Source organism: Pongo abelii, chromosome 17, assembly GCF_028885655.2.
Source record: "Pongo abelii isolate AG06213 chromosome 17, NHGRI_mPonAbe1-v2.0_pri, whole genome shotgun sequence".
Classification (NCBI taxonomy): domain Eukaryota; kingdom Metazoa; phylum Chordata; class Mammalia; order Primates; family Hominidae; genus Pongo; species Pongo abelii.
Window position 1 is genome coordinate 8827850 of NC_072002.2, and position 72089 is coordinate 8899938.

Genomic DNA, 72089 nt, shown 5'->3' on the forward strand with positions numbered 1-72089 from the left:
ATCCACTTGCAGATTTTACAAAAAGGCTGTTTCAAAACTAATCTATCAAAAGGCAGCTTCAACCCCGTGAGTTGAATGCACACAGCACAAAGAAGTTTCTCAGAATACTTCTGTCTAGTTTTTATGGGAGGATATTTCATTTTCCAGCATAGGCCTCAAATCGCTCCAAACATCCCCTAGCAAATTCTACAAAAAGAGTGTTTCAAAACTGCGCTTTCAAAAGGAAGGTTCCTCTCTGTGACTTGAATGCATAAAGCACACGGAAGTTTCTGAGAATGCTTCCGTCTAGTTTTTATGTGAAGATGCCTCCTTTTCCAGTGTTGGCTTCTAAACACTCCAATTATGCACTTGAAGATTTTACTAAAAGAGTGTTTCAAAACAGCTATATCAAAAGGAAGCTTCAACTCTGTGAGTTGAATGTGCACATCACAGGCATGTTTCTGAGAATGCTTCTATCTGGTTTTTATGTGAATATATTTCCTTTTCCAGCATAGGCCTCAAAGTGTTCCAAATGTTGACTTGCAGATTCTACGAAAAGTGATTTTCAAAACTTTTCTATCAAAAGGAAGGTTCAGCTATGCGGGTTGAATGCAGGAAGCACAGGGAAGTTTCTGAGAATGCTTCTGTCTAGCTTTTATGTGAAGATATTTCCTTTTCCAGTGTTCGCCTCTTAGCACTCCAAATATCCACTTGCAGATGCTACTAAAACAGTGTTTCAAAACTGTTCTATCAAAAGGAACGTTCAACTCTGTGAGTTGAATGCACTCATCATGAAGAAGTTTCTGAGAATGCTTCTGCCTAGTTTTTATGTGATGATATTTCCTTTTCCAGCATTGCCATAAAAACTCTTCAAATATCCACTTACAGATGTTACTAAAAGAGTGTGTCAAAACTGCTCTATCAAAAGGAAATTTCAAGTGTGTGAGTTGAGTGCACTCATCACACAGAAGTTTCTGAGAATGCTTCTGTCTCGTTTTTATGTGAAGATATTTCATTTTCCATCATAGGCCTCAAAGCGCTCCAAATAAACACTTGCAGATTCTACAAAAGGAGTGTTTCAAAACTGTTCTATCAAAAGTAAGGTTCAAGTCTGTGAGTTGAATGCACTCATCCACAGAAGTTCCTGAGAATGCTTCTGTCTAGGAATCCTGTGAAGATATTTCCTTTTGCAGCGTAGGCCCCAAATAGCTCCAAATATCCACTTGCAGATTTTACAAAAAGGCTGTTTCCGAACTGCTCTATCAAAAGTCAGGTTCAACTCTGTGAGTTGAATGCATACATCACAAAGTAGTTTCTGAGAATGCTTCTGTGTAGTTTTCAGGTGAAGATATTTCATTTCCCAGCAAAGGCCTCAAAACACTCCAAGTATCCACTTGCAGATTCTACAAAAACAGTGTTTCAAAACTGCTCTTTCAAAATGAAGGTTCAAGTCTGTGAGTTGAATACACACAGTGCAAAGAAGTTTCTGAGAATGCTTCTGTCTAGTTTTTATGGGAAGATATTTCGTTTTCCAGCATAGGCCTCGAAACGCTCCAAATATCCACTTGCAGATTCTACAAAAAGAGTGTTTCAAAACTGCTCTATCAAAAGGAAATTACAAGTGCGTGAGTTGAATGCACTCATCACACAGAAGTTTCTGAGAATGCTTCTCTCTCGTTTCTATGTGAAGATATTTCCTTTTCCAGCATAGGCCTCAAAGCGCTCCAAATATCCCCTTGCAGATTCTACGAAAAGAGTTTTACAAAACTGTTCTATCCATAGGAAGTTTCAACTATGTGAGTTGAATGCAGAAAGCACAGGGAAGTCTCTGAGAATGCTTCTGTCTAGTTTTTATGTGAAGATATTTCCTTTTCCAACATACGCCTCAAAGCCCTCCAAATAAACAGTTGCAGATCCTACAAAAGGAGTGTTTCAAAACTGTTCTATCATAAGTAACGTTCAACTCTGTGAGTTGAATGCACTCTTCACGAAGAAGTTTCTAAGAATGCTTCTGTCTAGTTTTTATGTGTTGATATTTCGTTTTCCAGCATTGGCATAAATACCCTCAAAATATCAACATTCAGATGCTACTAAAAGAGTGCTTCAAAACTGCTCTATCAAAAGGAAGGTTCAACTCTGTGAGTTGAATGCACGCATCAGACAGAAGTTTCTGAGAATGCTTCTGTCTCGTTTTTATGTGAAGACATGTCCTTTTCCATCATAGGCCTCAAAGCGCTCAAAATAAACACTTGCAGATTCTTCAAAAAGAGTGTTTCAAAACTGGTGTATCAAAACTAACCTTCAAGTCCGTGAGTTGAATGCACTCATCACACAGAAGTTTCTGAGAATGCTTCTGTCTAGGGTTTATGTGGAGATATTTCTTTTTGCAGCATAGGTCTCAAATCGCTCCAAATATCCACTTGCAGATTTTTCAAAAAGTCTGTTTCGAAACTACTCTATCAAAAGTAAGGTTCAACTCTGTGAGTTGAATTTACACAGCACAAAGAAGTTTCTGAGAATGCTTCTGTCTAGTTTTTATGGGAAGATAATTGGTTTTCCAGCATTGGCCTCAAATCGCTCCAAACATCCACTAGCACATTCTACAAAAAGAGTGTTTCAAAACTGCGCTTTCAAAAGGAAGGTTCCTCTCTGGGACTTGAATGCATACAGCACAGGGAAGTTTCTGAGAATGCTTCCGTCTAGTTTTTATGTCAAGATATTTCCCTTTCCAACATAGGCTTCAAAGCCCTCCAAATGTCCACTTGCAGAATCCACGAAAAGAGTGTTTCAAAACTGATCTATCAAAAGGAAGGTTCAACTCTGTGAGTAGAATGCACACATCACAAAGAAGTTTCTGAGAATGCTTCTATCTAGTTTTTATGTGAAGATATTTCCTTTTCCAGCATAGGCTTCAAAGCATTCCAAATGTCGACTTGCAGATTCTACGAAAAGAGCTTTTCAAAACTGTTCTATCAAAAGGAAGGTTCAACTCTATGAGTTGAATGCAGAAACCACAGGGAAGTCTCTGAGAATGCTTCTGTCTAATTTTATGTGAAGATATTTCCTTTTCCAACATAGGCCTCAAAGTGCTCCAAATAAACAGTTGCAGAACCTACAAAAGGAGTGTTTCAAACTGTTCTACCGAAAGGAACGTTCAACTCTGTGAGTTGAATGCACTCATCACGAAGAAGTTTCTGAGAATGCTTCTGCCTAGTTTTTATGTGATGATATTTTGTTTTCCAGCCTTGGCATAAAAGCCCTCCAAATATCGACTTACAGATGCTACTAAAAGAGTGTTTCAAAACTGCTCTATCAAAAGGAAAGTTCAAGAGTGTGAGGTGAATGCACTCATCACAGAGAAGGTTCTGAGAATGCTTCTATCTCATTTTTATGGGAAGATATTTCCTTTTCCATCATAGGACTCAAAGCGCTCCAAATAAGCACTTGCAAATCCTACAAAAGGAGTGTTTCAAAACTGTTCTATCAAAAGAAAGGTTCAAGTCCGTAAGTTGAATGCACTCATCACACAGTAGTTCCTGAGAATGCTTCTATCTAGGGTTTCTGTGAAGATATTTCGTTTTGCAGCATAGGCCTCAAGTCGCTCCAAATATCCACTTGCAGATTTTACAAAACGCTGTTTCCAAACTGCTCTATCAAAAGGCAGGTTCAACTCTGTGAGTTGAATGCACACATCACAAAGAAGTTTCTGAGAATGCTTCTGTGCAGTTTTCAGGTGAAGATATTTCATTTCCCAGCAAAGACCTCAAAACGCTCAAAATATCCACTTGCAGATTCTACAAAAAGAGTGTTTCAAAACTGCTCTTTCAAAATGAAGGTTCATGTGTGTGAGTTGAATGCGCTCATCCAAGGAAGTTTCTGAGAATGCTTCTCTCTAGTTTTTATGGGAAGATATTTCGTTTTCCAGCATAGGCCTCGAATCGCTCCAAACACACACTAGCAAATTCTACAAAAAGAGTGTTTCAAAACTGCGCTTTCATAAGGAAGGTTCCTCTCTGTGACTTGAATGCAAAAAGCACAGGGAAGTTTCTGAGAATTCTTCCTTCTAGTTTTTATGTGAAGATATTTCCTTTTCCAGCGTTGGCCTCATATCATTCCAAATATCCACTTGAAGATCCTACTAAAAGAGTGTTTCAAAACAGTTATATCAAAAGGAAGCTTCAACTCTGTGAGTTGAATGTGCACGTCACAAAGAAGTTTCTGAGAATGCTTCTATCCATCTTTTATGTGAAGATATTTCCTTTTCCAGCTTAGGACTCAAAGCGTTCCAAATGTCAACTTGCAGATTCTAAGAAAAGAGTTTTTCAAAACTGTTCTATCAAAAGGAAGGTTCAGCTATGCGAGCTGAATGCAGAAAGCACCGGGAAGTTTCTGAGAATGCTTCTCTCTAGTTTTTATGCGAAGATATTTCCTTTTCCAACATAGGCCTCAAAGCGCTCCAAATAAACAGTTGCAGATCCTACAAAAGGAGTGTTTCAAAACTCTTCTATCAAAAGGAAGGTTCAACTCTGTGAGTTGAATGCACTCATCATGAAGAAGTTTCTGAGAATGCTTCTGCCTAGTTATTCTGTGATGATATTTCGTTTTCCAGCATTGGCATAAATGCCCTCCAAATATCCACTTACAGGTGTTACTAAAAGAGTATTTCAAAACTGCTCTATCAAAAGGAAAGTTCAAGTGTGTGAGTTGAATGCACTCATCACACAGAAGTTTCTGAGAATGCTTCTGTCCAGTTTTTATTGTGAAGAAATTTGCTTTTCCATCCTATGCCTCAAAGCGCTCCAAATAAACACTTGCAGATTCTACAAAAGGAGTGTTTCGAAGCTATTCTATCAAAAGGAAGGTTCAAGTCCATGAGTTGAAAGCACTCATCAAGCAGAAGTTCTTGAGAATGCTTCTGTCTAGGGTTTCTGTGAAGATATTTCCTTTTGCAGAATAGGCCTCAAATCGCTCCAATATCCACTTGCAGATTTTACAAAAAGGCTGTTTCCAAACTGCTCTATCAAAAGGCAGGTTCAACTCTGTGAGTTGAATGCACACATCACAAAGAAATTTCTGAGAATGCTTCTGTGTAATTTTCACGTGAAGATATTTCATTTCCCAGCAAAGTTCTCAAAACACTCCAAATATCCACTTGCAGATTCTACAAAAAGAGTGTATCAAAACTGCTTTTTCAAAATGAAGGTTCAAGTCTGTGAGTTGAATGCACACAGCACAAAGAAGTTTCTGAGAATGCTTCTGTCTAGTTTTTATGGGAAGATATTTCGTTTTCCAGCATAGGCCTCAAATCGCTCCAAACATCCTCTAGCAAATTCTACAAAAAGAGTGTTTGAAAACTGCGCTTTCAAAGGGAAGGATCCGCTCTGTGACTTGAATGCATAAAGCACAGGGAAGTTTCTGAGAATGCTTCCTTCTAGTTTTTATGTGAAGATATTTCCTTTTCCAGTGTTGGCCTCTTAGCACTCCAAATATCCACTTGAAGATTCTACTAAAAGAGTGTTTCAAAACAGCTATATCAAAAGGAAGCTTCAACTCTGTGAGTTCAATCGGTACATCACAGAGAAGTTTCTGAGAATGCTTCTATCCAGTTTTTATGTGAAGATATTTCCCTTTCCAGCATAGGCTTCAAAGCCCTCCAAATGTCCACTTGCAGAATCCAGGAAAAGAGTGTTTCAAAACTGATCTATCAAAAGGAAGGTTCAACTCTGTGAGTAGAATGCACACATCACAAAGAAGTTTCTGAGAATGTTTCTATCTAGTTTTCATCTGAATGTGTTTCCTTTTCCACTAGAAGCCGCAATCGCACCAAATATCCACTTGCAGTTTCCACAACAAGAGTATTGCAGTCTATGAAAAGAAAGGGTCAACTCTGTGAGTTCAATCCCCAAATGACAAAGAAGTTTCTGAGAATGCTTCTGTCTAGGTTTTATTTGGAGACATTTCTTTTTGCAGCATAGTTCTCAAATCGCTCCAAATAACCACTTGCAGATTTTACAAAAAGGCTGTTTCCAAACTGCTCTATCAAAAGGCAGGTTCAACTCTGTGCATTGAATGCACACATCACAAAGAACTTTCTGAGAATGTTTCTGTGTAGTTTTCAGGTGAAGATATTTCATTTCCCAGCAAAGGCCTCAAAACGCTCAAAATATCCACTTGCAGATTCTACAAAAAGAGTGTTTCAAAACTGCTCTTTCAAAATGAAGGTTCAAGTCTGTGAGTTGAATGCACTCATCACTAAGAAGGTTCTGAGAATGCTTCTCTCTAGTTTTTATGGGAAGATATTTCGTTTTCCAGCATAGGCCTCAAATCGCTCCAAACATCCACTAACAAATTCTACAAAAAGAGTGTTTCAAAACTGCGCTTTCAAAAGGAAGGTTCCTGTCTGTGACTTGAAAGCATAAAGCACAGGGAAGTTTCTGAGAATGCTTCCGTCTACTTTTTATGTGAAGATATTTCCTTTTCCAGTGTTGGCCTCTTAGCACTCCAAATATCCACTTGCAGATTCTACTGAAAGAGTGTTTCAAAACAGCTATATCAAAAGCAAGCTTCAACTCTCTGAGTAGAATGCACACATCACAAAGAAGTTTCTGAGAACGGTTCTATCTAGTTTTCATCTGAATGTATTTGCTTTTCCACTAGATGCAGCAATCGCACCAAATATCCACTTGCAGTTTCCACAACAAGAGTGTTGCAGAACTGCTCTATGAAAAGGAAGGTTCAACTCTGTGAGTTCGATCCCCAAATGACAAATGAGTTTCTGATAATGCTTCTGTCTAGGGTTTATGTGGAGATATTTCTTTGTGCAGCATAGGTCTCAAATCGCTCCAAATATACGCTTGCAGATTTTACAAAAAGGCTGTCTCCAAACTATACTATCAAAAGGCAGGTTCAACTCTGTGAGTTGAATGCACACAGCACAGAGAAGTTTCTGAGAATGTTTCTGTCTAGTTTTTATGGGAAGATATTTCGTTTTCCAGCATAGGCCTCAAATCGCTCCAAACATCCACTAGCAAATTCTACAAAAAGAGTGTTTCACAACTGCGCTTTCATAAGGAAGGTTCCTCTCTGTGTCTTGAATGCATAAAGCACAGGGAAGTTTCTCAGAATGCTTCCATCTAGTTTTTATGTGACGATATTTCCTTTTCCAGTGTTGGCCTCTTAACACTCCAAATATCCACTTGAAGATTCTACTAAAAGAGTGTTTCAAAACAGCTATATCAAAAAGAATCTTCAACTCTGTGAGTTGAATGTGTACATCACAAAGAAGTTTCTGGGAATGCTTCTATCTAGTTTTTATGTGAATATATTTCCTTTTCCAGCATAGGCCTCGAAGCATTCCAAATGTCGACTTGCAGATTCTACGAAAAGAGATTTTCAAAACTGTTCTATCAAAAGGAAGGTTCAACTATGTTCATTGAATGTAGAAAGCACAGGGAAGTTTCTGAGAATGCTTCTGTCTAGTTTTTATGTGAAAATATTTCCTTTTCCAACATAGGCATCAAAGCGCTCCAAATGAACAGTTGCAGATCCTACAAAAGGAGTGCTTCAAAACTGTTCTATCAAAAGGAACGTTCAACTCTGTGAGTTGAATGCACTCATTACGAAGAAGTTTCTGAGAATGCTTCTGCCTAGTTTTTATGTGATGATATTTCGTTTTCCATCATTGGCATAAAAACCCTCCAAACATCCACTTACAGATGCTACTAAAAGAGTGTTTCAAAACTGCTCTATCAAAAGGAAAGTTCAAGTGTGTGAGTTGAATGCACTCATCACACATAAGTTTCTGAGAATGCTTCTGTCTCGTTTTTATGTGAAGATATTTCCTTTTCCATCATAGGCCTCAAAGTGCTCCAAATAAACACTTGCAGATTCTACAAATGGAGTGTTTCAAAACTGCTCTATCAAAAGGAAGGTTCAAGTCCGTGAGTTGAATGCAGACATCACACAGAAGTTCCTGAGAATGCTTCTTTCTAGGGTTTCTGTGAAGATATTTCCTTTTGCAGCATAGGCCACAAATCACTTCAATTATCCACTTCCAGATTTTACAAAAAGGCTGTTTCCAAACTGCTCTATCAAAAGGCAGGTTCAAATCTGTGAGTTGAATGCACACATCACAAAGAAGTTTCTGAGAATGCTTCTGTGTAGTTTTCAGGTGAAGATATTTCATTTCCCAGCAAAGGCCTCAAAACGCTCAAAATATCCACTTGCAGATTCTACAAAAAGAGTGTTTTAAAGCTGCACTTTCAAAATGAAGGTTCAAGTCTGTGAGTTGATTGCACTGACCACAAAGAAGTTTCTGAGAATGCTTCTGTCTAGTTTTTATGGGAAGATATTTCGATTTCCAGCATAGGCCTCAAATCGCTCCAAACATCCCCTAGCAAATTCTACAAAAAGAGGGTTTCAAAACTGCGCTTTCAAAAGGAAGGTTCCTCTCTGTGACATGAATGCATAAAGCACAGGGAGTTTCTGAGAATGCTTCCATCTAGTTTTTATGTGAAGATATTTCCTCTTCCAGTGTTGGCCTCTTAACACTCCAAATATCCACTTGCAGATTCTACTGAAAGAGTTTTTCAAAACAGCTGTATCAAAAGAAAGCTACAACTCTGTGAGTTGAATGCGCACATCACAAAGAAGTTTCTGTGAATGCTTCTGTCTAGTTTTCAGGTGAAGATATTTCATTTCCCAGCAAAGGCCTCAAAACGCTCAAAATATCCACTTGCAGATTCTACAAAAGGAGAGTTTTCAAAACTGCTCTTTCAAAACGAATGTTAAAGTCTGTGAGCTGAATGCACTCATCACAAAGAAGTTTCTGAGAATGCTTCCATCTAGTTTTTATGTGAAGATGTTTCTTTTTTCAGCATAGGCTTCAAAGCGCTCCAAATATCCACTAGCAAACTCTGCAAAAAGAGTGTTTCAAAACTGTTCTATCAAAAGGAAAGTTCAACTCTGTGAGTAGAATGCACACATCACAAAGAAGTTTCTCAGAACGGTTCTATCTACATTTATCTGAATGTATTTACTTCTCCACTAGAAGACGCAATTGCACCAAATATCCACTTGCAGTTTCTATAACAAGAGTGTTGCAGAACTGCTCCATGAAAACAAAGGTTCAACTCTGGGAGTTCAATCTCCAAATGACACAGAAGTTTCTGAGAACGCTTCTGTCTAGAAAATATCTTCATAAAAATAATTCTTTGGGATGAGAGTATTCCACATTCCATTCCATTCCATTCCATTCCATTCCATTCCATTCTATTCCATTCCATTCCACATACCATTACAATCCATTCCAGTCCACATTCCATTCCATTCAAAATACCATTCCACATTCCATTCCACATCACATTCCACGTCCCATTCCATGTTCCATTCCACATTCCTTTCCACGTTCCATTCCACGTTCCATTCCATTCCACGTTCCATACCACGTTCCTTTCCACACTTCCTTCCACGTTCCATTCCACGTTCCATTCCATTCCATTCCACATTCCATTCCATTCCATTCCACATTCCATTACACATTTCATTCCATTCCATTCCTCATTCCATTCCACATTCAATTCCATTCCTTTCCACATTCCATTCCACATTCCGTTCCATTCCATTCCACATTGCATTCCATTCCATTCCATTGCACATTCCATTCCACATTCCCTTCCATTCCATTTCACATTCAATTCCATTTCACATTCCATTCCATTCCACATTAAATTACACAATCCATTTCCTTCAATTTGACATTCTTTTCCATTTCATTCCACATTCCATTCCGCATTCCATTCCATTCCATTCCACATTCCATTCCACATTCCATTCCATTCCACATTCCATTCCATTGCATTCCACGATCGATTCTAATCCATTCCACTTTCCATTCCACGTTCCATTCCAAGTTCCATTCCACGTTCTATTCCACATTCCATTCCATTCCATTCCACGTTCCATTCCACATTCCATTCCATTCCATTCCACATTTAATTCCATTCCATTCCATTCCACTCCATTCCATTCCACATTCCATTCCACATTTCTTCCATTCCATTCCATTGCACATTCCATTCCATTCCATTCCACATTCCATTCCATTCCATTTCACATACCATAACATTTCATTCCGTTCCACATTCTATTCCATTCTACATTCCTTTCCATTCCACATTCCATTCCATTCCATTCCACATTCCATTCCACGTTCCATGCCATTTCATTCCACTTTCAATTCCACCTTCCATTCCACTTTCCATTCCACGTTGCATTCCATTTTCCAATCCATTCCTTTCCACATTCCATTCCACTCCATTCCATGTTGCATTCCACATTCAATTCCATGATCCATTCCATTCCATTCCATGTTCCATTCCATTCCATTCCACGTTCCATTCCACATTCCATTGCATTCCATTAGAAGTTCCATTCCACACTCCATTCCACATTCCATTCCACATTCCATTCCGTTCCATTCCACATTCCATTCCACAATCCATTCCACATTCCATTCCACTTTCCATTCCCCATTCCATTAATGTCCATTCCACATTCCATTCCACATTCCTCTCCATTCCATTCCACAAGCCATTCCATTCCATTCCATTCCATTCCACGTTCCCTTACACATACCATTCCATTCTATTCGACGTTCCATTCCACCTTCCATTCCACATTCAATTCCATTCCATTCCACGTTCCATTCCACACTCAATTCCACATTCCATTCCACATTCCATTCCGATTCATTCCACATTCCATTCCACATTCAATTCAATTCCATTCCACTTTCTATTCCACATTGAATTCCACATTCCTTTCCACATTACACTCCATTCCATTCCACATTCCATTCCACATTCCATTCCAATCTGTTCCACATTCCTCTGCATTCCGCTCCACATTCCATTCAACATACCCTTCCATTCATATCCACATTCTATTCCAAGTTCTATTCCATTCAATTCCACGATCCATTCCACCTTTCATTCCACATTCCATTCCACATTCCACTCCACATTCCATTGCGTTCCATTCCACAATCCATTCCACAATCCATTCCACATTCCAATCCATTACATTTCACATTCCTTTCTTCATTCCATTCCATTCCATCTCAAATTGCATTCCATTTTATTCCACATTTCATTCCACTTTCCATTCCATTCCATTCCACATTCCATTCCGCATTCCATAACATTCCATTACATTTATTGCATTCCGCATTCCATTCCACACTGCATTCCACATTCCATTCCATTCCATACCACATTGCATTCCACATTCCATTCCATTACATTCCACATTTCATTCCACATTCCAATCCGCATTCCATGCCACATTCCATTCCATTACATTCCATTCTACATTCCATTCCATTCCATTCCATTCCACATTCCATTCTGCATTCCATTCCATTCCATTCCATTCCTGTCCATTCCGCACACCATTGCACATTCCATTCCTTTCCATTCCACATTCCATTCCACGTACCATTCCACGTTCCATTCCATACCATTAAACATTGCATTCCATTTCCTTCCACATTCCATACCATTCCATTCCATTCCATTCCGTATTCCATTCCATTCCACTCCACATTGCATTCTATTCCCTTCCACATTCCATACCATTCCATTCCATACCATATTCTATTCCAGATTCCATTCCATTCCATTCCACATTCAATTCCACATTACATTCCATTCTATTCCACATTCCAGTCCATTCCATTACATTCCGCATTCGATTCCATTGCATTCCACATTCTATTCCTCATTCCTTTCCAATGCATTCCACATTCAATTCCACATTCCATTCCATTCCATTCCACATTCCATTCCATTCCATTGCACATTCCATTCATTTCCATTCCATATTCCATTCTATTCCATTCCACTTTACATTCCACATTCCATTCCACATTCCCTTCCACATTCCATTAAATTCCATTCCACATTCCATTCCACATTCCATTCCATTCCATTCGGCATTCCATTCCACATTCCATTCCACATTGCCTTCCACATTCCGTTTCATTCCATTCCACATTCCATTCCATTCCATTCCACATTCCATTCCATTCCATTCCACATTCCATTCCACATTCCTTTCCATTTCATTCCACACTCCATTCCACATTCCATTCCTCATTCCCTTCCACATTCCGTTCCATTCCATCCAACATTCCATTCCACATTCCAATCCATACCATGCCACATTCCATTCCACATTTGATTACATTCCTTTGCACATTCCATTCCATTCCATGCCACATTCCATTCCACATTTGATTACATTCCTTTGCACATTCCATTCCATTCCATTCCGCTTTACATTCCATTCCATTCCGTTCCTGTCCATTTCACATTCCATTCCATATTCCATTCCTTTCCATTTCACATTCCATTCCACTTTCCATTCCACTTTCCATTCCATTCCATTCCACATTGCATTCCATTCAATTCCACATTCCATACCATTCCATTCCACATTCCATTCCCTTCCATTCCATATTCTATTCCAGATTACATTCCCTACCATTCCACATTCAATTCCACATTCCATTCCATTCCATTCCATATTCCATTCCATTCCATTGCACATTCCATTCATTTCCATTCCACCTTCCATTCGAACTTCCATTCCACATTCCATTCCACATTTCATTCCACGTTCCATTCCATTCCATTCCATATACCTTACCACTGCATTCCATTTCATTCCCCTTTCCATTCCATTATATTCCACATTCTACTCCACGTTCCATTCCACTCCATTCCACGTTCCATGTCACATTCCATTCCATTCCATTCCACATTCCATTTCATTCCATTCCACTTTACATTCCAATCCCCTTTATATTCCTTTCCCTTCCACATTCCATTCCATTCCTTTCCATTACACATTCCATTCCACATTAAATTCCACTTTCTATTCCACATTCTGTTCCACATTCCAACCCATGTTCCATTACATTCAATTCCACGATGCGTTCCACTTTACATTCCACGTTCCATTCCTTTCCATTTCATGGTCCATTCCACGTTCCATTCCATTGCATTCCACATTCCATTACACATTCCATTCCTCATTCCATTCCACTTTCCATTCCACGTTCCATTCCAAGTTCCATTCCATGTTTCCTTCCAAGTTCCATTCCATGTTCCATTCCATTCCATTCCACATTCCATTCCACATTCCATTCCATTCCATTAACACTTTCCATTCCACATTACAATCCATATTCCATTCCTCATTCCATTACATATTCCATATCACTTTCCATTCCACATTCCATTACATTCCATTCCACATTCCATTTCACATTCCATTCCACATTCCATTACGTTCTGTTCCACATTCCGTTCAACATTCCTTTCCACATTCCATTCCACATTCCGATCCATTCCATTCCATTCCACATTCCATTCCAAATTCCATACCACATTACAGTCCACATTCCATTCCATTTCATTCCACATTCCATTCCACATTCCTTTCCACATTCCATTCCACGTTCCTTTCCATTCCATTCCACGTTCCATTCTACATTCCATTCCACATTCCATTCCACGTACCTTTACTTTCAATTCCACTTTTCATTCCACTTTCCATTCCATGCCATCCAACGTTCAATTCCACATTCCATTGCACATTCCATTCCACGTTCCATTCCACATTTCATTCCACGTTCCATTCCACGTTCCAGTCCACTTTCCATTCCTTTCCATTCCACATTCTTTTCCACATTCCATTCCATTCCATTCCACGATCCATTCCACATTCCGTTCCACATTCCATTCCACATTCCATTCCGTTCCATAACAAGTTCCATTCCACGTTCCATTACACATTCCATTCCATTCTATTCCACAGGCGACTCCACATTCTATTCCAAATTCCGTTCCACATTCTTTTCCACATTCCAGTCCACATTCCCTTCCATTCCATTCCACGTTCCATTCCACTTTCCATTCCGTTCCATTCCACATTGAATTCCACATTGAATTCCACATTCCATTCCACATTCCATTCCACATTCCCTTCCACTTTCCACTCCATTCCATTCCACATTCCATTCAAAATTCCATTCCATTCAATTCCACATTCTATTCCACACTGCATTCCAAAATCCATTCCATTCCATTCCACATTCCATTAGACATTCTATTCCATTCCCTTCCACATTCCATTCCACATTCCATTCTAATCCATTCCACAAAGCATTCCACATTCCATTCCACATTCCATTCCACATTCCATTTCACATTCCATTCCACCTTCCGTTACTTTACATTCTATTTTCCATTCCACATTCCATTCCACATTCCACTCCGTTGTATTCCACATTCCATTCCACATTCCTTTCCACATTCCATTCCACATTCCATTCCATTCATTTCCATTCCACATTCTATTAAACATTCCATTCCACATACCATTCCATTCAATTCCACGTTCCATTCCACATTCCATTCCATGTACCATTCTACGTTCCTTTCCATTCCATTCCACGTTCCGTTCCACATTCCATTCCACATTCCATTCCACGTTCCTTTCCTTTCCATTCCACGTTCCACCGCTCTTTCCATTCCATTCAATTCCACGTTCCATTCTACATTCCATTGCACATTCCATTCCACTCTCTATTCCACATTCCATACCACGTTCCATTCCACGTTCCGTTCCACATTCCATTCCACATTCCATTCCACGTTCCTTTCCTTTCCATTCCACGTGCCACCGCTCTTTCCATTCCATTCAATTCCACGTTCCATTCTACATTCCATTGCACATTCCATTCCACTCTCTATTCCACATTCCATACCACGTTCCATTCCACGTTCCGTTCCTTTCCATTCCACGTTCCATTATACATTCCATTCTTTTCCGTTCCACTATCCATTCCACATTCCATCCCACGTTCCATTCCACATTCCATTCTATTCAATTCTACGTTCCATTCCACATTCCATTCCATTCCATTCCACAATCAATTCCCCATTCCATTCCACGTTCCATTCCACATTCCTTTCCACTGCATTCCACGAATCATTCCACATTCCATTCCTTTCCATACCACTTACCGTTCCACATACCATTCCACTTTCTATTCCACGTTCCATTCCACTCAATTTCACATGCTACTCCATATTACATTCCACATCCCATTCCACATTCCAGTCCACATTCCATTCCATTCCATTCCACATTCCATTCCACATTCCATCCCATTCCATTCCACATTCTATTGCACATTCCTTTCCACATTCCATTCCATTCCATTCCAGATTCCTTTCCACATTCCATTCCATTCCATTCAACATTGCATGCCACATTCCAAACCATTCCATTCCACATTCCATTCCACATCTCTATCCATTCCATCCCACATTCCACTCCACATTCGATTACATTCCTTTCCACATTCCATTCCATTGCATTCCACGTTCCGTTACACCTTCCATTCCACGTTCCATTCCACGATCCATTCCACGCTCCATTCCATTTCATATTCCTTTCCACACTCCTTTCAATTCCATTCAATATTACATGACACATTCCATTCCATTCCACCTTCCATTCCACATTCCATTTCCTTCCAGTCCACATTCCATTCCATGCCATTCCACATTTCATTCTATTCCATTCCATGTTAAATTCCATGTACCATTCCACATTCCATTACATTCCTATCCACGTTCCATTCTATTCCGTTCCACGTTCCATTTCATTCCATTCCACCTTCCATTTCATTCCTTTTAAAATTTCTTTCCGCATTCCATTTCACATTCCACTCCTTTCCATTCCATTGCGTTCCACATTCCATTCCATTCCAATCCACATTCCATTCCTTTCCATTCCACTTTCCATTCCATTCCACATTCCATTCCATTCCATTCCACATTCCATTCCATTGCATTCCACATTTCATTCCACCTTCCATTCCATTAAATTCTATTCCACATTCCATTCCACTTCATTCCACATTCCATTCCACATTCCATTCCATTTCATTCCACATTCCATTCCACATTCCTTTCCATTCCATTCCTCATTCAATTCCATTCCATTCTAATTTCCATTCCATTCAAGTTTCAATTTCATTCAATTCCACATTCCATTCCCCCTTCCATTCAACGTTCCACTGGATGATCCATTGCATTCCATTCCACATTCCATTCCATTCCATTCAACATTCCATTCCATATTCCATTCCATTCCATTCGACTTTCTTTGCCATTCCATTCCACATTCCATTCCATTACATTCCACGGTCCATTCCATTTTGCATTCCACAATCCATTCCACATGCCACTCCACGTTCCATTGCATTCCATTCCACGTTACATTCCACGATCCATTCCATTCCTTTCCACATTCCATTCCACATTCCATTGCAAATTCCATTCCATTCCATTCCACATTCCCTTCCACATTCCCTTCCACATTCCATTCCATTCCATTCCAAATTCCAATCGATTCCATTCCACATTGCATTCCACATTCCATTACATTCCATTCCACATTCCATTTCACATTCCATTACATTGCATTACACATTCCATTTCATTCCATTCCACATTGCATTCCACGTTCCATTCCACGTTCATTTCCATTCCAATCCACGTTCCATTCCATTCCATTCCACTTTCCATTTCATTCCATTCCACGTTCCATTTTGTTCCATTTCACATTCAATTCTACATTCCATTTCGCATTCCATTCCATTCCTTTCCATTGCATTCCACGTGCCATTCCATTCCATTGCACCATCCATTCCATTCCAAATTCCTTTCCATTCCATTTCACATTCCATTCCATTCCAATCCACATTCCATTTCATTCCATTACGCATTCCATTCCACATTCCATTCCACCTTATATTCCATTCCAAACTATTCCACGTCACATTCCATTCCATTACACATTGCATTCCATTACATTCCACATTCAATTCCACATGCCATCCCACGTTCCATTCTATTCCATTCCGAGTTCCATTCGACGTTCCATTAGGCATTCCATTCCACGTTCCATTCAACGTTCCTTTCCATTCCATTCCACGTTCCATGCCGCTCCATTGCACGATCCATTTCATTCCGTTCCATGTTCCATTCCGCATTCTGTTTCACATTCCATTGCACCTTCCATTCCATTCCATTCTATTCCATTCCTCATTCAATTCCATTCCATTCCACTTTCCATTCCATTCAATTCCACATTCCACTCCATTTCATTACATTCCATTCCACATTCCATTCTATTCCATTACCTTCCATTCCACATTCCATTCCATTCCATTATATTCCATTCCACTTTCCGTTCCATACCATTCTGCATTACATTGCATTCCATTCCATTCCATATTCCACTCCATTCCAATCAAGCTTCCATTCCATTCCATTCCATTCCATTCCACATTCCATAAAATTCAATTCCATTCTGCATTCCATTCCATATTCAATACCTTTCCATTCCATTCCCCATTCCTTGCATTTCCATACCACATTCCATTCCATTCTATTCCACCTTCCATTCCATTACATTCTATTCCACATTCCATTCCCCTCCATTCCACATTCCATTCCATTCCATTCCAAATTCCATTCAAAGTTCCATTTCAAGTTCCATTCCACGTTCCATTCCATTCCATTCCACATTCCTTACCATTCCATTCCTTTCCATTCCGGATTCCGATCCGTTCAACTCCACATTCCATTGCACATTACATTACATTCCATTCCACATTCCATTACATTCCACTACACATTGCATTCCTTTCCACTCCACAGTAGATTCCTGACCTTTCGACATTACATTCCACATTCAATTCCACGTTCCATTGCACATTCCATTCCACGATCCATTCCACATTCCGTTCCATTCCATTCCACATTCCATTCCACGTTTCTTTACACATTCCACTCCACATTACATTCCAAGTTCCATCCCATTCCATTCCACGTTCAATTCTACTTTCCATTTGATCCTACTCCACTTTCCATTCCCCATTCCATTCCACGCTCCATTACACATTCAATCCCATGTTCCATTCCACGTTCCATTCAAAGTTCCATTCCATGTTCCATTCCACGTTCCATTCCATTCCATTCCACGTTGCATTCCACATTCCATTCCATTCTATTCCACTTTCCATTCCACATTCCATTCCACAATCCATTCCACAATCCAGTCCTTTCCGTTACACTTTCCATTCCACTTTCCATTCCACATTCCATTCCATATTCCTTTCCATTCCATTCCATATTCCATTACACATTCCGTTCCACATTCCTTTCCATTCCATTCCATATTCCATTCGACATTCCATTCCATTCCATTCCAAATTTCATACCACATCCCATTCCTTTCTATTCTACATTCCATTCTACATTCCTTTCCACTTTTCATTCCATGTTACATTCCACGTTCCATTCCACATTCCATTCCATTCCATTAAACGTTCCATTCCATTCCATTCCACGTTCCATTTCATTCCTTTCCACATTCCATTCCAGATTCCATTTCACATTCCATTCCACGTTCTATTTCACTTTCCATTAAATTACAATCCATTCCATTACACATTCCGTTCCATTCCATTCCACATTCCATTCCATTCCTTTCCACATTCCATTCCACATTCCATTCCATTCCATTCTATTAGACATTCCATTCCATTCCATTACACAATGCATTCCACATTCCTTTCCACGTTCCATTCCATTCCATTCCACATTCCAATCCATTTCATTCCACATTCCATCCCATTCAATTCCACGTTCCATTCAATTACATTCCATTCCATTCCACATTCCATTCCATTCCATTCCATTTCATTCCACATTCTATTCCATTGCAATTCACATTCAATTCCATTCCATTCCACATTCCAATCCATTCAACTCCATTCCACATTCCATTCCATTCCACTTCACATTCCACTCCATTCCATTCCACATTCCATTCCACGTTCCATTCCACGTCGCATTCCATGTTCCATTCTAGGTCCCATTCCACGTTCCATTCCTTTCCATTCCACATTCACTTCCACGTTCCATTCCATTCCATTCCATGTTCCATTCCACGTTCCATTCCACCTTCCATTCCTTTCCATTCCATATTCCATTCTATTCCATTCCACATTCCCTTCCGTTCCATTCCACTTTCCATTCCACGTTCCACTCCACGTTGCATTCCATGTTCCATTCCACTTCACATTCCACATTCCATTCCTTTTCATTGCACATTCCATTCCATTCCATTCCACATTTCATTACTTTCTGTTGAACATTCCATTCCATGTTCCATTCCATTCCATTCTACGGTCCATTCCACGTTTCATTTCACATTCCATTGCACATTACATTCCAAGTTCCATTCCATTCCATTCCACATTCCATTCCATTGCATTCCACGTCCCATTCCACGTTCCATTCCACATTTCATTCCACGTTCCAATCCACGTTTCATTCCATTCTTTCCATATTCCATTCCACTTTCCATTCTATTCCATTCCCCGTTCCATTCCACATTACATTGCCCATTCCATTCCACATTCCATTCCTCGTTCCAATCCATTTTCGATTCGATGTTCCATTCTAAATTCCTTTCCATTCCATTCCATGTTCCATTCCGCATTCCCTTCCATTCCATTCCGGTTTCCTTTCCAGATTCCATTCCATGTTCCATTACATTACATTCCACTTTCCAATCCACATTCCATTCCACATTCCATTCCACTTTCCTTTCCACATTCCATTCCACATTCCATTCCACATTACTTTCGTTCCATTCCAGATTCCATTCTGCTTTCCATTCCACGTTCCATTCGACATACCTTTTATTTCCATCCACGTTCCATTCAATATTCCATTCCATTCAATTCCACTTTCCTTTCCAAATTCCATTCCCCCTTCCATTCCACATTAGTTCGCTTCCATTCCACTTTCCATGCCACATTCCATTCCACCTTCCATTCCATTCCATTCCACATTACTTTCCAAATTCCATTCAACATTCCATTCCACATTCCATTCCATTCCATTCCACATTCCATTCCACAATCCATTCCATTACATTAAACATTCCATTACACATTCCATTCCATTCCATTCCACAATAAATTCCATTCCATTCCACATAAAATTCCATGTTCCATTCCATTCCATTTCACGATACATTCCACGTTCCATTCCACATAGCATTCCATGATAAATTCCATATTCCATTCCTTTCCATTCGACATTCCATACCATTCCATTCCATACCGTTCCACAGTCCATTCCATTCCATTCCATGCTCCATTCCACATTCCATTCCACATTCCTTTCCGTTCCATTCCACATTCCATTGCGTTTCATTCTACATTCCTTTCTACATTCCAATCCATTCCATTCCACATTCCATTCCATTCCATTCCACATTCCATTCCATGGCATTCCATTCCATTCTATATTCCATTCCACATTCCATTCCATTGCATTCCATTCCATTCTATATTCCATTCCACATTCCATTCCATTCCACATTCGATTCCACATTCCGTTTCACATTCCATTCCACATTCCATTTAACATTCCATTCCATTTAATTCGACATTTAATTCCACTCCATTCCACCTTCTATTCCACGTTCCATTCCACGTTCCAGTCCGCGTTGCATTCCACATTCCGTTCCCTTCCATTGACCTTTAAATTTCACACTCCATTCCATATTCCATTCCACATTACATTGCTTTCCTTTCCACATTCCATTCCACATTTCATTCCACATTCCATTCCATTCCGTTCAACATTCCATTCAACATTCCTTTCCACATTCCATTCCATTTCACATTCTATACCATTCCATTAACATTGCATTCCAAATTCCATTCCATTCCATTCCAATTTCCATTCCACTTTCCATTCCACATTCTATTCCACGTAGCATTCTGTTCCATTCCACATTCCATTCAACATTCCATTCTATTCTATTCCACTTTCAATTCCACATTCCATTCCACATTCCATTCCATTCCCCATTCCATTGCATTCCAGTCCACATTCCATTCCACAATCCATTGCATTCCATTCCACATTCCAATCCATTCCAATCCACATTCCATTCCGTATTCCATTCGATTCCATTACATATTCCATTCCGCATTCCATTCCATTCCATTCCATATTCAATTCCACATTCCATTCCATTCCATTCCACGTTCCTTTCAACGTTTCCTTCCACATTCCATTCTACAATCCTTTACCCGTCCCATTCCATTTCATTGCACGATCCATTCCACGTTCCATTCCATTCCATTCCACGTTCCATTCCGCATTCCATTGAACATTCCAGTCTACGTTGCATTACACCTTCCATTCCATGTCCCATTCCTTTCCATTCCACGTTCCATTCCATTCCATTCCACGTTCCATTTCATTCCTTTCCACATTCCATTCTGCATTCCATTTTACGTTCCATTCCACATTTCATTCCACATTCCATTCCATTCCATTCTATTCCACATTCCAATCCATTAAATTCCACATTCCATTCCACATTCCATTCCATATTCCATTCCGTGTTCCAATCCATTCCATTCCACATACAATTCTATTTCGTCCCATTCCACATTGCATTCCATTCCATTCCACATTCCATTCCGTTCCGTTCCTTTCCATTCCACATTCCACTTCATTAAATGCCATTCAAAATTCCATTCCATTCCCCACCTCATTCCATTCCTTTCCATTCCACATTCCACTCCATTCCATTCAACATTCCTTTAAATTCCATTCCATTCCACATTTCATACCATTCCATTCCACGTTCCATTCCTTTGCATTCCACATTCCATCACATTCCAGTCCACATTCCATTCCATTCCATTCTATTCCATATTCCATTCCTCGCTCCATTCCCTTCCAATCCACATTCCATTCCATTCCACGTTCCATTCCGCATTCCTTTTCACGTTCCATTCCACATTTTATTTCACGTTCCATTCCATTCCATTCCACATTACATTCCACATTCAATTCCTTTCCATTCCACATTCCATAGAATTCAATTCCATTCCGTTCCACATTCCATTCCATTCCATTCCACAATCTATTCCAACTTCCAATCCATTCCATTCCACATTGCATTGCACATTCCATTCCACATTCCATTGCATCCCACTTTCCATTCCACATTCCATTCCATTCCATCCCCCATTGCCTTCCACACTCCATTCCATTCCTTTCCACATTCCGTTCCATTCCATTACTCTTTGCATTCCACATTCCAATTCATTCCATTCCACTTTTCCATTCAACATTCCATTCCATTCCATTCCACATTCCATTACGTTCTTTCCCACTTTCCATTCTACATTCCATTCCACTTTCCATTCCACTTTCCATTACACACTCCATTCCAAATTCCATTCCATTCCATTCCACATTCCATACCATTCCATTCCATTCCATTCCATTCCATTCCACTATCCATTCCATTCCATTCCATGTTCCGTTGCACATTCCATTCCACATTCCTTTGCACATTCCATTCCCTTCCATTCCACATTCCATTCCACTTTCTATTACACAATGCACTCTATTCCATTCCACATTCCATTCCATTCTATTCCACTTTCTATTCCATATTGCATTCAACAATTCTTTCCCTTCCTTTCCACATTCCATTCGACATTGCATTCCATTCCATTCCACATTCCATTGCATTACATTCCACCTTACTTTCCACTTTCCTTTCACTTCCATTCCATATTCCATTCCGTTCCATTCCATGTTTCCTTCCACATTCCATTCCACATTCCATTCCACATTCCATTCCTTTGCATTTCACATTCCATTCCAAATTCCATTCCACATTCCATTCCACATTCCATTCCATTCCATTCCACATTCCATTCCATATTGCCTTGCATTCCATTCCATATTCCATTTCTTTCCACTCCGCATTGCATTCCCCATTCCATTCCATTCCATAAAATGTTCCATTGCACATTCCATTCCACATTCCATTCCATTCAATTCCACATTAATTTCCACGTTCAATTCCACGTTCCATTCCACATTCCATTCCAAATTCCATTCCACATTCCATTCCATTCCACATTAAATTCCACTTCCATTCCACGTTTCTTTCCACGTTCCATTCCACATTCCATTCTTTTCCATTCCACGTTGCATTCCATTTCAATTCACGTTCCATTCCATTCCTTTCCCCGTTTCATTACACTCCATTCCACATTCCAGTCCACTTTCCTTTCCACATTCCTTTTCACATTCCTGTCCACATTCCACTTCACTTTCCATTCCTTTCAACTTTCCGTTACATTCCAATTCAAATTCCGTTCCATTCCATTCCATTACACATTCCATTCCACATTGCATTCCACAATCCATTCCATTCCACATTCCATTCCACATTCCATTCGGTTCCATTCTATTCCAGATTACATTCCACTCCATTCCACATTCCATTCTATTCCATTCCACATTCCATTCCACATTCCATTCCAGGTTCCATTGCATTCCACATTCCATTCCATTCCATTCCACATTCCATTCCATTCAATTCCACATTTCATTCCATTGCATTGTATTCCACATTCCTCTCCATTCCATTCTGCATTCCATTCCATTCCATTCCATTCTATTTAACATTCCATTCCATTCCATTCCACATTCCATTCCATTCCATTCCACATTCCATTCCACAAACCATTTCACATTCCATTCCATTTCATTCCGCATTGTATTCAATTCCATTCGACATTCCATTCTCCGTTCCATTCCTTTCCATTCCACATTCCTTTCCTATCAATTCCTCATTACTTTGCATTCCATTGCGTTCCACATTCCATTCCTTTCCATTCCCATTGCACTCAATTTCATTCCATTCTATTCCACATTCCATTCCATTCCATTCCATTCAACATTCCTTTCGATTCCACTCCACATTCCATTCCCAATTCCATTCCACATTCTATTCCACCTTCTACTCCATTTCAATCCACATTCCATTTCATTCCACTCTACAAGCCATTACTTTCCATTCCACATTCCATTCCACATTCCATTCCATTCCGTTCCTCATTCCATTCCTTTCCATTCTTCATTGCATTCCACCTTCCATTCTATTCCATTCCATATTACATTCCACAATCGTTTCCACAATTCATTCCACATTCCATTCCACTCCATTACACATTACAATCCACATTCCATTGCATTCCTCTCCACATTCCATTCCACATTACATTCCACATTCCAATCCACTTTCCATTCCTTTCCATTCCGCATTCCATTCCACATTTCTTTGGTTTCCATTCCACATTCCATTCCTCATTCCATTCCATTCCATTGCACATTCCTTTCCATTCAAAACTACATTCCATTCCACATTCCATTCCGTTCCATTCGACATTCCATTCCTCATTCCATTCCATTCCATTGCACATTCCTTTCCATTCAAAACTACATTCCATTCCACATTCCATTCCACATTCCATTCCATTCCATTCGACATTCCATTCCACATTCTATACCAAATTGCTTTACAATCCATTCCACGTTCCATTCCACATTCCGTTCCAAGTTGCATTCCACGTTCTATTCCATTCTATTCCACGTTCCTTTCGTTTCCATTGCACGTTCCATTCCACTTTCAATTAAACATTGCATTCCACATTACATTCCACGTTGCATTCCTTTCCATTCAACATTCCATTCCACGTTCCATTCCATTCCATTCTACTTTCCATTCCACATTCCATTCCACATTCTATTCCACGTTCCATTCCATGTTCCATTCCATTCCATTCGACTTGCCTTTCCACGTCCATTCCGTTCCATTCCACGTTTCATTCCACGTTCCATTGCACATTTCATTCCACTTTCCATTCCACATTCCATTCCACGTTCGATTACAAGTTACATTCCACGTTGCATTCCACGTTCCATTCCATTCCATTCCACGTTTCATTCCGCATTCCATTCCATTTCATTCCACATTCTATTCACCATTGCATGCCACATTCGATTCCATTCCATCACACCTTCCATTCCATTTCACATTCCATTAGTTTCCATTCCAATTTCTATGCCACATTTCATTCCACATTCCATTGCACATTCCATTCCACTTTCCATTACACATTCCAATCCACATTCCATTTCATTCCACATTCCATTCCACATTCCATTCCATTCCATTCCAGATTCCATTTTATTCCATTCCACATTCAATTCCAAATTCCATTTCACTTTCCATTCCATTCCTTTCCATTCCATTCCATTCCATTCCATATTCCATTCCTTTCCAATCAACATTCCATTCCATTCCATTCCAATTTCCATTCAATTGCACATTACACTGCATTCCAAATTCCATTCCATTTCACTTTCCATTTCATTCCTTTCCACTTTACAATCCATTCCTTTCCGCATTCCATTCCACATTCCACTCCATTCCATTCAATTCCACATTCCATTCCAATCCATTCCACATTCCATTCCATTCCATTCCGCATTCCAGTCCATTCCATTCCATTCTATTCCACATTCCATTCCATTCCATTACACATTCCATTCCACTTTCCATTCCACATTCTATTCCACGTTCCATTCCATTCCATTCCACATTCCATTCCATTCCCTTCCAAGTTCCAGTCCATTCCATTCCACATTCCTTTCCACATTACATTCCACTCCATTCAACATTCCATTGTATTCCATTCCACATTCCATTCCACATACCATTGTACATTGCATTCCACATTCCATTCCACGTTCCATTCCATTGCATTCCACATTCTATTCCATTCCATTCCACATTTCATTCCATTCAGTTCTATATTTCTTTCCATTCCATTGCAATCCACATTCCATTTCATTCCATTCCACATTCCATTCCTTTACATTCCATTCCATTCCACATTCCATTCCATACAATTCCACTTTCCATTCCATTCCATTCCACATTCCATTCCACATTCCATTCCACATTGTATTCCAACTTCCATTCCATTTCATTAAACATCCCATTCCAGTCCATTCCACATTCCAGTTTACATTATATTCCATTCTATTCCACATTCAATTCCATTCCATTCCACATTGCATTCCATTCAATTCCTCATTTCAATTCATTACTTTGCATTCCACATTTCATCCCATTCCATTCCATTCTATTCCAAATTCCATTACATTCCAAAACACATTCCATTCCAATCCATTCCATTCCACGTTCCATTCCACATTCCATTCCACATTCTATTCCACTTTCCATTAAATTTCATTCCACTTTCCATTCCATTTCATTCCACGTAGCATTCCGTTCCATTCCACATTCCATTACACATTCCATTCCATTCCATTCCAAATGCCATTCCATTCAATTTCACATAACATTCCTCATTCCATTCCATTCCATTCCACTTTCCATTACATTCCATATCACATTCCATTCCTTTCCATTCCTCATTGCATTCCACTTTCCATTCCATTCCATTCCACATTCCATTCCACAATCCATTCCATTGCATTCTGCATTCCATTCCACATTCAATTGCATTGCATTCAAATCCACATTCCATTCCATTCCATTGCACATTCCATTCCACTCCATTCCACTTTCCATTCCATTTCATTCCCATCGACATTCTATTCCATTCCACATTCCATTCCATTCCACGTTCCATTCAATTCCATTCCATTCCATTCCACATTCCTTTCCATTCTGTTCCATGCCACATTCCATTCCACATTGCATTCCACCTTCCACTCCATTCCATTCCACATTCCATCCCACGTTGCACCCCATTCCATTGCACATTCCTTTCCACTTTACATTAGACGTTCCATTCCATGTTCCATTCCACATTCCATTTCACATTCCATTCCACCTTCCATTCAGCCTTCCATTCCTTTCCATTCCATTTCACATTCCATTCCACCTTCCATTCCACCTTCCATTCCTTTCCATTCCATTCCATTCCAAATTCCATTGCATTGCATTCCACTTGCTAATCCATTAAATTCCACATTCCATTCCATTCCATTTAAACATTCCATTTCATTCCATATTGAATTCCACAATCCGTTCCATTCCACATTCCATTCCACAATCGATTCCACTTTCCATTCCATTCCATTCCACATTTCATTCCACATTACATTCCATTCCATTCCACGTTCCATTCCACATTCCATTTCATATTCCATTTATCATTCCATTCCATTGCATTCCACATTCCATTCCACATTAAATTAAATTGAATTCGTTTCCATTCCACATTCCATTCCTTTCCATTCCACTTTCCATTCCACGTTCCATTCCACGTTCAATTCCACATTCCATTCCACCTTCCACTCCACATTCCAATCCAGTCCATTCCACGTTCCATTCCATGTTCCTTTCCATTCCATTCCACGTTCCACTCCATTCGATTCCACGTTCCATTCCACATTCCTTTACAAATTCTATTCCATTCCATTCCACATTCCCTTCCACATTCCATTCCACATTCCATTCCATTCCATTCCACATTACATTCCATTTTCCAATCCATTCCATTCCAGATTCCATTCCACTTTCCATTACATTCCATTCTACATTCCATTACATAACATTCCACGTTTCGTTCCACGTTCCATTCCACGTTCCATTCCATTCCATTCCACGTTGCATTCCATTCCATGCCACGTTCCATTTCATTCCATTCCACCTTCCATTTTTTTCCTTTTCACATTCCATTCCACATTCCATTCCACATTGCATTTCATTCCATTCCATTGCATTCCACATCCCATTCCATTCCAATCCACATTCCATTCCATTCCATTCCATGATCCATTCCATTCCACTTTCCATTCCATTCCATTACTCATTCCATTCCATTCCACATTCCATTCTACCTTCCATTCCAGTCCATTATATTCCACATTTCATTCCATTCCAATCCACATTCCATTAAATTACATTCCAAATTCCTTTACACATTTCGAATCCATTCCATTCCAGATTCCATTCCACATTCCATTACAATCCATTCCACATTCCATTCCATTCCATTCCACGTTACGTTCCACGTTCCATTCCACGTTCCATACCATTAAAATCCACGTTGCTTTCCATTCCATGCCACGTTCCATTTCTCTCCATTCCACCTTCCACTTTACTCCATTTCAAATTCCATTGCACATTCCATTTCACAACCCACTCCATTCCATTAAATTGCATTCAACATACCATTCCATTCCAATCCACATTCCATTCCATTCCATTCCACGATCCATTCCATTCCACTTTCCATTCCATTCCACATTCCATTCCATTCCATTCCACATTCCATTCCACATTCCATTCCTCATTCCATTCCACGCTCCATTCCACATTCCATTTCACGTTCCATTCCACTTTCCATTCCAAGTTCCATTCGACATTCCATTCCATTCCATTCCACTTTCCATTCCACATTCCATTCCACATTCCATTCCACATTCCATTCCATTGCATTCCACTTTCCATTCCACATAAAATTCCACATTCCATTCCACATTCCGTTCCGTTCCATTCCATGTTCCATTCCACATTCCATTCCACATTCCATTCTATATCACATTATATTCATTTCCACATCCATTCCATTCCATTCCACATTCCATTCCATTACGTTCCACGTTCCATTCCACTTTGCATTCCTTTCCAGTCCACCTCCCATTCCACTTTCCATTCCATTCATTACACATTCCATTCCACATTTCACTCCACATCCCATTCCATTCCATTCCACATTCCATTCCGTTCCATTCCACGTTGTATTCCAGGTTGCAGTCCACATTCCATTCCAAATTCCATTCCACGATCCATTCCATTCCTTTCCACGTTCCATTCCACTTTCCATTCCATTTCATTCCACATTACATTCCCCATTCCATTGCCCATTCCATTCCACCTTCCATTCTACGTTCCATTCCACATTCCATTCCATTACGTTCCACGTTCCATTCCAGATTCCATTCCACATTGCATTCCACATTCCATTCCATTCCATTCCACGTTCCGTTCCACAATCCATTCCACATTCCATTTCTCGTTCCATTTCACGTTCTATTTCATGTTCCATTCCACGTTCCATTCCTTTCAATTCCACATTCCATTCCACAATGAATCCCATTCCATTCCACTTTGTTTGCAAATTCCATTCCACATTCTATTAAAGAATGCATATTCCTCCATTCCACATTCAATGCCACAATCCCTTCCGCATTCCATTCCATTACATTCCACATTCCATTCCATTCCATTCCACATTCCTTTCAACGTTCCATTCCACATTCCATTCCAGATTCCATTCCGTGTTCCATTGCATTCCATTCCACTTCCCATTCCACTTTCCATTCCATTCCATTCTGCGTTCCATTCCACTTTCCATTCCATTCCATTCCACGTTCCATTCCATTCTGTTGCACGTTCCATTCCACATTCCATTCCGCATTCCATTCCAAGTTCCATCCCGCGTTCTGTTCCATATCATTCCATATTCCATTCCATATTCCATTACATTCCATTCCTCTTTCCATTACACATTCCATTCCACATTTCATTCCACATTCCATTCTGTTCCCTTCAACTTTCCATTCCACATTCCATTCCACATTCCATTGCACATTCCAGTACATTCCATTCTGCATTCCCATCGACATGTCTTTGAAAATTCCTTTCCACATTCCCTTACTTTCCATTCCACATTCCATTCCACAGTGCATTACTTTCCATTCAAGATACCATTCCACATTCGATACCACTCCATTTAAATATTCCATTCCATTCCATTCCACATTCCATTCCACTTTCCATTCCATTCTACATTGCATTACACATTCCATTCCATTCCATTCCACATTCCATTCCACATTCCATTAAATTGCATTACTCTTTCCATTCCACGTTTCATTCCACATTGCATTCCATTCCATTCCACTTTCCATTCCACTTTCCATTCCATATTCCATTCCACATTCCTCTCCACGTTCCATTCCATTCCATTCCACGTACCATTCCACTTTCCATTCCTTTTCATTCCACCTTCCATTCCACTTTCCATTGCAAATTCCATTCCATTATATTCCAATTTCCCTTCCACCTTCCCTTCCACATTCCATTCCATTCCACATTACTTTCCACTTTCCAATCCATTCCATTCCACATTCTATTGCACTTTCCATTAAATTCCATTCCACATTCCATTAGATTCCATTCCACGTTACATTCCACTTTCCATTCCTCGTTGCATTACATTCCAATCCACTTTCAATTTCATTCCGTTCCACATTCCATTTTGTTCCATTACACATTCCATTTCATTCCATTTCATATTCCATACCACATTCCATTTCACATTCCATTCCATTCCTTTTCATTGCAGTGTACATTCCATTCCATTCCAATCCACATTCAATTCCATTCCATTCCACGTTCCATTTCATTCCACATTCCATTCCATTCCATTCCATTCCACATTGCATTCCACATTCCACTCCATTCCATTCCACATTGACTTACACATTCCATTCCCTTCCACGTTGACTTACACATTCCATTCCCTTCCACCTTCAATTCCATTCCATTCCACGTTCCATTCCACATTCCCTTCCATTCCATTCCACGTTGCATTCCACATTCTATTCCATTCCTTTCCATTCCATGGTCCATTCGACATTCCATTCCATTCCATTCCACGTTCCATTCCACATTACATTCTATTCCATTCCATTCCAATCCACAGTACATTCGACATTCCATTCCATTCCATTCCACGTTCCATTCCACATTCCATTCTATTCCGTTCCACATTCCTTTCCATTCCATTCCACATTGCCTTACACATTCCATTCCATTCCACATACGATTCCATTCAATTCAACTTTGCATTCCACGTTGCATTCCACGTCACATTGCAATCCATTCCACGTTCCATTGAACATTCCATTCCATTCAATTTCACGTTCCATTCCATATTCCATTCCACATTCCATTCCAGATTCCAATCCATGTTCCATTCTCCATTTCATTCCACGTTCCATTCCATTCCATTCCACTTTCCATTCCACAATCCATTCCACATTCCATTACACATTCCATTCCATTCCATTCCAAATTCCATTCCACATTCCATTCCATTCCACAATCCTTTCCGTTCCATTCCACATTCCATTCCATAATGATTTCGATTCCATGCCATTCAACTTCCCATTACATTCCATTCCATATTCCAATCCATTCAGTTCCACATTGCATTCCACATTCTATTATACATTCCATTGCACATTCCATTCCATTTCTTTCCACTTTCCATTCCACATTCCATTCCATTCCATTCCACATTCCATTCTCATTTCATTGCATTCCATTCCACATTCCATTTCACATTGCATTCCATTCAATTCTACATTTCATACCGCATTCCATGCCATTCCACTGCACATTCCATTCCACTTTCCATTCCACGTTCCATTCCATGTTCCATTCCACGTTCCATTCCACGTTCCATTCCATTCCATTGCACGATCCATTCCATTCCATTGCACGTTCCATTCCATTCCATTCCATTCCACGTTCCATTCCATTCCATTCCACATTCCATTCCGTATTCAATTCCATTCCATTCCACATTCCATTCCACATTCCAATCCATTCCAATCCACAATCCATTGCATACCATTCCACATTCTATTCCACATTGCATTCCTTGTTCCATTCCATTAAATTGAACGCTCCATTCGACCTTACATTACACGTTCAATTCCACGTTCAATTCCACTCCATTCCACGTTCCATTCCACGTTCCACTCCACAATTCATTGCACATTCCATTAAACATTCCATTCCACAATCCATTCCATTCCATTCCACATTCCATTCCACGTTCCATTCCACATTCCATTCCACATTCCATTCCACGTTCCATTCCATTCCGTTCCACATTCCTTTCCACATTCCTTTCCATTCCATTACACGTTCCATTTCATTCCTTTCCACATTCCATTCAATTCCATTCCACTTAATTCCATTGCACTTTCCATTCCACGTTACATTCCAGATTCCATTCCACGTTCCATTCCACGTTTCATTCCATTCCATTCCATGTTCCATTCAACTTTCCATTCCATTCCATTCCACGTTCTGTTCCACATTCCGTTGTACATTCCATTCAAAGTTCCATTCCACATTCCATTCCAAGTTCCATTCCATGTTCCATTCAACGTTCCATTCCATGTTCCATTACATTCAAGTTCCATTCCACATTCTTTTCCTTTCCATTCCACGTTCCATTCCACATTCCATTCCACATTCCATTCCACTTTCCATTCCACATTCCATTGCACATTCCATTCCACGTTCCATTCCCAATTCCATTCCACGTTACATTCCACATTCCATTCCATGCTCCATTCCATTCAATTCCACGTTATATTCCACATTCCATTCCACTCTCATTCCACGTTGCATTCCACATTCCATTCCACATTCCATTACACATTCTATTTCACATTCCATTCCATTCCTTTCCATTCTACATTCCATTCCACATTCCATTCCATTCCATTCCACATTCCATTCCTCATTCCATTCCATTCCATTCCACTTAACATTTCACATTCCATTCCATTCCATTCCGGATAACATTCCGCTTTCCATTCCATTCCTTTCCACCTTCCATTGCAAATTCCTTTCCAATCCATTCCACCTTCCGTTCCAAATTCCTTTCCAATCCATTCCACTTTCCATTCCACTTTCCATTCCATTTCATTCCACATTCCATTCCATATTCCTTTCCACGTTCCAACACTTTCCATTCCACATTCCATTCCACTTTCCATTCCACATTCCAAACCTTTCCTTTTAACGTTCCATTCCACATTACATTCCACTCCACATTTCATTCCACTACAATCCACCTTCCATTTGGCATTCCATTCCACCTTCCTTTCGGCACTCCATTCCATTCCATTACACGTTCTATTCCATTCCATTCCACATTCCATTCCACATTCCATTCCGCATTCCATTCCATTCCATTCCACGTTCCTTTCCACAATACATCCCATTCTATTCCCTTCCATTCCACATTCAATTCCACTTTCCATTCCACGTTCCATTCCATTGCACTCCACGTTCCATTCCCCAATCCATTCCTGATTTGATTCCACATTCCATTCCATTCCATTCCTCATTCCATTCCACAGTGCATTCCATTCCAGTACAAATTCCTTTCCACATTCCATTCAATTCCATTCCACATTCCATTCCATTCCTTTCCACTTTCCATTCCCCGTTCCATTCGACATTCCATTCCACATTCCATTTCATTTTCCATTCCATTGCATTCCACGTTCCATTCCACTTTCCATTCCATTCTATGCCACGTTACATTTCACATTCCATTGCTCATTGTTACACGTTCCATTCCATTCCATTCCACGTACCATTCCACATTCCATTCCACATTGCATACCATTCCATTTAACATTCCATGCCACATTTCATTCCATTCCAATCCACATTCCTTACACCATTCCTTTGCATTCCATTACACGTTCCATGCCATACCATTCCACATTCCATTCCACTTTGCATTCCATTCCATTCTACATTCCATTTCATGTCCAATTCCATTCCATTCCTCATTCCATTCCATTTCATTCCACATTCCATAACATTCCACTCCATTCCACATTCCATTCCATATTTCATTCCACATTCCCTTCCTCATTCCATTCAATTTTATTCCACATTCCCTTAAATTTTCCATTCCATCACATTCCATTACATTCCACATTCCAAACCACATTTTATTCCACATTCCATTCCACATTCCATTCCATTCCATTCCTTTCCACATTCCTTTCCACCTTCCTTTCCGTTCCTTTCCACATTCCATATCATTCCATTCCATATTCCATTCCACATTCCTTTCCACATTCCATTCAATTGCTTTCCACTTTGCATTCCATTCCATTCCACTTTGCCTTCCACATTCCATTCCATTCCTTTCCACATTCCATTCCACATTCCATTCCACATTCCTTTCCACATTCCTTTCCATTGCTTTCCACATTGCATTCCATTCCACTCCACATTGCCTTCCACATTCCATTCCATTCCTTTCCGCATTCCATTCCATGTTCCATTCCACTTTCCATTCCACAATCCTTTCCATGTTCCATTCCATTCCGTTCCACGTTCCATTCCACTTTGCATTCCATTCCATTACACATTCCATTTCATTCCTTTCCTCATTCCATTCATTTCCATTCCACATTCCATTCCACGTTACATTCCAGATTCCATTCCACGTTCCATTCCACGTTTCATTCCATTCCATTCCACGTTCCATTGAACTTTCCATTCCATTCCATTCCACGTTCCATTCCACATTCCGTTGTACATTCCATTCCAAGTTCCATTCCACATTCCATTCCACGTTCCATTCCATGTTCCATTCAACGTTCCATTCCATGTTCCATTACATTCTATTCCATTCCATTCCACGTTCCATTGCACATTCCATTCCACATTCCATTCCACTTTCCATTCCACATTCCATTGCACATTCCATTCCATGTTCCATTCCAAATTCCATTCCACGTTACATTCCACATTCCATTCCACTCTCATTCCACGTTGCATTCCACCTTCCATTACACATTACATTACACATTCCATTCCACATTAGATTACACATTCCATTCCACATTCTGTTCCATTCCTTTCCATTCTACATTCCATTCCACATTCCATTCCTCATTCCATTCCATTCCATTCCACATAATATTCCACATTCCATTCCATTCCTTTCCAGATAACATTCCGCTTTCCATTCTATTCCTTTCCACCTTCCCTTCCAAATTCCTTTCCAATCCATTCCACCTTCCATTCCACTTTCCATTCCATTTCATTCCACATTCCATTCCATATACCATTCCACATTGCATTCCACTTTCCCTTTCACCTTCCATTCCACATCCCATACCACATTCGATTCCACATTCCATTCCATTCCATTCCACATTCCAGACCACATTCCATTGCATTCCATTCCAGGTTACATTCCATTACGTTCCACATTCCATTCCACATTCCATTCCACGCACTATTCCATTCCATTCCACGTTCCATTCCATTCCATTACACGTTCATTTCTACTTTCCATTAGACGTTCCATTCCATTCCATTCCACGTTCCATTCTACGTTCCATTAGAGTTTCCATTCCGCTTTCCATTCCACGTTCCATTCCATTCCAAGTTACATTCCATATTCCATTCCATTCCATTCCACATTCCATTCCGTTCCTTTCAACATTGCATTCCATTCCATTCCACGTTCCATTCCACTTTCCATTCCACGTTCCATTCCGCGTTCCTGTCCATTCCATTTCTCGTTCCATTCCATTCCATTTCACTTTCCTTTTCATTCCATTTCACGTTCCATTCCACATTCAATTTCAACTTCCATTCCAACTTCCATTCCATTCCATTACATCTAACATTACATTCCACTCCATTCCACTTTCCATTCCAATCAATTCCACATTCCCTTCCACGTTTCATTCCATTACATTCCATTGCATTCCATTCTGGATTCCATTCCATTCCATTCCACATTACATTCGCATTCCATTTCATTCCATTCCATTCCATATTCCATTCCATTCTGGATTCTTTTCCATTCCATTCCACATTATATTCGCATTCCATTCCATTCCATTCCACATTGCATTCCATTCCATTCCACATTCCATTCCATTCCATTCCACATTCCTTTCCATTCCATTGAACATTCCATTCCTTTCCATTCCACATAACTTTCCACTTTACTTTCCACATTCCATTCCAAATTACATTCCACGTTCCTTTCTACGTTCCACTCCATTCCATTCCACATTCCATTCCACTTTCCATTCCACGTTCCATTGCACGTTACATTCCATTCCATTCAACGTTCCATTCCACTTTTCATTCCATAACCTTCCACATTCCATTCCATTCCGTGCCATTCCATTCCACATTCCATTCCACATCATATGACCTTTCATTACACATTCTTTTCCATTCCATTCCACATTCATTACATTTCATTCCACAATCCGTTACCTTCCATTCCACATTCTTTTCCATTTCACATCACATTCCATTCCACGTTCCAATCCACTTTCCAATTAGCTTTCCATGCCATTCCATTCAATTCCATTCTGGATTCCGTTCCATTCCATTCCACATTCTATTCCACATTCCATTCCGTTCCATTCCACATTCCATTCCACATTCCATTCCACTAAATTCCACATTCCACTCTATTCCATTCCATATTCCATTACTTTACATTCCACGTTACATTCCAAATCCCATTCCACCTTCCATTCCACATTCCATTCCATTCCATTCCAAATTCCATTCCATTCCATTCCACAATCCATTCCACATCCCATTCCACTTTCGTTTCCATTCCATTCCTCGTTCCATTCCATTCCACATTCCATTCCATTGCATTCCACGTTCCATTCCATGTTCAATTCCCCAATCCATTCCACATTCCATTCCACGTTCCATTCCATTCCATTCCTCATTCCCTTCTACTTTCCTTTGCATTACATTACACACTCCATTCCATATTCCATTACCCATGCCCTTCCACGTTCCATGCCACATTCCATTTCACGTTCCATTCCACATTCCATTCCAAGTTCCACTACATACCATTCCACGTTCCACTCCACATTAAATTCCATTCCACATTCCATTCCAATAAATTCCACATTCCTCTCTATTCCATTCCACATTCCATTACTTTACATTCCACATTACATTCCAAATCCCATTTCACATTCCATTCCACATTCCATTCCCCATTCCATTCCATTCTATTCCACATTCCATTCAAGTCCATTCCACGTTCCATTCCTTCTTCAATACCCCATTCCATTCCACATTCCATTCTGCGTCCCATTCCAATCCATTACACATTCCCTTCCAATATCCGTTGCATTACTTTCCACGTTCCATTACATATTCCATTACCCATGCCATTCCACGTTCCATGCCACATTCCATTAGACGTTCCATTCCACGTTCCATTCCAAATTCCATTCCATACCATTCCACGTTCCACTCCAAATTAAATTCCATTCCATTCCACGTTCCATTACACTTTCCATTCCACATTCCCTTCCATTCCATTCCACATTCCCTTCCATTCCATTCAACTTTCCATTCCATTCCATTCCACGTTCCATTCCACGTTCCATTCCATGTTCGATTCCATTCCAAATTCCATTCAAATCGACTCCATATTCCGTTCCAATCCAGTCCACATTCCATTCTCTTCCATTCCATTCCACTTTTCAGTCCGTTCCACATTCCATTCCAAACCGTTCCACATTCCATTCCATTCCATTCCACTTTCCAGTTCATTCCATACAACATTCCAATCCAACTTCCATTCCATTCCATTCTATTCCATATTCCATTCCATTCGATTCTACTACACATTCCATTCCATTCCTTTACACTTTCCATTCCATTCCAATCCACAATCCATTCCACATTCCATTAAATGTTCCAATCCACGATCCATTGCATTCCATTCCACTCTCCATTCCATTCCATTCCACATTCCTTTCCTTTCCATTCGACATTCCATTCGATTCCATTCCACATTCCATTCAACATTCCATTCCACATTCCAACCCATTCCATTCCATATTTCATTCCACATTCCTTTCCACATTCCATTCCATTCCATTCCACAATCCATTCCATTCCATTCCACATTCTACGTTCCATTCCACGTTCCATTGCACATTCCATTCCATTCCATTCCATATTCCATTCCACATTCCATTCCATTCCATTTCACGTTCCATTCCACATTGCATTCCACATTCTGTTCCATTCCATTCCACATTCCATTGCACATTCCATTCCATTGCGCATTCCATTACATTCCAATTTCCATTCCATTCCCTTCCTCTTTCCATGCCATTCCATTCCACATTCCATTCCATTCCACTCCAAATTCCATTTCTTTCCACATTCCATTCCATTCCATTCCACGTTCCATTCCATTCCATTCCATTCAACTGCACATGCCATTCCACATTCCATTCCATTCAATTGCACATTGAATTCCACATTCCATTCCTTCCATTCCACATTCCATTCCATTCCAATCCATTCTATACGACATTCCATTCTATTCCATAAATTTCCATGTTCCATTCCATTACACATTCCATCCCATTCCATTCCACATTCCCTTCCATTCCATTCCATTGCAGATTCCATTCCATTCCATTCCATTCCACATTCCATTCCTTTCCATTCAATTCAACATTCCATTGCACATTCCATTCAATTCCATACCACATTCCACTCCACATTCCAGTCCCCTCTCTATTTCATTCAATTGCACATTCCTTCCACATTCCATTCCATTCCAATCCACATCCCTTCCACAATCCATTCAATTCCATTCTACATTCCATACCACATTCCATTCCATTACATTCCACATTCCATTCCACATTCAAAATTCCATTCGATTCCGTTCCACAATCCATTACACTTTCCATTCCATGTTACATTCCACGAACCATTCCATTCCATTACACATTCCATACAATTCCATTTCATTCCATTCCAGATTCCATTGCATTCCATTAGATATTCCATTCACATTCCATTCCATTCCATTCCACATTCCATTCCATTGCATTCCATATTCCATTCCATTCCATTCCACATTCCATTTCATTCCACTCCACGTTCCTTTCAACTTTACATTGGACGTTCCATTCCACTTTCCATTCCACGTTTCATTCCATTCCATTCCACGTTCCATTCCACATTCCATTCCATATTCCATGTTCCATTCTATTCCATTCCACTTTCCATTCCACCTTCCATTCCATGTTCCATTCCACGTTCCATTCCACGTTCCAACACTTTCCATTCCACATTCCATTCCAATTTCCATTCCACATTCCATACCTTTCCTTTTAACATTCCATTCCACATTTCATTCCACTCCAATCCACCTTCCATTCGGCATTCCATTCCACCTTCCATTCGGCACCCCATTCCTTTCCGTTACACGTTCCGTTCCATTCCATTCCACAATCCATTCCACATTCCATTCCGCATTCCATTCCATTCCATTCCACATTACATTCCACAATACATCCCATTCTATTACCTTCCATTCCACATTCCATTCCACGTTCCATTCCATTGCACTCCACGTTCCATTCCACAATCCATTCCTGATTTGATTCCACATTCCATTCCATTCCATTCCTCATTCCATTCCACATTGCATTCCATTCCAGTACAAATTCCTTTCCACATTCCATTCAATTCCTTTCCACATTCCATTCCATTCCATTCCACGTTGCATTCCCCGTTCCATTCCACATCCCATTTCATTTTCCATTCTATTCCATTCCACGTTCCATTCCACTTTCCATTCCATTATATGCCACGTTGCATTCCCCGTTCCATTCCACATTCCACTTCATTTTCCATTCCATTCCATTCCACGTTCCATTCCACTTTCCATTCCATTCTATGCCACGTTACATTTCACATTCCAAGCTCATTCTATTACACGTTCCATTCCATTCCATTCCACGTTCCATTCCACATTCCATTCCACATTGCATACCATTCCATTTAACATTCCATGCCACATTTCATTCCATTCCAATCCACATTCCATTTGCCATTCCTTTCCATTCCATTATACGTTCCATGCCATTCCATTCCACATTCCATTCCACTTTCCATTCCATTCCATTCTACCTTCCATTTCACGTCCCATTCCATTCCATTACACATTCCATTCCATTTCATTCCACATTCCATAACATTCCACTCCATTTCACATTCCATTCCACATTTCATTCCACATTCCCTTCCTCATTCCATTCAATTTTATTCCACATTCCATTAAATTTTCCATGCCATCACATTCCTTTCCATTCCACATTCCAATCTACATTCTATTCCACATTCCATTCCACATTCCATTCCATTCCATTCCATTCCACTTTCCTTTCCACCTTCCATTCCATCTCTTTCCACATGCCATACCATTCCATTCCACATTCCATTCCAAATTCCTTTCCATATTCCATTCCATTGCTTTCCACATTGCATTCCATTCCATTCCACATTGCCTTCCACATTCCATTCCATTCCTTTCCACATTCCAATCTATTCCATTCCACATTCCATTCCACATTCCATTGCATTCCATTCCACATTGCATTCCATTTCATTCCATTCCACATTCCGTTTTACGTTCTATTAGAGATTGCATTCCACGTTCCATTTCATTCCATTTCATGTTACATTCCATATTAAATTAGATTCCATTCCACATTCCATTCCATTTAATTCAGCTTTCCATTCCTTTCCAATCCACGTTCCATTCCACGTTCCATTCCACGTTCCTTTCCACGTTCCATTCCATTCATTCCACATTAAATTCCATTCGACATTCTATTCCACATTTCATTCCACATTCCTTTCCACTTTCCATTCCATTCCACTTTGCATTCCACATTCCCTTCCATTACATTCCATTCCACATTCCAGTCCACATTCTATTCCACCTTCCATTCCACTCTCCATTCCATTCAATTCTGCTGTTCCATTCCACATTGCATTGCACATTCCATTCCATATTAGTTTCCACATTCCATCCCACGTTCCATTCCGCATTCCATTCCATTCCACCCCATTCCACATTCCATTCCACATTCCATTCCATTCCATTCCACATTCCTTTCCACTTTCCATTCCACATACCATTCCACATTCCATTTCACATTCCATTCTATTCCATTACATGTTCCATTCCACGTTTCATCCCACATTCCATACCACGTTTCAATCCACGTTACATACTATTCCATTCCGCGTTCATTTCCACTTTCCATTCCATTCCATTCCACGTTCCATTAAACCTTACATTTCATATTCCATTTCACGTTCCATTCCACATTCCATTCCACGTTTCTTTCCATGTTCCTTTCCATGTTCAATTTCATCCCATGGCATGTTCCATTCCACATTCCTTTCCATTCCATTCCACGTTCATTTCCACCTTCCATTCTACATTCCATGCCAGAATCCATTCCATTGCATTACACGTTCCATTCCACATTCCATTCCATTCCATTCCACATTCCATTTCACATTCCATTCCACATTCCATTACATTCCATTCTATTTTCCATTCCACCTTCCGTTCCACATTCCATTCCATTCTATTCCACATTCCATTCCATATTCCATTCTACATTCCATTCCTTATTCAATTCCATTCCATTCCACGTTCCATTCCACATTCCATTCCACGTTCCTTTCCATTCTATTACAGGTTCGATTCCACATTCCATTCCACATTCCATTCCACGTTCCTTTCCGTTCCATTCCACCTTCCATTCGACTTCGCATTCCATTGCATTCCACTTTCCATTCCCCATTCCACATTCCAAACATTCCACTTTCCATTCCACATTTCATTCCACATTCAATTCCACATTCCATTCCGCATTCTATTCCACTCTCCATTCCACATTCCATTCCATTCCAATCCATTCCACATGCCATTCCAACTTCCATTCCATTCCACATTCCATTCTACATTCCATTCCAGAGTCCAATCCGTACGATTCTACATTCCATTCCTTTCCATTGCACGTTCCATTCCACTTTCCTTTCCAAATTCAATTCCACATTCCATTAAACAATCCATTCCATTCCATACCATTCCATTCCATTTCTTCCCAGGTTCTATTCCACGTTCCACTCCTCATTCCATTCCATGTTCCATTCAATGATCCATACCATTCCATTTGACGTTCCATTCCACTTTCCATTCCATTCCTTTCCACGTTCCATTCCACATTCCACTGCACATTCCATTCCACTTTCCATTCCACATTCCATTCCACGTTTCATTCCACATTCCATTCCATCTTCCATTCCATTCCATTCCACTTTCCATTCCACATTCCTTTCCATTCCATTCGACGTTCCATTCCACAATACCTTCCACATTCCATTCCACATTCCATTCCACATTCCATTGAAAATTGCATTCCATTCCATTCCACATTCCTTTCCACTTTTCATTTCATTACATTCCACATTCGATTCCACATTCCATTCCATTTCATTCCACATTCCATTCCACATTTCATTCCATATTGCATTCCACATTCCCTTTCACATTCCATTCCATTCCATTCCACTCCACATTCCGTTCCTTTCCATTATATTCCACATTCCATTCCACATTCCATTACATTCCTTTCCACATTCCATTCAACATTCCATTTCATTCCATTCCACATTCCTTTCCACATTCCATTCCATTCTACATTCCATTCCACATTCCCTTCCTCATTCCATTCCATTCCATTCCACATTCCTTCCACAATGCATTCCATTCCATTCCACATTCCGTACCACATGCCATTCCATTCCATTCAACATTCCATTCCATTCCATTCCACGTTCCATTCCTCATTCCATTCCATTCCACCTTCCATTCCATTCCATTCCACGTTCCATTGCTTTCCGTTCCACATTCCATTCCACTTTCCATTTCACATTCCATTCAACATTCCTTTTCACCTTCCATTCCACTCCATTCCTTTCGATTCCACATTCTATTCCCCATTCCATACCATATTCCATTCCACTTCCCATTCCATTCCGTTCCATTCCCCATTCCATGCCGTTCCATTCCAAATTCCATTCCATTCCATTCCACATTCCATTCCACATTCCATTCCATTCCTTTCCACATTCCATTCAACATTCCATTTCATTCCATTCCACATTCCTTTCCAAATTCCATTCCATTCTACATTCCATTCCATATTCCCTTCCACATTCCATTCCATTCCTTTCCACATTCCTTCCACAATGCATTCCATTCCATTCCACATTCCGTACCACATGCCATTACATTCCATTCCACATTCCATTCCATTCCATTCCATTTCACGTTCCATTCCTCATTCCATTCCATTCCATTCCACCTTCCATTCCATTCAATTCCACGTTCCATTTCTTTTCGTTCCACATTCCTTTCAACATTCCATTTCACATTCCATTCCACATTCCTTTTCACCTTCCATTTCACTCCATTCCATTCGATTCCACATTCTATTCCACATTCCATACCATATTCCATTCCATTTCCCATTCCATTCCGTTCCATTCCACATTCCGTACCATTCCATTTCAAATTCCATTCCATTCCATTCCACATTGCATTCCACATTGCATTCCACATTCCATTCCATTCCATTCCTTTCCACTTTGCATTTCACATTCCATTCCACATTCCTTTAAACGTTGCATTCCACGTTCAATTCCATTCCATTCCGTACCACTTTCCATTCCACGTTCCATTCCATTCCATTTCACTTTCCATTCCACATTCCCCTGCACATTCCATTCCACATTTCACTCTACAATCCATTCCACGTTCTATTCCACATTCCATTCCATTCTGTTCCACTTTCCATTCCATATTCCATTGCACATTGCATTCCACTTCCTATTCCACAATTCATTCCATGTTCTATTGTACGTTTAATTCCATATTCCGTTCCACTTTCCATTCCATAGAATTCCACGTTCCATTCCACATTCCATTCCACATTCCATTCCATTCCATTCCTCATTCCATTCCACATGCCATTACATTCCACATTCCATTCCTTTCCATTCCACATTCCATTCCACTTTCCATACCATTGCATTCCACATTCCATTCCACGATCCATTAAATTCCGTTACACTTTCCATTCCACATTCTATTCCATATATCATTCCACTGCATTCCATTCCACATTCCATTCCTTTCCACATTCCATTCCATTCCGCTTCCCATTCCATTCCATTCCACATCCCTTTCCATTGCACATTCCAATCCATTCCATTCCATTCCACATTGCATTGCACCTTCCATTCCACATTCCATTCAATTCCACGTTCCATTCCACGTTCCATTCCACATTCCATTCCAATCCATTCCACTTTCCATTCCAAATTCAATTCCATTCCATTTCACGTTCAATTCCACATTCCATTCCATTCCATTCCACATTCCATTGCACATTCCATTCCATTCTGCATTCCATTTTATTCCACATTCCATTCCATTCTATTCCATTCCATTCCATTCCACCTTCCCATCCACATTCTATTCCACATTCCATTCCATATTCTATTCCATTCCATTCCACATTCCTTTCCACATTCCGTTGCATTCCATTCCACATTGCTTTCCACATTCCATTCCATTCCTTTCCACATTCCTTACCATTCCATTCCACATTCCTTTCCACATTCCATTCCATTCCTTTCCACGTTGCATTCCATTCCATTCCACATTGCTTCCCACATTCCATTCCATTCCATTCCACATTCCATTGCATTCCATTCCACATTCCATTCCACACTGCATTACATTCCATTCCATTCCACATTCCATTCCATTCAATTCCACATTCCATTCCTTTCCATTCCACGTTCCATTCCACATTCCTTTCCATTCCATTCCACATTCCATTCCACATTGCATTCCATTCCACATTCCATTCCATTCCATTCCACATTCCTTTCCACTTTCCATTTCATTCCATTACACATTCGTTTCCACATAGCATTAAATTTCATTCTACATTCCATTAAACATTTCATTCCAGATTGCATTCCACAAACCCTTTCACATTCCTTTCCATTCCATTCCACATTCCATTGCACATTCCAATCCATTCCATTCCACATCCCGTACCACATTGCATTCCACATTCCATTCCATTCCATTCCTTTACACATTCCATAGCACATTCCATTCCCTTCCATTCTACATTCCATTCCACGTTCCAGTCTACGTTTCATTGTATTCCATTCCACGTTCTATTCTACTTTCCATTAGGCGTTCTATTCCATTCCATACCACGTTCCATTCTACGTTCTATTAGTTGGTCCATTCCACGTTCCATTTCATTCCACTCCACGTTGCATTCCATTTTCCATTACATTCCATTCCACATTCCATTCGATTTAATTCAAAATTCCATTCCATTCCATTCCATTTTGCATTCCACGCTCCATTCCACGTTCCATTCCACGTTCCTTTCCATTCATTCCACATTCCATTCCATTCGACATTGTTTTTCACATTTCATTCCACATTCCTTTCCTCTTTCCTTGCCATTTCATTCAACATTGCATTCCACGTTCCATTCCATTACATTCCATTCCACATTCCAATCCACATTCTAATCCACATTCCATTCCACTCTCCATTCCATTCAATTCCATGTTCCATTCCACATTCCATTGCACATTGCATTCCTCGTTCCTTTCCACATTCCATTCCACGTTCCATTCCGCATTCCATTCCAAATTCCTTTCCATTCCAATCCACTCCACATTCCATTCCACCTTCCATTCCCTTCCACATTCCATTCCACATTCCATTCCACACACCATTCCATAACATTCCACATTCCATTCCACATTCCATTCCTTTCCATTGCACGTTCCATTCCTCTTTCCATTGCTCATACAATTCCAGATTGCATTCCTCAATCCATTGAATTCCTTACCATTCCATTCCACATTCCATTCCACATTCCGTTCGATTGCATTCCACATTCCATTCTGCTTTCCGTTCCGCATTCCATTCCACATTCCATTCGATTGCATTCCACATTTCATTAAACTTTCCATTCCACATTCCATTCCACATTCCATTTCACATTCCATTCTGTTCCATTAAACGTTCCATACCACGTTTCATCCCACTTTCGATACCACGTTTCATTTCACATTCCATAATACTCCATTCCACGTTCCATTCCTCTTTCCATTCCATTCCATTACACGTTCCATTAAACATTCCATTTCATAATCCATTTCACGTTGCATTCCACATTCCATTCCACATTCCATTAAATGTTCCACTCCACGATCGATTGCATTCCATTCCATATTCCATTCCTTTCCATTCTACATTCCATTCCACATTCCATTCCATTCCATTCTACATTCCACTCCATTCCATTCCACATTCCATTCCACATTCCATTTCAATCCAGTCCACATTGCATTCCACATTCCATTCCATTCCGTTCCACATTCCATACCACATTCCCTTCAATTACATTCCACTTTCCATTCCATTCCATTCCACATTCCACGTTCCATTCCATTCTATTCCACGTTCCATTCCAAATTCCATTCCATTGCATTTTACGTTCCATTCCACATTCCATCCTACATTCCATTCCACATTCCATTCCATATTCTATTTCGTTCCATTCCACATTCCATTCCATTTCATTTCACGCTCCATTCCACATTCCATTCCACATTCCATTCGATATTCCATTTCTTTCCATTGCACATTCCATTCCACATTCCATTCCATTCCACGTTCCATTCCATTCCACATTCCATTCCATATTCCTTTTCGTTCCATTCCACATTCCATTCCACATTCCATTCCATTCCACATTCCATTCCATTCAACATTCCATTCCATTCCACATTCCATTGCACATTGCATTCCATTCCGCATTCGATTCTATTCCACATTTCATTGCATTTCATTCCACATTCCATACCATTCCATTCCGCATTCAATTCCATTTAACAACACATTCCATTCTATTCCACATTCCATTACATTACATTCCACATTCTTTTCCATTCTATTTCACATTCCATTCCATTCCATTCAATTGCACATTCCATTCCACATTCCATTCCAATCAATTGCACATTAAATTCCACTTTCCATTCCCTTCCATTCCACATTACATTCAATTCCATTCCATTCCATACCACATTCCATTCTATTCCATTCCATTCCACAATCCATTCCATTCCATATACAATTCCATTCCATTCCATTCCATTGCACGTTCCATTCCATTCCATTCCACTCCACATTCCATTCCTTTCCATTATATTACACATTCCATTCTACTCCATTCCACATTCCATTGCAAATTCCATTTCATTCGATTGCACATTCCATTTCATTCCATTCTACATTCCTTTCCACATTCCATTCCATTGTACATTCCATTCCACTCTACATTCCATTCCACATTCCCTTCCATTCAATTCCACATTCCTTCCACAATGCATTCCATTCCATTCCACATTCCGTACCACATTCCATTCCATTCCATTCCACATTCCATTCCACGTTCCATTACACTTTCCATTAGGCGTATCATTCCACATTCCATTCCAAGTTCCATTCCAATACATTCCACTTTGCATTTCATTCCACATTCCATTCCATTCCATTTCACATTCCATTCTACAATCCATTGCATTGCATTCCACATTCCTTTCCGCCTTCCATTCCATTCCATTCCACATTTCTTTCCACATTCCTTTCAAATCCCTTCCACATTCCATTCCACAATCCATTTCACCTTCCATTCCACTCCATTCCATTCGATTCCACATTCTATTCCACGTTCCATACCATATTCCATTCAACATTCAACTCCACTCTGTTCCATTCCACATTCCATACCATTCTATTCCACTATTCCATTGCATTACATTCCATATTCCATTCCTTTCCAATCAGCATTCCATTCCATTCCATTCCACGTTCCATTCAATTTTACGTTACATGACATTCCAAGTTCCATTCCATTTCACTTTCCAGTCCATTCCATTCCACTTTACAATCCATTCCATTCCGCAATCCATTCCACATTCCATTCCACATTCCACTCCATTCCATTCTATTCCACATTCCATTCCAATCCGTTCCACATTCCATTCCATTCCATTCCGCATTCCATTCCATTCCATTCTATTCCTCATTCCATTCCATTCCATTACACATTCCATTCCTCATTCTATTCCACATTCTATTCCACGTTCCACTCCATTCCACTTTCCATTCTATTCCATTCCACGTTCCAGTACATTCCATTCCACATTCCATTCCACTGCATTCAACATTCCATTCTATTCCATTCCACATTCCATTCCACATACCATTGCACATTCCATTCCACATTCCATTTCACGTTCCATTCCATTGCATTTCACATTCTATTCCATTCCATTCCACATTTCATTCCATTCAGTTCATTATCTCTTTCCATTCCATTGCAATCCACTTTCCATTCCATTCCATTCCACGTTCCATTCCATTCCATTCCATTCCATTCCAATCCACATTCCATTCCATAGAATTCCACTTTTCATTCCATTCCATTCCACTTTCCATTCCACATTCCATTCCACATTATATTCCAACTACCATTCCAATTCATTCAACATTCCGTTACAATCCATTGCACATTCCAGTCCACTCTGTAATCCATTTTATTCCACATTCCATTCCATTCCATTCCACATTTCATTCAATTCAATTCCTCATTTCAATCCATTATTTTGCATTCCACATTTCATCCCATTCCATTCCATTCTATTCCACATTCCATTCCATTCCATTCCACGTTCCATTCCGCTTTCCATTCCATTCCATTCCACATTCCATTACCTATTCCATTCCATTGCATTCCGCATTCCATTCCACATTCAATTGCATTGGATTCGACTCCACATTACATTCCATTCCATTCCACTCCATTCCAATTTGCATTCCACTTCATTCCAATCAACATTTTATTCCATTCCACATTCCATTCCATTCCATTCCACATTCCATTCAATTCCATTACATTCCATTCCACATTCCTTTCCATTCCGTTCCATGCCATATTACATACCGCATTGCATTCCACATTCCATTCCATTCCTTTCCACATTCCATCCCACGTTCCATCCCATTCCATTTCACTTTCCTTTCCACTTTCCATTAGGCTTTCCATTCCACGTTCCATTCCACATTCCATTTCATTTTCCATTCCACCTTCCTTTCCACCTTCCATTGCTTTCCATTCCATTCCATTTCACATTCCATTCCATTCCATTCCACATTCCATTACACGATCCGTTAAATTGCATTACACTTTCCATTCCACATTGCATTCCACAAATCTTTCCACTCCATTCCCTTCCACCTTCCATTCCATTCCACATTCCATTCCATTCCTCTTCCCTTTCCAATCCATTCCACATTCCTTTCCATTCCACATTCCATTCCATTCCATTCCATTCGACGTTGCATTGCACCTTCCATTCCACATTCCATTCCATTCCCCGTTCCATTCCACGATCCATTCCACATTCCATTCCATTCCATTCCACTTTCCATTCCAAATTCCATTCCATTCCATTTCACGTTCCTTTCCACATTCCATTCCACATTCCAATCCATTCTCCATTTCATTCCTTTCCACATTACATTGCACATTCCATTCCATTGCACATTCCATTCCATTCCATTCCACATTCCATTCCACATTCCATTGCACATTCCATTCCATTCCGCATTCCATTCTATTCTACATTCCATTTCCATATTCCATTTCACGTTGCATTCCACATTTCATTCCACATTCCATTAAATGTTCCACTCCACGATCCATTGCATTCCATTCCACATTGCATTGCATTGCATTCCATTCCATTCCACATCCCAATCCACATTCTATTCCACATTGCATAACGCATTCCATTCCATTCCATTCCATATTCCTTTCCACATTCCATTCCATTCCTTTCCACATTCCATACAATTCCATTCCACATTCCATTCCACATTCCTTTCCACATTCCATTCCACTCCTTTCCACATTGCCTTCCATTACATTCCACAATCCATTCCACATTCCATTGTATTCCATTCCACATTCCATTCCATACTGCATTCCATTCCATTCCATTCCACATTTCATTCCATTCCATTCCACGTTCCATTCCATATTCCTTTGCATTCCATTCCACATTCCATTCCACATTGCATTCCATTCCATTTCATTCCACATTCCATTCCACATTCCATTCCATTCCATTCCACATTCCTTTCCACATTCCATTCCATTCCATTAAACATTCGTTTCCACATTCCATTCCATTTAATTCTACCGTCCATTAAACATTTCATTCCATATTGCATTCCACGTCCCCTTTCACATTCCATTCCATTCCTTTCCACATTCCTTTGCACATTCCAATCCATTCCATTCCACATCCCATACCACATTCCATTCCATTCCTTTACACTTTCCATACCACGTTCCATTCCCTTCCATTCCACATTCCATTCCACGTTCCATTCCACGTTTCATTCTATTCCATTACACTTTCCATTCTACTTTCCATTAGGCGTTCTATTCCATTCCATTCCATTCCACGTTCCATTCTACGTTCTATTGGAGGTTCCATTCCACGTTCCATTTCACGCCATTCCACGTTCCATTCCATTTTCCATTAGATTCCATTCCACATTCCATTCCATTTAATTAAAAATTCCATTCCATTCCATTCCACGTTCCATTCTACTTTCCATTCCACTTTCCATTCTACGTTCCATTCCACGTTCCATTCCACGTTCCATTCCATTCCATTCCCTTTTCCATTCCATTCCATTCCACATTCAATTCCGCACTCCATTTCATTCCTTTCCACTTCCCATTCCACATTCCATTCCATTCCATTCCATTGCTTTCCACATACCATTCCAATCCACATTCCATTCTGGATTCCATTCCACATTCCATTCCATTCCATTCCACATTCCATTCCAGATTCCATTCCATTCCATTCCACATTCCATTCCACTCCACATTCCATTACACATTAAATTCCATTCCATTCCACATTCCATTCCACATTCCATTCTACATTCCATTCCATTCCACATTCCTTTTCACATTCCATTCCTCATTGAATTCCATTCCATTACACATTTCATTCCATTCAACATTCCATTCCACATTCCATTCCACATTCCATTCCATTCCATTCCTTTCATTCTACATTCCATTCCATTCCATTCCACGTTGCATTCCACATTACATTCCACATTCCATTCCATTCCGTTTCTTTCCATTCAATTCCATTCCACATTCCATTCCATTCCATTCCGTTCCATTCCACATTACCTTCCATTCGATTCCACTTTCCATTAGCTTCGTTTCAACATGCCGTTAAACATTCCATTCCATGATCCATTCCACTCCATTCCACGTTACATTCCATTCCATTCCACATTCCCTTCCATTCCATTCCACTTTCCATTCCATGTTCCACTCCTCGTTCCATTCCATTTTCCATTCCACCTTCCATTCCATTCCATTACACGTTTCATTCCTCATTCCATTCCACGAGCCATTCTATTCCGTTCAACCTTCCTTTCCACGTTAAAATGCACAATCAATTCCATTCCATTCCTCATTCCTTTCCATTACATTCCTCATTGCATTCCATTCTATTCCATTTCATTCCTCCTTCAATTACACATTCCATTCAATTCCATTCCACGTTCTATTCCATTCCATTCCATTCCACTTTCCATTCCACATACCATTCCATTCCTTTCCACTTTCCTTTCCATATGCCATTCCTTTCCATTCCAAATAGCATTCCATTCTATTCCTTTCCACATTCCATTCCATTCCATTCCACATTACATTCTTTTCCACATTCAATTCCATTCCTCATTCCATTCCATTCCGTTCCACATTGAAATCGATTCCATTCGAGTCCACTTACCATTCCATTCCATCCCATATTCAAATCCATTCAAATCCATACCATTTCTTAACTCATTCCATTCCACATTCAATTCCAGATTACATTCCATTGCATTCCACATTCCATTAAATTCTAATGCACATTCCTTTCCATCCCATTTCACTTACCATTCCATTCCAGTGCATTCCACATTCCATTTCATTCTATTCCACATTCCATTCCACGTTCCACTCCACGTCCCATTCCACGTTCAATTTCCCATGCCTTTCCACGTTGCATTCAACGTTCCATTCCACTTTCCATTCCTCATTCCGTTCCACATTCCATTCCCCTCCATTCCACATTCCATACCCTTCCATTCCACATTCAATTCCATTCCATTCCACATTCCTTGCCATTCTATTGCACATTCAATTCCTCATTCCATGCCATTCCATTACATTCCACATTCCATTCCATTCCATTCCACGTTCCATTCCACATTCCATTCCATTCCATTCCACATTCCATTTCATATTCCATTCCATTCCATTCCACATTCAATTCCACATTCCATTCCATTCCTTTCCACTTTCAATTCCATTCCATTCCACATTCCATTCCACATTCCATTCCGTTCCATTCCACATTCAATTCCATTCCATTAAACATTGCATCCCATTTCATTCCACTTTCCATTCCATTCCATTCCACTCCATTCCATTCCACATTGCATTCCATTCGAATCAATTTTACATTCCATTCCTTTCGATTCCACTCCACATTCCATTCCATTACACATTGAATACCATTCGATTCCATTCCACATTGCATTCCATTCAAATGCATTTCACTTTCCATTCATTTCGATTCATCTCCACATTCCATTCCATTTCATATTGCATTCCATTCCATTCCATTCCACATTCCATTCCCTTCTATTCCACCTTCCATTACATTCCACTTTCCATTCCATTCTGTTCCACGTTCCGTTCCTCATTCCATTTCACATTCCCTACCATTCCATTCCACGTTCCATTCCATTCCATTCCACGTTCCATTCCACATACCATTGCATTCCCTTCCACATTCCATTATGTATTTCATTACATTGAATTCCACATATTATTCCATTCCATTCTCTTCCATTCCACATTAAATTCCATTCCATTCCACATTCGGTTCCAATCCATTCCATTCCAAATTCCATTCCATTCCATTGCACATTCCATTCCTTTCCACATCCCATTCCATTCCATTCCACTTTCCATTCCATCCCATTCCATTCCATTCCATTCCACATTGCATTCCATTCCATTCCATTTCACATTCCCTTCAACATTCCATTCCTTTGCATTCCACATTCCAGTCCATTCCATTCCACATTCCATTCCGCTTGCCATTCCATTCTGTCCCAGATTCCATTTCATATTCCATTCCATCCCATTCATCATTCCATTCCACTTTCGATTCCAATCCATTCCACATTCCATTCCACATTCCAAAACACTTCATTCAGCATTCCAATCCATTGCATTCGACATTCCGTTCACAATTCCATTCCATGCCATTACACATTCCATTCCACACTCCATTCCATTCCATTTCACATTCCATTTCATTCCATTCCACATTCCATCCCACATTCCATTCCATTCCATCCACATTCCACTCCATTCCATTCGACTTTCCTTTCTGCATTCCACTCCATTCCATTCCACATTCCATTCCATTCCATTCCATTCCACTTTCCATTCCATTGCATTCCACATTCAATTCCATTACATTCCAAATTCCATTCCATTCCATTCCACGTTCCGTGCCATTCCAACCCAAGTTCCTTTCCATTCCATTTCACGTTGCATTCTATTCCATTCCACGTTCCATTCCATTCCATTCCATGTTCCAATTCACATTCCATTACATTCCATACCATGTTCCATTCCATTCCATTCAATGTTCCATTCCACATTTCATTGCATTCCATTCCACGTTCCATTAAATTCCATTCTACATTCCATTCCACATTCCATTCCAAATTCCATCAATTCCATTGCAGTTTCCACTCCATTCAATTCCATTCCACATTCCATTTCTTTCCATTCGTCATTCAATTCCATTCCATTCCATTCCACATTGTATTCCTCCTTCCATTCCAATCCAAATTCCATGCCATTCCATTCCACATTCCATTCCACATTCCATTGCATTCCATTCCATTCCACATTCCATTCCATTCCATTCCAATTTCCATTCCACATTCCATTCCATTCCATCCCATTCCAAATTCCATTCCATTCCATTCCACTTTCCATTGCATTCTATTCCACATTCCATTCCACATTACTTTCCATTCCGTTCCATATTGCATTCAACTTTCCATTCCATTTCATTCCACATTCCATTCCATTCCATTCCATTCTGCATTGTTTCCATTGTGTTTGATTCCACATTCCATTCCATTCCATTCCATTCCAAATTCCATTCCATTCCATTCCACATTCTATTCCATTCACTTCCACGTTACATTCCACATTCCCTTCCATTCCATTCCACATTCCATTGGTTTCCACTCCAATTTACTTCGCATTCTGTTCCATTCCATTCCATTCCCCATTCCATTTCACTCCATTACACATTCCATTCCATTCCATAAAATATTCCAGTCCAATCCTTTCCATTCCATTCCACATTCCATTTCATTCTGTTCCTTTCCAAAATCCATTCCAATCCATTCCACATTCCATTCCTCATTCCATTCCCTTCAATTCCACATTCTTTTCCAATCCGTTTCACATTCCATTGAATTCCATTCCGTTCCACATTACATTCCTTTCCAGTCCACTGTCCACTGCATTCAATTCCATTGTGTTCCATTCCATTCTACTTTCCATTCCACTGCGTTGCACATTCCATTCCACATTCCATTCCATTCTATTCCACAATCAACTCCACATTCCATTCCATTCCATTCCACATTCCATTCCACATTCAATTACATTCCTCTTTCCATTCCACATTGCGTTCCACATTCCACTCAATTCCATTCCACATTCCATTTCATCCCATTCCATTCAGTTTCATTCCACTTTCCATTCAATTGCATTCCACATTCCACTGCAGTCCATTCCACATTCAATTCCATTCCATTCCAATTTCCTTTCCACATTCCTTTCGAATAGCTTCTACATTCCGTTCCACATTGAATTCCATTCCGTTCCACATTCCTTTCCATTCCGTTCCACATTCCATTCCATTCCATTCCATTGCACATTCCATTCCACTCCATTAGTTTCCACATTCCATTCCACATTTCATCCCATTTCATTCCAATTTCCACTCCACATTCCATTAAACTTAATTCCTCATTCCATTCCACATTCTATTCTATTCCACATTCCATTACATTCCATACCACATTCCATTCCATTTCCTTCAATATTCCATTGCACTCTTCCATTCCATTCCATTCCAGATTCCAATCCATATTCCATGCCATTCCATTCCACATTCCATTCCACATTCCATTCCATTACATTCCATATTCCATTCCATTCAATTCCATTGCATTCCACATTCCATTCCATTCAATTCCATTCCATTCCTCATTTCATTCCATTCCATTCCATTCCACATTCCATTCCACATTGCATCACATCCCATTCCATATTCCATTCCACATTCCATTCAATTCCGTTCCACATTCCATTACATTGCATTCCATTCCAAATTCCATTCCATTCCATTCCATTCCACATTCCATTGGTTACCATTCCACATTCAATTGCATTCCATTACACATTCCATTCCGTTACTTTACACATTCCATTACCTTTCTTTACACATTCAATTCCTTTCCGCATTCCATTCCACATTCCATTCCACATACCACTCCATTCCATTTCACATTCCATTCCACTTTCTATTCACTTCCACATTCCTTTCCATTCCATTTCATTCCATTCCATTCCACATTCCATTCCACTCCATTCCATTCCATTCCACATTCCATTCCATTCCATTCCACATTCCATTCCAATCCATTCCATATTCCATTCAACGTTCCGTTCCATTCCATTCCACTTTCCATTCCGTTCGATTCAATTTCATTCTACTTTCCTTTCATTCCATTCCACATTCCATTCCATTCCATTCTGCATTCCATTACATTCCCTTAGGCATTCCATTGCATTCCACAGTGCATTCAATTCCGTTCCACATTCCATTCCTCATTCCATTTCGTATTCCAGCCCATTCCATTCCACATTCAACTCCACATTTCATTCCATTCCATTCCACATTCCATTTCATTCCATTCCACATTTCATTCCACATTCCATTCCACTCCATTCCACATTCCATTCCATTCCACATTCCATTTCACATTCTATTCCATTCCATTCCACCTTCTGTTCCACATTCCATTCCATTCCTCTCCACTTTCCATTCCACATTCCATTTCAAATTCCATTACATTCCATTCCATATTCAGTTCCTTTCCATTCCACATTCCATTCCTTTCCATTTCATTCCACCTTTCATCCCATTCCATTCCACATTCCATTCCACATTCCATACCATTCCATTCCGCATTACATTGCATTGCATTCCATATTCCATTGCATTCCACTATATTCCATTCCACATTTCATTACATTACAATCCATTCCATTCCACATTACATTCCATTCTATTCCACTTTCCCTTCCATTCCATATTCCATTCCATTCCATTCCGCATTAAATTCCATTCCATTCCATATTCTATTTCATTCCATTGAATTCCACATTCCATTCAATACCATTCCACTATCCATTCCATTCCATTCCATATTCAGTTCCACATTCCATTCCTTTCCAATTTCCTTTGCATTGCATTCCATTCCATTCCACATTCCATTCCATTCCATTTCACATTCCAATCCATTGCATTCCACATACCACTCCACATCCCATTCCATATTCCACTCTACTTTCCATTCCATTCCATTCCACAATCAATTACATTCCATTCAACATTCCATTCCACATTCCATTCCATCCCATTCAACATTCCATTCCACATTCCATTCCATTCCATTCCATTCGACTTTCCGTTACATTCCTTTCCATTACAGTCCACATTCTACTCCTTTCCATTCTATTCCACATTCCATTCCATTCCATTCCATATTCATTTCCAATCAATTCCACATTCCATTCCATTCCATTCCACATTCCATTCCATTCCATTCAACATTCCATTCTGTTCCATTGAATTCCACATTCCATTCCATTCCATTCCACATTCCATTCTATTCCACTCCCTTCCACATTTCATTCCACATTCCAATCCATTCCATTCCACAATCCATTCCACCTTCCATTACATTCCGTTCCACGTTCCATTCCATGTTCCATTCCATTCCATTCCATTCCACATTCTATTCCATTCTATTCAATTCCATTCCACAAACCATTTCATTCTATTACATTCCACTATCAATTCCACCCCACATTCCTTTTCGACATTCCATTCCATTGCATTCCACATTCCATTCCAGCTTCCATTCCATTCCTTTCCACTTTCCATACCATTGCATTCCACATCCCTTTCCACCTTCCATTCGATTCCATTCCACATTTTAGTCCACGGGCCTTTCCACATTCCATTTCACGTTCCATTCCACATTCCATTCCATTCCATTCCACAATACTTTGCACATTCCATCCCACGTTCCTTTCTACATTCCATTCCACATTACATTACGCATTCCATTGCATTCCTCTCCACATTCCATTCCATTCCATATTCCGTTCAATGTTCCATTCCATTCTATTCCACATTCCATTCCACATTGCATCCCATTCCATTCCATATTCCATTCCACATTCCATTCCATTCCATTCCACATTGTATTCCGTTCCATTTCGCATTCCATTCGATTCCATTCCATTCAATATTCCATTCCATTCCATTGCACATTCCATTGCATTCAATTCCCCCTTCCATTCCATTCCCCCTTCCATTCCATTCCTTTCCAATCCATTCCATACCCCAATCAACATTTCATTCTATTCCACTGCACATTCCAATCCGTTACACATTCCATTCCACATTCCATTCCATTCCACATTTCTTTGCATTCCCTTCCACATTGCATTCCATTCCCTTCAACATTCCATTACATTCCACATTCCTTTGCATTCCATTCCATTGCATTCCATTCCATTCCATTCCAAATTCCATTCCATTCCATTCCTCATTTCATTCCATTCCACATTCCTTTGCATACAAATTCCATTCCATTCCAATTTCCATTCCATTCCGTTCCACATTCAATTCCACATTCCATTCCATCCCATTCCACATTCCATTCAACTTTTCATTCCATTCCTTTAAACACTTCATTCAACGTTTCATTCCACAAGAAATTCCATTCCATTCAATTCCACATTCCATTCTTTCCATTCCACATTCCATTGCTTTCCATCCCACATACCATTGTATTCCAATCCACATTCCATTCCATTCCATTTCACATTCCATGGCACATTTCATTCAAATCCATTCCACAATCCGTTCAACATTCCACTCAATTCCATTCCATATTCCATTCCATTGCATTCCACATTCCATTCTATTCCATTCCAAATTCTGTAACACATTGGATTGCAATCTAGTCCACCTTCCATTTCACTTTCCATTCCATTCCAATCCACATTCCATTCCATTCCATTCCACATTCCATTCCATTCCACTCCACATTTCATACGATTCCAATCCACACTGCACTCCATTCCACATTCCCTTCCACCTTCCATTGCAGTCCATTCCACATTCAATTCCATTCCATTCCACTTTGCATTCCATTCCATTACATTCCATTCCAAATTTCATTCCACTTTCCATTCTAATCCCGTCCATATTCCACTCCATTCCACTCCACATTCCATTCCTTTATATTCAATTCTATTGGAATCCTTTCCATTCCATTCCGCTTTCTATTACATATTCCATTCCGTTCCATTCCACATTCCATTACTTTCCATTCCACATTGCATTCCATTCCATTCCACATTGCATTCCATTCCATTCCACATTGCATTCCATTCCATTCCTTTCAACATTCCATTCCATTCCATTCCTCAGTCAATTCCATTCCGTTCCACATTCCATTCCATTCCATTCCATTCCAAATTCCATTCCATTCCATTCCACATTCCATTCCACATTCCATTCCATTCCATTCCACATTCCATTCCACATTCCATTCCATTGATTTCCACATTGAAATCCATTCAATTCCACAGTGCATTCCATTCCATTCCTTTAAGGATTCCATTCCATTCCACATTCCATTCCACATTCCATTCCATTCCATTGTACATTCCATTCCACGATCCATTACATTTCACATTCCATTCCACATTCCATTCCATTCCATTCCCTATTCCATTCCACATTTCATAAAATTCCATTCCAAATTCCATTCCACGTTCCATAACATTCCATTCCACTTTCCATTTCTCATTCCATTCCACATTCAATTACACATTGCATTCCATTCCATTCCTTTCCACGTTCCATTCTGCATTCCATTCCACTTTCCTTTCTATTCCATTCCACATTCCATTCAACGTTACATTCCATTCCATTCCACTTTACATTCCACCTTCCATTCCACATTCCATTCCAGATTCCTTTCCATTCCATTCCACATTCCATTCAACGTTACATTCCATTCCATTCCACTTTACATTCCACTTTCCATTCCACATTCCATTCCACATTACATACCATTCCATTGCACTTTCCAGTCCACGTTCTATTCCACAATTCTTTCCATATTGCATTGTGTTCCATTTCACTTTCCATTACACATTCCATTCCAGATTCCTTTGCACATTACTTTCCATTCCATTCCACATTGCATTCCACTTTCCATTCCATTCCATTCTACATTCCATTTCACATTCCATTCCACGTTCTATTCCATGATCCATTCCATGTTCCATTCCATTCCATTCCACTTTCCATTCCATTCCATTCCACGATCCACTTCATGCCATTCCACGTTCCATTCCACAATCCATTTACCATTCCATTCCATTCCATTCCATTCCACATGCCATTCCGTTCCATTACACGTACCATTTCATTTCATTCCACTCCACATTCCATTGCACATTCCATTCTATTCCATTCCATTCCACATTGCATTCCCCATTCCATGTCACTACATTCCACGTTCCATTTCACATTGCATTCCATTCCTTTACAGATTCCATTCAACATTCCATTTCACTTTCCATTCCATTCCATTCCACTTTCCATTCCACTTTCCTTTACACATTCCATTACATTAAATTCCACATTGCATTCCACCTTCCATTCCACGTTGCATTCCTCATTCCATTCCACCTTGCATTCCATTCCGTTCCATGTTGCATTTCAGGATCAATTTCTTTGCTTTCCACTTTCCATTCCAGCTTCCATTCCACAATCCATTCCATTCCACATTCCATTCCGCTTTCCATTGCATTCCATTCCACATTCCATTCCACATTCCTTTCCATTCCATTCCACAATCAATTCCATTCCATTCATATTCCATTCCATTCCTTTACAAATTCCATTCCATTCCATTCCATTCGATTCACATTCCATTCCATTCCATTCACATTCCATTCCATTCCACATTTCATTCTGTATTCCAGTCCACATTCCATTCCATTCCATGCCACATTTATTTCCATTCAATTCCAGATTCCATTACATTCCAATCCACATTCTTTTTCATTTCATTCCATTCCAGTCCACATTCCATTCAATTCCATTACATTCCACTTTCCATTGCATTCCATTCCAGATTCCATTCCATTCCATTCCATATACCATTCCAGAATCCATTCCATATTCCATTCCACATTTCATTCCATTCCATTCCATAATCCATTCCATTCCATTCCTAAATCCATTCCACAGTCCATTCCATTCCTTTCCATTCCATATTCCGTTCCGTTCGATTCAATTCCTGTCCAAATTCTATTCCATTCCATTCCATTGCACATTCCATTCCATTCCATTCCGAATTCAATTCCTTTCAATTCCACAGTGCGTTCCACTTCATTCCGCATTCCATTCCATTCCATTAGAGATTCCACTCCATTCCTTTCTGAATTCAATTCTACTCAATTCTACATTCCCTTCAGTTAAATTCAACATTCCATTCCACATTCCATTACAGTTCATTCCACATTCTATTACATATTCCATTCCAAATTCCATGCCACATTCCATTCCAATCCATTCCACATTCCATTCCACATTCCATTGCATTCCATTCCAGATTCCATTCCATTCCATTCCACTTTCCATTCCACATTTCATTCAATTACATTCCACATTCCATTCCACATTCCATTCCATTCCATTCCACGTTCCATTCCACGTTCCATTCCATGGTCCTTTCCATTCCATTCCACATTCCATTCAATTCCATTCAACATTCCACTCCACATTCCTTTCCATTCCATTCCACATTCCATTGAACATCCATTCCATTCCATTCCACCTTCCATTGTGCTTTGCATTCCATTCCACATTTCATTCCACATTCCTTTCCATTCCACTCCACATTCCATTCCACATTCCATTACACATTTCATTCCACATTCCTTTCCATTCCACTCCACATTCCATTCCATTCCTTTCGTATTCCATTGGATTCCATTTCAAATTCCATTCCATTCCATTCCACGTTCCATTCCATTCCATTCCATTCCATTCCACGTTCCATTCCATTCCACTTTCCATTCCATTCCATTCCACATTCCATTCCATATTCCTGTCCACATTCCATTCCGTTCCATTCCACATTTATTTCCATTCCATTCCACATTTGATTCCTTTCCAATTCACATTTTCTTTCATTCCATTTCATTCCTGTCCACATTCTATTCAATTCCATTACAATCCGCATTCCTTTGCATTCCATTCCACATTCCATTCAATTCCATTCCACATACTATTCCACAATCCATTCCATTTCTTTCGTATTCCATTGCATTCCATTTCGAATTCCATTCCATTCCATTCCACATTTCATTCCTTTCCATTCCATTCCACATTCCATTCCACAGTCCTTTCCAATTTCAACTCCATTACATTCCACATTCCATTCCAATCCAAATTCTATTCCATTCAATTCCATTCCAAATTCCATTCCATTCCATTCCGCATTTAATTCCATTCAATTCCACATTCCGTTCCATTCCATTCCGCATTCCATTAAAGTCAATTCCACTTTCAATTCCATTCCATTCAACATTCAATTCCATTCAATTCCGCTTTCCATTCCATTCCATTCCACGTTCCATTCAACATTCCTTTCCACATTCTATTCCATTCCATTCCACTTGCCATTCCATTCCGCATTCCATGGCATTCCATTCCATTCCACAGTCCATTCCACATTCTATTAAATTGCATTCCACATTCCATTCCATTCCACACCCATTCCATTCCATTCCATTCCACATTATATTACAAATTCCACTTCATTCCATTCCACTTTCCATTAAACATTCCATTCGACTTTCCATTCAATGCCATTCCACATTCCTTTCCATTCCATTAAATTTTATTCCACATTCGATTCCATTCCATTCCACATTTCATTCCTTTCCATTCCACTTTCCTTTCCATTCCATTCCACGTTCGGGTTCATTCCGTTCCACATTTCATTCCAATAAATTCAACATTCCACTGCACATTCCATTCCACTCCGTACTACATTCCATTCCGTTCCATTGAATTCCACATTCCATTCCATTCCATTTCACATTCCATTCCACATTACACTGCATTCCATTCCATTCCACATTCCATTCTGTTCTATTCTGTTCCACGTTCCATTCTATTCCACATTCCATTCCTCATTCCAAACCATATTCCATTCCATTACACATTCCATTCCCCATTCCACACCATATTCCACATTCCATTCCACATTCGATTCCATTCCATTCCAAGTTCCATACCATTCCATTGCACATTCCATTCCACATTCCATTCCGTTCAATTCCATCTTCCATTACACATATCATTCCAAATTCTATTCCACTATTCATTCCACATTCCTTTCCACTTTCCATTCCATTCCATTCCACATTCCATTCCACAATCCATTCCATTCCATTCCATCTTCCTTTCAACATTCCATTCAATTCCACATTCCATTCGGCATTAAATTACGTTCCATTCCATATTCCATTCCACATTACATTCCATTACATTCCATATTGCATTCCATTACGTTCACATTCCACTCCATTCCAATCCAAATTCAATTCCATTCCATTTCACATTCCATTCCATTCCATTCCACATTCCTTTCCATTCCGTTCCAATCCATTACACTTTCCATTGCATATTCCAGTCCATATTCCATTCCATTCCATTCCACATTTCACTTCATTCCATTGCACATTCCATTCCATTCCAATCCACATTCTGTTTCATTCCATTCCATTCCAGTACGCTTTCAATTCAATTCCATTACATTCCGCATTCCATTGTGTTCCATTCCACATTCCATTCCTTTCCATTCCATAATCCATTCCTTTCCATTCCACATTCCATTCCACATTCCATTCCACAATCCATTCCATTCCGTTACATTCCACATTCAGTTCCATTCCATTCCATACCACTCCACATCCCATTCCATTCCATTCCACAGTCCATTCCATTCCTTTCTACATTCCATTCCATTCAAATCCACATTCCATTCCATTCCATTCCACATTCAATTCCATTCCAACCCATTCCACATTCCTTTCCTTTCCATTCTACATTCCATTCTGTGTTCCATTCCATTCCATTCCACTTTCCATTCCACGTTACATTCCACATTCCATTTCACTTTCCATTCCATTCCATTCCACTTTCCATTACACGTTCCATTGCACATTAAATTCCACATTCCATTGCGTTCCATTCCACATTCCCTTCCACATTCCATTCCATATTCCTTTGCACATTCCTTTACATTCGATTCCACATTCCATTCCACATTCCATTCCATTCCATTCCACATTCCATTCCACACTCCATTCCACGTTCCATTCCACATTCCATTTCGCATTCCATTCCATTCCATTCCATTCCACGCTCCATTCCTTTCCATTCCACATTCCTTTCCATTCCTCTCCACATTCTGTTCCACATTCCATTCCATATTCCATTCCATTCCGTTCCACATTTGATTCCACTTTGTATTCCTCTCCATTCCACATTGCACTTCATTCCATTCCACTTTCCTTTCCTCATTGTTTTCCACGTTCCATTCCACGTTCCATTCCCTGTTCTATTCCATTTCATTCCACTTTCCATTCCATTCCACTTTCCATTCCATTCCATTCCACATTCAATTCCAGTTTCCATTTCACATTCCATTCCACATTCCATTTCACATTTCATTCCATTCCATTCCCCATTCCATTCCATTCCATTTCGCATTCCATTCCATATTCCTTTCCATTCCCTTCCACTTTCCATTCCACATTCCATTTCACGTCCCATTCCATTCCATTCCACGTTCCAATCCACTTTCCATTCCATGTCCCATTACATTGAATTGCACTTTCAATTCCACATTCAATTCCATTCCATTTCACGTTCCATTCTGCATTCCATTCCATATTCCTTTCTGTTCCATTCCACATTCCATTCCATTCCATTCCACATTCCATTCAACCTTCCATTTCACTTTCTATTCCACATTCAATTACACTTTCCATGCCGTTCCATTCCACTTTCCATTCCACAATCCATTCCATTCCATACCATATTCCTTTCCACAATCCATTCCTCTTTTCATTCCACTTTCTTTTCCACATCCCATTTCACATTCCATTCCAAATTCGAAATCCCTTTCCATTCCATTCTATTCCATTCCATTACACATTCCATTCCATTCCAATCCACATTCCATTCCATTCCATTTCACGTTCCATTCCGATTCACATTACATTCCGTTCCATTCCACATTCCATTCCATTCCATTCCACATTCCATTCCATTCAATTTCACATTCCATTCAATTTCATTGCTTTCCACATTCCGTTCCTTTCCATTCTGTATTCCATTACATTGCATTCCATTCTATTCCACATTCCGTTCCATTCCATTTTGTTCCACATTCCATTCCATTATATTCCATTCAATTACATTCCATTATATTCCATTCAATTACATTCCATTATATTACATTCAATTACATTCCACATTCCATTACATATTCCATTCCACATTTTATTCCATGTTCCATTCCATTGCATTCCACTTTCTATTCCATTCCAATGCATATTCCGTTCCATTCAATTCGTCATGCCATTCCATTCCATCGCATTCCACATTCCATTCCATTCCATACCGTATTCCATTCCATTCTATTTCACATTCCATTCCATTCCATTCCGTATTCCATTCCATTCAATTCCACATTCCATTCCACATTTCATTCCACATTCTATTCCACGTTCCATTCCATTCCATTGCACATTCCATTCCACAATGCATTCCATTCCATTCCACATTCCATTCCACATTGCATTCCATTCCATTCCACTTTCCACTCCATTCCATTCCACTTCCCATTCCATTTCACTCTATTACACGTTCTATTCTATGCCATTCCGTATTCCATTGCATTCCATTCCATTCCACATTCAATTGCTTTCCTATCCACTTTCCATTCAATTCCATTACATATTCCACATTCCATTTCACGTTCCATTAAACTGTACATTCCACATTCCATTCCACGTTCCATTCCACGTTCCATTCCATTGCATTCCACATTTCATTCTACATTCCATTCCACATTCCCTCCCATATTCCATTTTATTCCATTCCACATTGCATTCAACATTGCCTTTCATTCCATTCCACATTCTATTCCACATTCAATTCCACATTTCATTCCAGTCCACATTTCATTCCATTCCATTTTACATTCCATTCCATTGCATTCCACATTCCATTCCATTCCATTCCACATTCCATTACACATTCCATTGCATTCCATTCCATATTCCATTCCACATTCCATTACACATTCCATTGCTTTCCATTCCATATTCCATTACACATTCCATTCCACTCCATTCCACTTTCCATCCGAAATTCCATTCCACATTCCCTTCCATATTCCATTACTTTGCTATCCACGTTCCATTCCATTCCATTCCACGTTCCATTTCATTCCATTCCAGATTCCATTTCACTCTATTCCACGTTCCATTTCATTGCATTTTAAATTCCATTCCGCATTCCATTTCACATTCCATTCTGTTCCATTGCATTCCACTTTCCATTCCATTCCAATCCACATTCCATTCCATTCCATTCCACGTTCCATTCCATTCCACATTCCTTTCCATTGCGTTCCACCAGCCATTCCATTCCATTCCACACTCCATTCCATTCCATTCCACATTACATTACATTCCACTGCACATTCCATTCCATTCCTCTACTTTTCCACCTTCTATTATATTCTAACTTCCACCTTCTGTTCTATTCCAACTTCTTTTACATTCCTCTCTATTCGACATTCCATTCCATTCCATTCTATTCCACATTCCAATTCTTTCCTTTCCATATTCCATTCTATTCCATTCTACATACCATTCAACGTTCCATTCCACATTCCACTCCGTGATCCATTGTATTCCATTCCACATTCCATTCCATTCCATTCCACATTCCATTCCACATTACATTGCATTCCATTCCACATTCCATTCCATTCCATTCCTTTCCAATTTCCATTCCACATTCCATTCCACATTCCATTCCACATTCCATTCCACATTCCATTCCACATTCCATTCCATTCCACATTCCATTCAACATTCCTTTGAACATTCCATTCCATTCCATCCCACATAACATTCCACATTCCTTTCAACATTCCTTTGAACATACCATTCCATTCCATCCCACATAACATTCCACATTCCGTTCCATTCCATTCCACATTCCATTCCATTCCAATACACATTCCAAGTTCCATTCCACGTTCCATTCCACGTTCCACTCCATTCCATTCCACGTTCCATTCCAAATTCCATTCCAAATTCCATTCCATTCCAAACCATTTCAGTCCACATTGCATTCCGTACCATTCCACATTCCATTCTATTCCTTTCCACATTCCATTCCTTTCCATTCCACATTCCATTCCACTTTATATTCCACATTCCGTTTCACATTGCAATCCACGTTGCATTCCATTCCATTCCAATTTCCATTCCAGGATCCATTGCACATTCCATTCCACGTTCCATTCCATTCAATTACTTGTTCCTTTTCACGTTGCAATCCATTCCGTTCAATGTTACATTCCACATTCCATTCCACATTCCACTAAACGTTTCATTCCACGTGCCCTTCCACGTTTCATTCGAAGTTCCATTCCACGTCTCATTCCATTCCATTACACTTTCCATTCCACTTTGCATTCCATTCTATTACAATTTCCATTCCACATTCCATTCCACATTCCATTCTAAATTCCATTATGTTCCATTCCACATTCGTTTCCACATTCCATTTCACATTCCATTCCACGTTCCATTCCACATTCCATTCCAATCCATTCGAAATTCCATTCCATTCCATTCCATTCCATATTCCAGTCCTTTCCTTTCCAAATTCCATTCTATTCCATTCCACATTCCGTTATTTTCCACGTTTTATTCCATTCCATTCCACATTCCATTCCATTCCATTCCAATTCCGTTCCATTCTACATTCCATTCCATTCCACATTCCATTCCATTCCACAATCCAATCCATTGCATACCATTCCATTCCGCATTCCACTACATTCCATTCCACATTTCATTCCTTTCCATTCCACATTTCTTTCTACTTTCCTTTCCTTTCCATTCCATTCCATTCCATTCCATTCCACATTCCATTCCGTTGCTTTCCACATACCATTCCATTCCATTGCATTCCACATTCCATTCCTTTCCATTCCATTACAGCTTCCATTCCATTCCATTCCATTCCACATTCCATTCCATATTCCATGCCTATCCATTCCGTTCCGTGTTCAATTCCGCATTCGATTACACATTCCTTTCCCCTTCCATTCTGTTCCATTCCACATTTCATTCCATTCCATTCCTCATTCCATTCCACGTTCCATTCCACATTGTATTCCAAATTCCTTTCCATACCTTTCCATATTCCATTGCATTCCATTCCACAATCCTTTCCACGCTCCTTTCCACTCCATTCCACGTTTCATTAAACTCCTCGTTGTATTCAATTCCATTCCACGTTCCATTCCACATTCCATTCCACTTTCCATTTCACTTTTCATTCCATTGCATTCCACGTTAAATTCCTCATTCCACTCCACATTCCATTCCATTACATTCCACATTCCATTAAGCATTACTTTCCCCATTCCATTCCATACTCCATTCCACATTCCATTCCACATTCCATTCCAAATTCCATTCCATTCCATTAAATACCTTTCCAAATTCCATTCTTTTCAATTCCACATTCCGTTCAATTCCAGTTCTTTGCCTTCCACAGTCTATTCCACATTCTATTCCATTCCATTCAACATCCCATTCCACATTCCATTCCATTCCATTCGACTTTCCATTCCATTCCATTCCACTTTCCCTTCCATTCCATTCCAGATTCCATTCCATTCTATCCACATTCCGTTCCATTCCATTCCACTTTCCATTACAGATTCCATTCGACATTCCATTCCATTCCATTCCATTTCATATTCCTTTCCATTCCATTCCATTCCACATTCCATTCTATTCCATTCAACATTCTATTCCATTTCATTCAATTCCACATTCCATTCCGCATCACGTTCACATTCCTTTTCATTCCATTTCACATTCCATTCCATTCCATTTTCCATTCTATTTCATTCCACATTCCATTCCATTCCAATCCACATTCCATTACTTTCCATTCCACATTCCAATCCACATCCCATTCCATTCCATTCCACATTCCGTTCCACATTAGATTCCATTTCATTCCACATTCCATTCCATTCCATTCCACCTTCCATTCCATTCCACATTCCTTTCCTTTCCATTCCACATTGCATTCCCTTCCATTCCACATTATATTCTATTCCATTCCATTCCATTCCTTTCCACATTCCATTCCTTTCGATTCCACATTCCGTTCCATTCCATTCCACATTTCATTTCACATTCCATTCCATTCCAATCTATTCCATATTCAAGTACTTTCCATTCTATTCCACATTCCATTCCATTCCATTCCAATCCATTCCACATTCCATTCCAGTCCATTCCTCGTTCCATTCCACAATCCATTCCACATTCCATTACATTCCATTCCATTCCACATTTAATTCCACGTTCCATTCCATTGCATTTCACATTCCATTCCATTCCACTACATTCCACATTACGTTCCATTGCATTCCACAGTCCATTCCATTCCATTCCACATTCCACTCCAATTTCCATTCCTTTCCATTCCATATTCCATTCCATTGCACATTCCATTAAATTCAATTCAACATTCCATTGCATTCCATTCCACATTCCATTCTATTTCCATTTCACATTACTTTCTACTCTTTTCATTTCCACATTCCGTTCCAATTAATTCCACATTCCATTCCGTAAGTTTCCATTCCATTCCACATTTGTTTACACATTCCATTCCATTCCATTCCATTCCTTTCCACATTCCATTCCAATCCATTCCATTCCATTCCACATTCCATTCCATTCCACATTACACATTTCATTCCATTCCTTTCCACATTCCATTCCTTTCCATTCCACATTAAATTCCATTCTATTCCATTCCACCTTCCATTCAATATTTCATTCCATTTCATTCCACTTTCCATTCCATAGCATTCCACATTCCGTTCCATTCCAGTCCACATTTCATTCTACTTTCCTTTCCATTCCATTCCACATTCCATTCCATGGCATTTCACTTTCCATTCCATTATATTTCACATGCCATTGAATTCCACATTCCATTCCATTACATTTGAGAGTGCATTTCATTCCACATTCCATTGCACATTGCATTCCATTCCATTCCACATTCCATGCCATTCCAATCCACATTCCATTCCATTCCATTCCACATTCCATTCCATTCTGTTCCACGTTCCATTCCATTCCATTCCACATTCCATTCCATCTCATTTCACATTCCATTCCACATTCCTTTACATTGCATTGCAGATAGCCTTCCAGATTCCATTCCACAATCCATTCTACATTGCATTCCATTCCACGTTCCATTACACATTCCATTCCACATTCCATTCCATTCCACTTTCCATTCCACATTCCTTTCCACCTCCCATTCCACATTCCATTCCATCCCATTCCGCGTTGCTTTCCACATTCCATTGCATTCCATTCCAAATTCCATTCCATTTCTTTCCACATTCCATTCAACATTCCATTCCATTCCATTTCACATTCCATTCCACATTCCAGTCCAGATTCTACTGCATTCCATTCCATTCCACATTACATTCCACTTTCCATTCCATTGCATTCCACAGTGCATTCCTGTTTCCATTCCACATTCCATTCCACGTTCCATTACAATTTCCATTCCATGTTCCATTCCATTCCATTCCACATTGCATTGCATTATATTACACATTCCATCCCATTGCATTCCACATTCCATTCCACATTCCTTTCCGTTCCATTCCACGTTCGATTCCACATTCCCTTCCATTACATTCCACTTTCCATCCCATTCCGTTGCAATTTCCATTCTATGTTCCATGCCACTTTCCATTCCACCTTCCTTTTCATGTTCCATTCCGTTCCATTCCACATTCAATTCCATTATACATTCCATTCCATTGCATTCCATTCCATTCCACACTCCATTGCAATCAACATTCCATTCCACATTCCATTCCATTCCATTCCACACTCCATTCCACATTCCATTCCATTCCACTTTCCATTCTATTCCATTCCACATTCCATTCCACTCCATTCCACATTCCATTCCACATTGCTTTATAATACATTCCACTTTCCTTTCAACATTCCATTCCATTCCACTTCACATTCTATTCCATTCCACATTGCATTCCAGTCCATTCCATTTCATTCCATTTCGCATACCATTCCACATTTCATTCCATGCCACATTTCACTCCATTCCTTTCCACATTCCATTGCATTCCATAACATATTTCATTCCATTCCATTCCATTCCACATTTCATTACATTCCATTCCACATTCCATTCCATTCCTTTTTATTCCAGTCCACATTCCATTCCAAAGTCCATTCCATACCACTCCACATTCCATTCCATTCCACTCCACATTCCATTCCACTCCACTCCACATTGCATTCCCATTCAATTTTCCATTCCATATTCCATTCCATTGCTTTCCACATTCCATTCATTTCCATTCCATATTCCATTGCATTCCTTTTCTCTTTCCATTCCATTCCATTCAATTCCAGTCCATTTCACATTCCATTCCATTCCACTCCACATTCCATTCCATTGCATTCCGCATTCCATTGCATTCCATTCCACTCCATTCCACATCCCATTCCATTCCATTCCATTCCATTCATCATTCCATTCCATTTCATGTTCCTTTCCATTCCATTCCATTCCAATTCATTTTCCATTCCACATTTCTTTACATTCCATTCCATTCCACTCCACATTCCATTCCATTCCAATTTCCATTCCATTCAATTCCATTCCACATTACATTCCATTCCATTCCACATTACATTCCTTTCCACATTCCATTCCACCTTCCATTCCTTTTGATTCCACATTCCATTCCATATTCCATTCCATTCCATTCCATTCCACATTCCGTTGAACGTTCCATTCCATTCCATTGCAGTCGGCATTCCATTCCTTTTCTTTCCATTCCATTCCATTCGACATCCCTTTCCATTCCATTCCACTCCATATTCCATTCCATTCCATTGCAGTCCACATTACATTTAATTCCATTCCAAATTCTATTCCAATCCATTCCACATTGCAGTGCATTCCATTCCACATTCCATTCCATTCCATTCCATATTCCATTCCATTCCATTCCACATAATATTACATTCCACATTCCATTCCACATTCCATTCCATTCCACATTCCATTTCATTCCACTCCATTCCACATATTATTCCATTCCATTCAACTTTCCATTCCATTCCATACGTTTCCATTTCTTTCCATTCCGTTCCATTCATTTCCACATTCCATTCCATTCCTTTCCATTCCACATTGCTTGCCATTCCATTCCACATTCCATTCCACATTCCATTCCATTCCAC